At 43.8% G+C, this 72,089-nt stretch overlaps 2 protein-coding genes and 1 pseudogene across 3 annotated transcripts; all 3 read right to left on the bottom strand.

Annotated features, from left to right (window-relative positions):
* Positions 1-26,257: 26,257 nt before the first annotated feature.
* On the bottom strand, positions 26,258-45,083 carry WSB1 (WD repeat and SOCS box containing 1; the record flags this gene model as incomplete). Its single annotated transcript, NM_001133197.2, is given in 9 exon segments — positions 26,258-26,941; positions 27,519-27,626; positions 28,988-29,101; positions 29,894-31,418; positions 32,286-32,386; positions 34,231-34,362; positions 35,497-35,765; positions 37,177-37,345; positions 44,748-45,083. Coding segments are annotated over 6 exon segments (735 nt in total). The 3' UTR covers positions 26,258-26,941; positions 27,519-27,626; positions 28,988-29,101; positions 29,894-31,394.
* An 8,798-nt stretch (positions 45,084-53,881) lies between these two features.
* On the bottom strand, positions 53,882-61,574 carry LOC100433226 (small ribosomal subunit protein uS9-like). 2 transcript variants are annotated; one of them, XM_054535593.2, is made up of 2 exons: positions 61,442-61,574; positions 53,882-58,063 (listed from the first exon to the last, which is right to left on the bottom strand). In XM_054535593.2, exon 2 carries the CDS (start codon positions 58,017-58,019, stop codon positions 57,513-57,515), a length of 507 nt encoding a protein of 168 aa, XP_054391568.2. In that variant the 5' UTR covers positions 58,020-58,063; positions 61,442-61,574; the 3' UTR covers positions 53,882-57,512. The 2 variants fall into 2 exon arrangements, with proteins under 2 accessions (XP_054391568.2, XP_054391567.2); XM_054535592.2 differs by having other exon boundaries at positions 61,273-61,535.
* A 4,224-nt stretch (positions 61,575-65,798) lies between these two features.
* LOC112129683 (large ribosomal subunit protein eL34-like) lies at positions 65,799-66,115 on the bottom strand (annotated as a pseudogene).
* Positions 66,116-72,089: the final 5,974 nt, after the last annotated feature.

The raw sequence follows: 72,089 nt of genomic DNA, 5'->3' as shown, positions 1-72,089 counted from the left end.
GCAACCCAAATGTCCATCAGTGGATGAATGGATAAACAAATTGTGGTCTGTCCATACAATGGAATATTATTTAGCCTTGAAAAGGAATGAAATATTCATGCTACCACATGGATGAACCTTGAAAACATTACGTTAAGTGAAAGAAACCAGGCACAGAAGGTCACATATTGTATGATTCCACCTATATGAAATATCCAGAATAGGCAAATCCACAGGAACAGAAAGCAGACTTGTGGTTGCCAGGCTGTAAGGAGAGAGGAATGGAGTGTGACTGTATAATGGGTGTGGCTCTCTTTTGGGGGTGATGGAAATGCTTTGGATCTAGATAGAGGTGATGACTGCATATCATTATGAATATACTAAATGCCACTGAATTGTTCACTTTGTTATTTATTTATTTGGAGACAGAGCCTCGCTCTGTCGCCCAGGCTGGAGTGCAGTGGCTTAATCTTGGCTCACTGCAACTTCCGCCTCCTGGGTTCAGGTGATTCTTGTGTCTCGGCCTCCCGAGTAGTTGGGACTACAGGCACCTGCCACTACCCATGGCAAATTTTTTTATATTTTTAGTAGAGACGGGTTTCCCCATGTTAACCAGGCTGGTCTTGAACTCCTGGCCTCAAATGATCCACCCACCTCAGTCTCCCAAAGTGCTCCCTGACTAACGCAGTTCATCGTCTTATCAGCATTTAGAGAGGCTCCCTGCTTCCTTAGTACTTTGCGTTTTTTCCTTGCTCTCTGCCTAAATGTCAAATAGATAATCTCTAGACTCCAGCATCTAGTAATACTCTGCAACGTCTCATGTCTTTCCATTAATATTTGTTACGTGATAAAAGGGTTGGTTTCATGCTCCTTGAAAGATGTTTCCAATGGGTTCAAGGACTTTCTTTGTTTTTTATTTTATTTTGAGACAGTCTTGCTCTGTTGCCTAGGCTGAAGTGCAGTGGTGCGATCTCAACTCACTGCAACCTCTGGGTCCCCAGTTCAAGCGATTCTCCCATCTCAGCCTCCCAAGTAGCTGGGACTACATGGACAGGCCACCATGCCCAGCCAATTTTTAGTAGAGATAGGGTTTCACCATGTTGGTCAAGCTGGTCTCAAACTCCTGGCTTTAAGCAGTCTGCCTGTCTTGGCTTCCAATATGGTGGGATTACAGGCATGAGCCACTGAATCCGGCCCTTTCTTTGCTTTTTAAATTAAAATCTTTTATTTTAACACTTCCAAGCCCAGATTAGTCTTGCAAGCCTCAGCATCTGCTAGGAAGTTGCTTGTTCTCCTGGAGGTGGACTCTTGGGGACATTGTTTTTCTTTTAAAAGATTAACACAGCATTAGCGATATCTTTGACGAAGTTTACATAAGCAGATGAAATCAGCTTTTGCCTTATGAAGAAATGTGGTGGACTGCTAACCGGTGCCCCACCCAACTCCACCTCCTACTACTTGCACCATGGTGTAGCCCCTTCTCTTACAGACTCTGGACTTGGCCGGGTGATTTGCTTTGTCAACTGGATATTAGCAAGAGCTATGTAAGCAGGGGCTTGATAGACATTTGCACAGGGGGGCTCCTGCTCTAGTAAGCAGGCCACCATGCTCTCAAGAAGTCCAGGCCATCCCCCTGTGAGAGGAACCAGGAGATTCCTGGAGGAGAACAGAGGTGCCTGGCCCCAAGGCCCCAGGCAAGTACAAAAGGCCTTCTTGGACATTCCCACCAGCCTGTTGCCAGTGAACACAGCCACATGAGCCACCCCTAGGCAAAGACCGCCTGGTCAACCAGACACTGCCAAAAAAAAAAAAATCATTGCCTGTTTAAAGGCCCTAAATTATGGGACTGTTGGCTGCACAGCCACAGAGAACTGACACATGAAGTTCACGTTCAACAGTAAAGTGGAACGTGGACAATCCTGAAGGTGAGCTGTGGAAACATTCTCAGCATCCTGAGTCCTGTTTATCTCAAGGTTGCACCTATTTCTTGGACTTATTTCTGACTATAAAAGGAAAATCAAAAAATACCCAAAAAAGTTTAAAGAAGAAATTGATATTGCTCACAATCCCACACTCCAAAATAAGTATATTTTACCTTTTGATGACTCTCCTTTCAGGTCTTCTTTCTTTCTTTCTTTTTTTTAGGCAGGGTCTCGTTCTGTCACCCAGTCTAGAGCACAGTGGCATAATCATAGTTCACTGAGCGTCAACCTCCTGGGCTCAAGTGATCCTCCTGCCTCAGCCTCCCCAGTAGCTGGTACTACAGGCATGCACCACCATGCCCAGCTAGTTTTTGTATTTTTAGTAGAGACAGGGTTTTGCCATGTTGGACTGGCTGGTCTTGAACTCCTGACCTCAAGTGATCCTCCTGCCTCAGCCTCCCAAAGTGCTGGGATGACTTGGAAGCCACCGTACTCAGCCGACATAACATTTTTTATTTAACGAATCTTCTGCTGTTGAACATTTAAGTTGGTTTGTTTGAAATAGTACGTAATATTGCAGTCCATATCCTTGTAAAAAGTATTTGAGCATATGGCAGATGATTTTCTTAGAAAAGTGTCCCAAGGTGGACTTACCACATGTCCTGATTAATCTCTGTGTCCCCAGATACTCTTTGCAGCCTCCCTTACCTTTCTCTGTGCCCCTGGAGACTGAGCTAGCCCTAAGCATTGAGTCACTTACTTCCCCTGGCCACTTTGAATAAGGTTCAGCCATCAAGAGGCAACAGCAGGTGACAGGAGGGGAGGGGGTATGTATTTGTCCTGCTCCCTCCCTGCTTTGCTGTGGTTCTGGCAGTGGCTGCAGCCCTAGGACTGTAACTTGGGTGTGGCCGACCCTCCGAACTGTCTGGGGTGCCAATGGAGTCCTGCTGTTGCACAAGCTTCAACTTCCCCTCTTGGTTCCCTTAACCCAGCCCATGTCTCTGAAAATAATAACTTCACTACAACATCTCTTCAAAGTCCCAGCTGGGTAGGGAGATTAGTGGGTCTTTCTAGAACACCTGCTAATATGAACAAGTTCTCCTTCGCTGGCCATTTTTTTTCAAAGTGTTCTTGGTTGTCCCCACTTGTCTATGACCTTTAGATTCACTATGTAAAATTGCCCAAAAATATCTTATTGGAATTTTTATTATTAATACAATTGCACAAAACTGGCCATGTGCAGTTGCTCACACCTATAATCCCAGCACTTTGGGAGACTGAGGTGGGAGGATCGCTTGAGCACAAGAGTTTGAGACCAGGCCGGGCACAATAGCTCATGCCTGTAATCCTAGCACTTTGGGAGGCTGAGGTGGGCAGATTGCCTGAGCTCAGGAGTTTAAGACCAGCCTGGACAACATGGCAAAATCCCGTCTCTACTAAAAAACAAAAAATTTGCTGGGCATGGTGGTGCACATCTGTAATCCCAGCTACTCAGGAGGCTGAGGCATGAGAATTGCTTGAACTAGGGAGGTGGAGGTTGCAATGAGCCAAGATTGCACCACTGCACTCCAGCCTGGGGGACAGAGTGAGACTCTTTCCAAAAAAAAAAAAAAAAAAAAAAAAGAATTTGAGACTAACCTGGGCAATACAGCAAGACACCATCTCTACAAAAAAATTAAAAATACAAAAATTAGCTGGGTGTGGTGGCATGCACCTGTAGTCCTAGCTACTTGGGAGGCTGAGGTGGGAGGATCCCGGGAGCTCAGGAGTTTGAGGTTACAGTGAGCCATGAGCACACCACTGCACTCCAGCCTGGGCAACACAGCAAGAGGCTGTCTCTAATTTTTTTAAAAATAAGAAAAAATGTGTTAAAAAAAAGAATCACACAAAACTTATATATTAATTTGGCCAGAACTGGCATCTTTCCATTCACGAGTATCACATGCCTTTCCATGTATGTAAACTTTATTTAAAACCTCTTAGTTAAGTTTTTGTTGTTTATAGGACATACACATTTTGCGTCAAGCTTGTATCTAGGTATTTTATAAATGACCATGAAAAAATTCACTCTCGAGCATTAAAGAAATGCAAATTATGAGAGAACAATGAGATGCTATTTTTGCCTTTCAAATTGGGACGTAGTTTTACAAATAATACTCAACCTGAGAATGGTGTAGTGAAAAGGGCATTCTCATATGCTTCTGGGAGGATATGCATTAGTCTATTTATGTCCATTCTGGAGGAAGGTTTGACATTTTGTATAATAAGAATTGAAAACGTTGGCCAGGTGTGGTGGCTCATGCCTTAATCTCAGCACTTTAGGAAGCTGAGGCAAGATGACTGCTTGAGCCCAGGAGTTCAAAGCCAGCCTGGGCAACAAAGCCAGATCCTGTCTCTATTAAAAATAAATAATAATAAATTTTAAAAAAGAATTTAAAATGTTTATGTCCTTTTAAATGAAATCTTTCCAATCCAGTTTTCCTGTGCAGATGCTTTATTCAAGCCTGCTTTTAGTTGGAGCCTAAAACAATGTGAATAAATGTCCTAAATCCATAATTAGCGGCCTAATATGATTTTTTTAAGAAGTCCATATCCTTTGGCTTAATGTATAAGGTCAGGGTCCTGGCCAGAAATAGGCCTGAGCATTTAGTTTATAATCAAGGTGATATTTCAAACCAGTGAGGAAATATTCTACTGAAAGAGAAAGGCTGGGCTGGGCATGGTGACCCACGCCTGTAATCCCAGCACTTTGGGAGGCCGAGGCAGGTGGATCACTTGATGTCAGGAATTCAAGACCAGCCTGGTCAACATGGTGAAAACCCATCTCTACTAAAAATGCAAAACTTACCCTGGCATGGTGGCACACGCCTGTAATCCCAGCTACTGGGAAGGCTGAGCCAGGAGACTCACTTGAACCTGAGAGGCCGAGGTTGCAGTGAGCAGAGATTGTGCCACTGCACTCCAGCCTGGGAGACAAACGCAAGACTGTCTCAAAACAAACAAACAAAAAAGAGAGAGAGCCTGAATAATGACATATGAAAAGTTGACTATTCAGAAAAAAATAAGTTTAGATCTTTATCTTCCAGTTTATATCAAAATTAGTCCCAGGTGGGTTTAAAAGCTAAATGAAGGAGTAAGAGGAAATGGAGGGAGGGAAGGGGGGAAGAGGAGCAGAAAAGAAAAAATATAGATCTGAAATGTCTGTGTGATACTCAGACAGGAGCAGTTTTACAATAAAAAAACAAAAAGGAGAAAGAATAAGGGAAAACATCAAGGCCGGGAGCAGTGGCTCAAGCCTGTAATCCCAGCACTTTGGGAGGCCCAAGGCAGGCAGGTTGCTTGAGCCCAGGAGTTCAAGACCAGCCTGGGCAACATAGCGAGACCTCCTCTCTACAAAAGATACAAAAATTAGCGGGGCATAGTGGTGTGCACCTGTGGTTCCAGCTACTAGGGAGGCTAAGGTGAGAGAATGGCTTGAGCCGGGAGGCGGAGGTTGCAGGGAGCCAAGATCATGCCACTGTACTCCAGCCTGGGTGACAGAGTGAGACTCTGACTCAAAAATAAAAAAAGAAAGAAAGAAAAAGAAAAACATCAAAAGGTCATCCCACATCAAAATGTCGTGTGGTGTATCAAATATCACCAAAAACAAAATCAGAAGGTAAAATTCTAAGCTTAGAAAAATATTTGCAACACATTTGACAGAACTGACGTTTTTAAAGTGCTTCTGTACATCAACTAGAGAAAAAATAGAAAATAGAAAAGCAGACCAAAGATATGAATAGGCAACTCACAAAAGGAGAAAGTCAGATGTTCACAACTATTTTTAAAATGCAGCAGACACGTGGTCTTGGAGACGCAACAAGCAGGGCCGCGGACCAGGCTTTAGGTAGGAAAGGCATTCACCCCTTCTCCAGCTGCGGGGCGGGGCCCCTGGTCCCTCTCTGGAAGGGCCTCCAGGGAGCGGAGCTCTGGGATGCCGTTTCCCGGGGCTTCTGGGAGGGGCTGGAGAAACAAGCATTTCCTAGGGCTGAGCCCACTTGCCCTCTAGGGGGTGGCGATTTCTCTCCCAGTCTTCTCCGCGACTTGGCTGGACTCCGAGCGGAGGGCGCTGGCGCTTCCAATGGCACGGCAGCTCGTAGGGAGCTCGGGCGCTGCCCGACTCGCGGCCACCGGAGGGCGGTGTTGTCCAGGAGACGCCTGAGCTGGGCGCTCACAAAGGCCCCTTTCTCCTCCACCGGAGATGACTCATAGCCCAGGCGGGGTCGGAAGGGCAGCCGCTCCAAGGCGACTGCAGAGCCACGCCTCCGAGTCACCCTGGACGCCTGCGCCGTCCGCGTCGGCTTCTTCTTGGGCAGGCCACAGGGAAAACTGGGTCAGGCCGGTGGCCTAATTCGCTGGTTCACAGCGTGAACGCCGGCAGTAGGTGACTAGGAAGGGCATCTCCACTTACTGTCTGGCTCATTCATGTGACAAATATCTGAAGAGCCCCTACTAAGTGCCAGGCCCCGTGACTGACAGCTAGTTGCTAGTGCACTCCCAAGGCGGCCCGGGTCACCTGAGTTTAGAATGTGTCATCTCAGCACCCTGGGGGCTGGGCTTGCCTGGGCAGGCCGCCAAATCACTGGTCTTGTCACATCTCAGGTTCAGTTGCCCACATTGCAATACATCCCCTGGCCCCCTGGCACTGGATTCCCTTGGGATCTAACCCTGCCCCACCCCTCTGACTGGCTCCCACCAGCTGGCCTTCACTTTGGTCCCCACCCCTGCCTGGCAATCCCCCTCCCCACATCCTGCTCCTGTGAGCCCAGGCCTGTCCTCCTATGGCGGCCTGCAGTGACCTTCCACACCCACCCGAGCCCGTTCAGTCTCCTCTCTGCTTCTGACTCTGCCCTAGGATGTCTGAGGATGTCATTTGTTTTTCCCTCCAAAATTCTTTTTGCTAATAAGAAGGACACTTTTATCACCTGGTCCAAAGGTGTAAGCTGCTGGGCCTCAGTGGAGCCAGAAGCAGCCTGTATAGGCCTGGTCTGCTCAGCTGGACGGGAGGAGATCTGGGAGGGATGGACCACTCCAGAGGAGAGGAGGTCAGCCATGGGCCTGAGCAGCATGAAGACCTCATGTGCCAGGAGGGAGGTCAGCAAGGGTGTGAGACCAAGGAGGCCACTGAGTCCAGAGTGCAGTAGCCCTTCCTCTTCTTTCTTTTCTTTTCTCTTTTTTTTTTTTTTTTTTTTTTCAGTTGGAGTCTCACTCTGTAGCTTAGGCTGGAGTGCAGTGGCATAGTCTTGGCTCACTGCAGCCTCCACCTCCCAGGTTCAAGCAATCCTCCTGCCTCAGCCTCCTAAGTAGGTGGGACTACAGATGCACATCACCAAGCCTTGCTAATTTTTGTATTTTTAGTAGAGATGGGGTTTCACCATGTTGACCAGGCTGGTCTCGAACTCCCAGCCTCAAGTGATCTGCCCTCTTTGGCCTCCCAAAGTGAACCACCAGGCCTGGCTCCTCTCCTTTTTCCTTTCCTTCCTCTTCTTCCCCTACCCTCCCTTGTGGTTACAGCCGAGGAGCTGGGCTGCAGCTGGGCCTCCCTCATGCTGAGTTTTGCTAACATAGTGCCTTCTTGTTCTCTCCCCCTCCCACCTTCCTGCCACCCCATGTGCCATTTCCCAGTGACTCTGGAGCATCTGAGATGCCTCTGCCTGCATTATGGGTGGGCACACTGAGGCTCAGAAGAGCTAATGACTTGCCAGGAAGCACAGCCATTGGCAGGAGTGGGCAGAGTGGCAGAGGGATCAACTCTGTCTCACCCCAACTTGTGACGACATGCCCAGAACACATGGGAAAGCAGGTGCACTGTGCTTTGCTGGGATGACAGCGTTCATAGACTTGAAGGCATCAATTTGACTTTAGCATTAAAAAAAATTTGTAATGTTTGCTGCAGAATATCCAAACAATAGAGATGTATATAAAATAGAACCCAAACAAAAGTCCAATTCTCCCCCAACTCACTTGTCACTGTTGTAAACCAAAAATAATGGACCCCTCCTCTCGGCCAAAGGCATTCCAGGGTTACCTGAAAATCTAGTCAGGCCATGATGGAAGAGGGGGTGGGAGATGCCTCATTATACCCACCAGCATTCACACCAACGGGGACCTTAGGTCTGATAAGAAACAATACAGTCTATTCTCCCTAAATCCTGCTACTTGGAGGCTTCCTCTGTGTGACAAAACCTAGGTCTTCACAACCTCTTATCATAACCCAGACATTCTTTTCTACTGATAATAACTCTTACAATCGATTGCCAATCAGAAAGTTTTAAAATCTGACCTCTGGAAGCTGCGCCCTACTTTGAATTGTCCTGCCCTTCCAGATAAAACCAATGTAAACCTTGCCTGTATTGATTGATGTACTGTCTTCCTAAAATGTATGAAAGTGGCCAAGTGCAGTGGCTCACGCCTGTAATCCCAACACTTTGGAGGCCGAGGCAGGTGGATCACCTGAGGTCAGAAGTTTGAGACCAGCCTGACCAACATGGAGAAGCCTCGTCTCTACTAAAAATACAAAATTAACCCGGGCGTGGTGGAGCATGCCTGTAGTCCCAGCTACTCAGGAGGCTGAGGCAGGAGAATAGCTTGAACCCGGGAGGCGGAGGTTTCGGTGAGCTGAGATCACATCATTGCACTCCAGCCTGGATGACAAGAGCGAAACTCTGTCTCAAAAAAAAAAAAAAAAAAAAAAAAGAAAAGAAAGAAAAGAAAAAAAATAAAAAGTATGAAAGCAAGCTGTACCCCGACCACGTTAGGCACATGTCATCAGGACCTCCTGAGGCTGTGTCATGGGCACGTCCTTAACCTTGGCAAAATAAACTTTCTAAACTAACTGAGACCTGTTTCATATATTTTGGGTTCACATTGTTAAGAGTTTGGTATATGGCTGGGCTCAGTTGCTCACGCCTGTAATCCCAGCACTTTGAGAGGCTGAGGCGGGCCGATCATCTGAGGTCGGGAGTTCGAGACCAGTCTGACCAACATAGAGAAACCCCGTCTCTACTAAAAATACAAAATTAGCTGGGCGTGGTGGCGCATGCCTGAATCCCAGGTACTTGGGAGGCAGAGACAGCAGAACTGCTTGAACCTGGGAGGCAGAGGTTGCAGTAAGCCAAGATCGCACCATTGCACTCCAGCCTGGGCAAAAAGAGCGAAACTCTGTCTCAAAAAAAAAAAAAAAAGAGTTTGGTATAAATCCATCCTTCTAAGCTTTGCAACACATTTTTTATATATGTAAATATAGATATATGTATATATATACACACACATTTGTATATATGTATATATATACACACACATTTGTATATATGTATATATACATATATACACACATTTGTATATATGTATATATACATATATACAATTATAATCACTGAACTACCATTCTGGAACTTCTGTGTTCTCCCCTACAGCTTCATGGCTTTCTTTGTAAAGGCTCCTAACATCCTGCCACACGGTGAACCTGGCCCTCCCTATGGCTGGACAGTTAGGGAGATTTGCTTTATGGTACATGTCTGGGTGCGTGCTGTGGTAACCTCCCTGGAGAATAACTTTCTACACGTGGATCTGAGCGCAGAGACATGCATGCGTCTTCTGGGCTCTTTAAAAGTTTGTGATGACAAGAGGCTGACAGGTGCACAGCGGGCTGCATGGAATTGCCACTCTGAGGAGTGCACTGTCAGCCTCAAGTCACCCCTCCCTCGACACCTGCTCACCCGCCGCCTCGCCTGTTCCAGATCCCCAGGGCAGGAAGCAGCCCCATCCAAAGCTTCTGTCTTCCCGTGTGGCCTCTGTGGTCCTTCTGGCACCCCTGACCCCCTCAACCACCTTATTTGTCATCAAACATCTCCACCACCCTCAGGCTCTTAGGACAGATGAACAAATGTCTGATGCAGCGCACAACCCAGTTAGCCACAGACTCAGCCTCCTTTTGGAACCCTGCCCACCAGCTTTGCTAACAACCCCTTTTTTCTCTCCTTTTGAAGCAGTGGCAGATACAGATGCAGCTTATTTTCAGATGCAAATCAATGCATCTCCACTGCTGCAGGCTGGGTTGCTGGGCCTAGCTTTGCAAGACTGTGTCTGCTTATTGTCTCAATACAGGCTGGGGCCTACCCTGATCTGGGGGTCCACCCTGGTGGTGCCAGGCGACTGGTGCGGTTTTGTGGAGCCCCTCTGTGCGCTGGGCTTTGATCCAGGCCCTGGGGGGTGAGACAAGAGAAATAAAGAACAGAAACTGTTCCATGTTCTCCCTAGTACTGAGGGCTTCTGAATATCTCTTACAGTGGACTTCTGCCATAACCTGCACAGTTTTTTGTTTTGTTTTGTTTGTTTTTTGAGACGGAGTCTTGCTCTGTCGCTGGGCTGGAGGGCAGTAGTGTGATCTCGGCTCACTGCAACTTCCGCCTCGCGGGTTCAAGCGATTCTACTGCCTCAGCCTCCCAAGTAACTGGAATTACAGGCAACCGCCACCGCGCCTGGCTAACTTTTGTATTTTTAGTAGAAACGGGGTTTCACCATCTTGGCCAGGCTGGTCTCAAACTCCTGACCTCATGATCCGCCCGCCTAAGCCTCCCAAAGTGCTGGGATTACAGGCATGAGCCATCGCGCCCATACCTTGTTTTGTTTTTTTGAAACTCGGTCTCCCTCTGTCACCCAGGCTGGAGTGCAGTGGTGCAATCTCAGCTCACTTCAGCCTCCACCTCCTGAGCTCAAGTGATCCTCCCAGCTGAGCCTCCCAAGTATCTGGGACTGCAGGGGTGCACCACCACCCCAACTGATTGCTTTATTTTTTTGGTAGAGACGGGTTTTCACCATGTTGCTCAGGCTGGTCTCAAACTTCTGAGTTCAAGGGATCCACCTGCCTCAACCTTCAAAATTGCTAGGTTTACAGGCGTAAGGCATGAGCCACCGCACCTGGCCCCTGCACAGTTTTCAAGCTTTGCCTCCCTCTTGCTCACCTCTTCCCACCTGCCCCCTGCCCTGTTGCCCGGCTAAGAAAAGAGTGCATGTGATTCTTCTTCACAGAATTATATTGCAGTATGAGTGTTAGGAACCAGCATAATACAATAGTGTGGGATGTTCAGACCCGTTCAGCGAGTGTTCTCAGAGAATCTTCCATGTGTCTGGCACATCATGCCACACAAAGTGCGTCACTATCTACGTCAGGAAACTAGATGGAAGAATGTCTAGACTCCTGGTCTGCTCACAAGACAGATGTATGAACAAGTATAATACAATGTGATGGGAACAAGAGAGGTTGGTGACATTAAATGATAATGTGGAATATTTATTATCTGTGGAATGTTTGGGGAGAAATGTTCCCAATCTGTCTTCTTTCCTTTTTTACTTGCACGTCCTAACTCAAAGTTACATGTTCTCTGTCTGAGCCTCTTGCTCTTGAAATCTCGTTGCCTCAAGGGAACATTTTCAGATTAGACCCAGGAAAGCTAGTACTCTTCCCAGTCTAAGTGCAAAAGCCCCGTGACTCTGGCTGACTTCACAGTCGTACGTGTATCCTCCATCCTCTCTGTAACTTAATATTCCATCCACCTTTAACAAGCTTTTCCCTTCATTTGTGACTGGACTGGGGATGTGAACACTACAGAGGAAGAAGCTGCCTGTGGAACTCACTGGGTACCAAAACTTTTTTGGCAAGATAATGCCCAGTGCTGGTGAGGTTCTGGCGAGACTGTCACTCACAGATACACACGGGTGCTTGTGGTTTAAATGGACTCTGCACTTTTGGAAAGCAATCTGAAAGCATGAACAAGAGCTATGAAGCATAACTCCTTTTTTTTTTTTTTTTTTAGACAGTGTCTCGCTTGTCACCCAGGCTGGGGTACAATGGTGTGATCACGGCTCACCTGCAACCTTCATCTCCCAGGCTCAAGTGATCCTCCCACGTCAGCTTCCTGGGTAGCTGGGATTACAGGCGTGCGCCACCATGCCCAACTAATTTTTATATTTTTAGTAGACACAGGGTTTCTCCATGTTGGCCAGGCTGATCTCGATCTCCTGACCTCAAGTGATCTGCCCACCTTGGCCTTCCAAAGTGCTGGGATTACAGGCATGATCCATCACGCCCAGCCTATGAAGCAGAACTTCTGACCCACTAGATGCACAGTTTTTGTCCAGCTTTGAAATTACAAAAGCTTCATTCCTCAAGGAGCTATCTTTAAAAGGAGAAAAGACTTTTAAGTGTCCACCCACAGGCAAATTGTTTATTAGACTGAAAGCTCCTTCAATACACAGACTTTTCCCTATGCATAAAGCATAGGACAGGCAGTGGGCCATAGTGGGTCCTCAGTAGATGTTTGAGAACCTGTGAGGCGAGGGAAAAGGCAGTGGAGTGGTTAGAAACACAGTTCCTAGAGCCAGCCTGCTGGGTTCAAATCCCAGCTCTGCACTAACTTGCTGTGCAACCTAGGGAAAGTTATGTACCTCTCTGTGCCTCAGTTTCTTCTTCTGTAAAATAAGGATGATGATTAGAGTAGAACCAAACTCACAGGATTATAAGAATTAAAGAAGGTAGAATAGGTGAGGTATACATGACTGTGAATATTAGCTATGATTATTTTCATTGAATAAATTAAAATGTTCTGAGACATGATTGTGGCAATTATAAATGATAATAATTAATACCATGGGCAAAGTAGAATGAATATTAATGATGTTATAGCCTCCACCCTGCTCCTCCTGCCTCTTGCCTTGCACTCTCTGGTACATTATTTCCCAGCTGTCCTATAGCTGACAAGCAAAACTAACCCTGTCCCTGCACTGCTATGCTTTGATTGTGTCCGTTTCCCTAAAATACTGGAAACTGCTTCACACTCCGATACTCTTACTGCCCCCCTCACCCAACTTGGCAAACTCATAGTCATCTGTCCAGACTTACGTCACACCTAGAGCCTTTCTTACTTGACACACCTGAGCATTGCCGCTCATTGTTTCTGAATCATAACAATTGATTAAGAGACAAACATGTGACTGGCCCCGCCTGCCCTCCAGGTCTGGAGCTAGACAGTCATGCACACGAACACTGTCAATGCCAAAGAGCTGATCAAGACCCCTTCCTGGCCCCTTGATCTCTTCCCTCTGTCCCTTCCATCTTTCTGCATTGCTTTTCCAACTTAGTCTTTGCAAACCACTCTCACAATTTGAGCCACAACTGCCAATCATCTGTGCTATTCACTACTTAATATTTTCAAAAATTGAGTCTCTCTCTGTTTTTTTTTTTTTTATTTTTTTTTAGATGGAGTCTTGCTCTGCCCAGGCTGGAGTGCAGTGGCACAATCTTGGCTCACTGCAACCTCCACCTCCCAGGTTCAAGCGATTCTCCTGCCAAGTACCTGGGACTACAGGCATGTGCCACCACGCCCAGCTAATTTTTGTATTTTTAGTAGAGATGGGATTTCACCATGTTGGTCAGGCTGATTTCGAACTCCTGACCTCAGGTGATCTACCCACCTCAGTCTCCCAAAGTGCTGGGATTACAGGTGTGAGTCACCGCACCTGGCCTCGACTCCCTCTTTAAAAACATAAATATATTTCTTTCAGCAGGCCTAGGAGGAGGCTGCAGGGCCGGCTGCATCAGGGAAGAGTGGGGAGAAGAACCAGAGCAGGAGGTCTGGGCTTGGAAAAGCCTGAAGGGATTGGACAGGGTCCGGACAGGGGAGGGTCCAGGGCAGTCAAGAGTTTAAAGGCCCAGCCTGGGTCAGATCTGCATTTTAGGAAGATCCCCTGTGACTACAAGGGGCAGGCTGGACAAAGGTCTGTGAAGACAACCTCAGCAAGAGTGGATGCCAGGAGTTTACATCCAACACTGGGAAAATGAATTCCAAATGTAGAGTGCATACATTGTTCTCTGGGAGTGAGGGTATCCATGGGCTCTTAACTCTGAGAGAGTTTAGAATAAGGTTTCTCCCAACCAGGAGCTGATGTTCAAGCTGCCTGGAGGCAGACAGGGCCAACTCTTTGGCAGCCAGTTCCCCAGTGCAGGGTGTGGGCTCCCGCCATGACCTTCCCCACCTGGCTGGCCCTGTGTGCTCAGATGCCGTCCTGATGGCCAAGCCCCTGAGGGACTGCCAGGCTCTGCAGCTGCCTCTTCTCTTCAGGCCTTGCTCTGCCCAAGAGCAGGTCCACAACTATCTACGGAATTAGCCTTGAGTGGCAGGAATTGCAGAAGTGGGCCCTAAAGTGTGCCTTGAACTGGGAAGGGGCAGTCAAGTAGGAAGGCAGATGGGCAAGGCAGCCGGCACTGCCCCACGTGGAGTTTCCCAGCTTCCTCCTTGGTTTCTGGTGCTTTCTGCCATGGTCTCGTTGGCTATAGGGGCTGCTGGGGCATTGGTTCCAGTAATAGTATTGAAAGAAAGCAGCACCTTAGTTTATCAGTCTGGGCTGTGCTACTAATGCTCACCTTGTCTTGGTCAAGTTGATTGACTTTAGGAACATGAAGGGGTTTGAATCACATTGGTGGTTTTCAGCAGGGGTTATACCTCTGTGTGGCCTGGGTTGTGGTTTGGACTTAGAATATCCAGGCAATGGGCCTGGTAGAAATGTTTTCAGAAATTCCACCAGTAACTGTGAAGGTCAACATCGGCCTTAGTTCATCTCTGAGGTCCTTGTCACCCCTTATTTTCTGGTGAGGTCCATTGGGTACATTCTCCCACTTGGGAGGTGGTTTGGGTATAGAACCCGAGCATTGTACCAAGAACTTGCAGCATACTAAAGAAAGATAGCACTTACATTGACCAGGCCAGCCCTATTCCAGATTCAGAACTATTAAGTCTCTAATCCTCATAACAACCCCATGAGGTTGTAACTTCTATTATCCCCATTTTACAGTGAAGGAAGGAGACGCAGAGAGGTTCAGTTACTTGCTAGTGAGTAGAGAGCTGGGATGCCTACCCTAGTAGTGTATTGTCAATCATCTCTCTCTGTTGCCTCCTGTGCAAGCAAGGAAGGCTGATTAGTGATCCTGCATGTGGCCCATTATGGCAATTATGAGGTTGTCTTTTCCTCAGCTGTTTAGGGGTTTGCAGGTCTGTTATCATCTGTGCCCTAGACTGGAGTTCCTAGAAGGCAGAAACTGTCTTGATAGCTCCAGCGTCCAGTAGTCTGGCATATGGCAAGTGTTCAGTTGCTGCTGAGTGAATACATAAATGCATGCATGAATTAATGAATGAATAAGTGAGTGAGTGCATGGATGACCAGTGCTGGGACAGAGAGAGGCGCGTGGTGCTGAGGAATCCAGGGCCGCCTCTGTCAGGGCAGAGGCTCAGAATCAGGCCCCAGGGGGTGGTTTGTGCCGTGATCTGTCCATACCCAAGGGGCCCCTAAACAATATCATCTGTCTCTTTGTACACAGCCCACCTTGTGGAGTTGGCCCAAGTACTGGTTGTAGCAAAACCTCTGCCCAGCCCGGGCTGCAGCCTTCCCCGCCCTGGCAGACTCTGCAGTGGAAGGAGGTTCCTCCCCCGGGCTCCAGGGCTTGTGTCTTGGGAAAAGGAAGTCAAGCTGGATTTTCACCTACTTCTCTGCCTCCCTCCCATCGCTCCCAGATCATCTGACCATTCACAGGAAGTCCATGGTGGGGTGTGGCTGTTTTTAAGGACTTTGGCATTGTTTCAGGAAAGAAGAAAAAAAAAGCTAAACAAACAACGGCTCAAAACACTAAAACAATTCTCTGATTTGCTTCGAATTTGTATGGGGGATGGGGTATTCATAAATAGCCAGGCTGGTGGTGGTGTGGAGATGTGATCTTTTGGGCATATTAATAACAACCCCCTCCCTCACCAAGACTAGGCCCTATGTTGAGTGCTTCTGGGGCTTGATCTTATTTAATCCATACATCCCTGGGCCATAACTGTGATTATGAGGAGGAGTTTCAGAGAGGTTAAGGGGCTTACTCAAGGGCACACAGCTGCAAAGTGGTTAGAGCAAAGATCTTAAGCCATGTATTTCTTTTTTTCTTTTTTTTTCTTCTTTTGTGACAGGGTCTTACTCTGTTGCCCAGGCTTGCATGCAGTGATGCAAACATGGCTCACTGCAACCTGGACCTCCCGGGCTCAAGTGATCTTCCCACCTTACCCTCCCATGTAGCTGGGCCCACAGGCACAGGCCACGATGCCCAGCTAATTTTTTGATTTTTTTTGTAGGAATGGGGTCTCACTTTGTTGCCCAGGCTGGCCTGTAACTCCTGGACTCAAGCAATCCTCCCCACTCTGCCTCCCAAAGTGCTGAAATTACAGACGTGAGCCACTGCACCCAGCCCAAGTATTTCTTGACTCTGGAGTCAGATAGCCTGGGCTTGAATCCTGACTCTGCTATTTACTATCAGGTGACTTCTGATGAGTTAGTTAACCCCTTTGTGCCTCAGTTTCCTCATTTATAAAATGAAGATAACTGTCTGTTTCATAGGGTTGTTGTGAGCATTCAATTATACACATCAAGCACTTAGAACAGTGCCTGAATCATGGTGAAAGTTCATAAATGTTAGCTATATTTCTATTTTAATACAAACGGAAATTAACGCTTTATTTAATACAAATAGAAATTAACACTTCACTTACTACCTGTTTCTCATGTCTTTTACTGCTGACATATATAGCATTCCACTGACCTTTGACTTTTATATGTACGTTCTCCTGACTTTTGTGTTTTATCAAATCCTCAATGACACTTATAATCTGTACCATTATCTATAATATACCATTACAGTGTGTACCACTTAAAACAATTTTTAAGACATCTTTGATTATAAAATATGTCCTAATTTCAGAGTGCAGAGATAAAAGTATAACTTTCTTATCAGTGCAATATGGTAAGAATGGTCTGACCCTTTATTACTGAGTTGGGTCCTTCCTGGGTATGAATTCTCCCTGCTCCCTAGATGGCATCTGTATTAGTTGATCTAGATAACAGTTTCCACCCAATGCAGTCTGGCCCCTGGACTCTTAACCCAGGGCCAGCCCCAATGGCTGGTATTACTGGCAGGTCAGCTCCAAGCAAGTGGGACTACCCTTGTCTGATACAGCTGGTAGAAGGGGCTCATGTCAGGCCAAGTGTGCTGGCTCATGCCTGTAGTCCCAGCACTTTGGAAGGCCAATGGGGGCAGACTGCTTGAGCCCAGGAGTTTGAGACCAGTCTGGGAAAAATGGTGAAAACCCAACTCTATAAAAAATACAAAAACTAGCCAAGTGTGACGCCGTGCACCTGAAGTCTCAGCTACTCGGGAGGCTGAGGTGGGAGGATTGCTCAAACCCGGGAGGTTGAGGCTGCAATGAGCCATGATTGCGTCACTGCTCTCCAGCCTAGGAGACAGCAAGTCTCTGTCTCAAAACACAAAAATAAAATTAAAAAAAAAAAAAAGGGGGGGCTCACATCAGCTTGTAACCTGACCTCTTGTTGATCATTAAAGCTAGAGGCTCAACCTGTGACCATGACCAGACAAATAAATAAAGCCAGGGGCTGCAGGGTCAGGTGACTTCCACACCCGCAGTGATTGCTTTGGAGCATCCTGCTCCAGCCTGTTTGAGTTGGATTTGTTCACATTGCAATGAAAATGTGAGATCAGTTCCCAAGGAGAGTGCTGTGTAGGAAAAAACTAACCATCCTTTGGTATCATTTGCCCAGGTGGTGGGTTTCAATGGCCTAATTATATTTGGAGTCATTCCTTCTGCGTTTGTTTTCTCTATGATTCAATGAAAGGTAGGGAGTGTTGGGAAAGGTTTAGCCTGACATCATGGCTGGCTCCAGAGAGTTGGCAGAGGCACAGGCAAGAACCAATTTAGTCTCATGTACCCCATAAACATATACACCTACTATATACCCACAAAAATAAAATATTGAAATAAAAAAATTCATAGAAAAAAGAGAGCTAATTTTGGTATTTGATGTTGACTGAGTGCCCTTCCTAAACGACAGTGCCCATCTATGGCCATCATGAAAAGAAACAGGGCTCCCGAGACAGATTTGTGTTTGAGATGGAGTCTCTCTTAGTTGCCAGGCTGGAGTGCAGTGGTGCAATCACAGCTCACTGCAGCCTCTACCTCCCAGGCTCGAGTGATCCTCCCACCTCAGCCTCCAGAGTAACGGAGGAGACCACCCCTCATATTGTCTTATGCCCAATTTCTGCCTCCAAAGAAAGAAGAAGTAAAAACTAAAAGGCAGGAATGAAATCCACAAGCAGACAACCCGGTGCCACACCCTGGGTCTGGTAGTTAAAGATCGACTCCTGACCTAATCGGTTATGTTATCTATAGATTACAGACATTGTATAGAAAAGCACTGTGAAAATCCCTGTCCTGTTCTGTTCTCATCTCATTACCGGTGCATGCAGCCCCCAGTCACGTACCCCCTGCTTGCTCAATCGATCACGACCCTCTCAAGTGGACCCCCTTAGAGTTGTGAGCCCTTAAAAGGGACAGGAATTGCTCACTCGGGGAGCTCGGCTCTTGAGACAGGGGTCTTGCCGATCGATGCTCCCGGCTGAATAAACTGCTTCCTTCTTTAACTCGGTGTCTGAGGGGTTTTGTCTGCGGCTTGTCCTGCTACAAGAGTATCTGGGACCATAGGCACACCACCATGTGCAGCTAATTTTTTAAAAATTATTATTTGTAGAGACGAGGTCTCACTATGTTGCCCAGGCTGGTCTTGAACTCCTGGGTGCAAGTGACTCTCGCGCCTTGGCCTCCAAAAGTGCTGGGATTAAAGGTGTGAGCCACTGGGCCCAGCCTGGAGACAGATTAATCTGAATTTATATGCTCGATGGTCTTCTCTTAGCTGTGTGACCTGAGGAGCTGGCCTCTCTGAACCTCCACAGCTATAATACAGGATAATTCTACAGGGTTGTTAAGAAGTACCAGGGATAGTGACGAGCACGTGGTCGGTGCTCAACAGATGGTAGTAGCAGCTGTCAAGTGCCTGCCATGTACCCGACACTGTTGCAGATACAAAATAGAAGCTAAACACTATTCATGGAGGAGAGGTATTATTACAGTATTTTTATATCAAAGCTCTGAAAGTTACAAGCTGTTAAGCAGCCAAGCCAGCAATTACCCGTCTTTCTTGGGACTGCAGCCTCAGCCAACACTTCTGCAAAGTCCTCTGGGCAGCAGGCCCTGTGGCGAGAAAGTGGGCCAAGCTGCTATATGAACAGCCTCCTGATCTGAGGCCAGATGGGGCCAAGCCTAGAAAGCTGGGTCTTTGCCAGGTGTTGAGCAGCATGACCCAGACACAGTCTGAGGGAGCTGCTTTCTCCACCCAGCACAAGCTGGATGAGCGTGCACCAGGACGCCCATCCCAACTTCCCAGGCCAGAGCTACTGCCATGACTGCTGACTGGGGGCTGGTCTCTCACCTGCCAATGGCATCAACAATCACTGTGACCCAAATATCAGCCAGGGGTAGAGTCCAGTGGGAAAAGTTTGAAGGATTCCCTCAGGTGTAAGGAATTTGCATTCTAAATGGGTACACCCAAGAATGAGTACCTAGCAACAGGGCATATTTGAAAGGAAGTGATGTGGAAATTAGGACTCTGATGGAACTTGAGAAATGGGCAAGATGACTTCTGGCTGGGCCAGCTTATCTGACCACCAAAAAGAGGCCATTTAGGTAATGCATCATAAACTCAAATATACAAGAATTGGGTTTGTTATGAAATTGGGTAAAACAAGTGAGACAGGCTCATGTCACCCAGGGGGATGGCAGGGACAACCTTTGACTTGGGGACTTCCCGGTCCTATTTCCCAGAAGCTGCCTGCAGACCCTTGCAACACAGCAAGGCCACAGTAATGTTTGCTGTTTCTCTTCTGAGCTCAACTGTTATTATCCAAGAGAGAACTTGAAGCCTGTATAATTCCTGCCAAATCATGTTAGGGGTCCTAGAGGTGGAGAGATGGTTGGGGAGTACACAGAAATCAGTCTGTGTGCTCTAGCAGAGTTTATAACTAATTAAGAAGTTTTGGCCAGGTGTGGGGGGCTAACACCTGTAATCCCAGCACTTTGGGAGGCCAAGGCGGGAGGACTGCTACAGTCTGGGAGATGGAGACCAGCATAGGCAACAAGACCTTGTCTCTATAAAAAATAGAAAAATTAGCTGGGTGTGATGGTGCATAACTATAGTCCCAGCTACTCAGGAGGCTGAGATAGGAGGATCGATTGAGCTCAGGAGATGGAGGCTGCAGTGAGCCGTGATCGTGCCACTGCACCCCAACCTGGGTCACAGGGCGAGACCATCTTGAAAAAATAAAGAAGTTTCAAGGAGACATTCCTGCTGTTCCTATGCCTTAGTCCATTTGGGCTGCTAGAAGAAAGTACCATAGACTAGATGGGTTATAAACAACAGAAGTTAACTTCTCACAGTTCTGGACGTTGGAAGCTTGCGATCAGGGTGCAGATCCTCTTCTCGGTTAGACTGTTGTCTTCTCATTGTATATGGTGGAGAGGGAATGAGAGCTTTCTAGGGTTCCTTTTACAAGGGCACGAATCCCATTATGAGGACTCCACCCTCATGACCTAATCACCTCCCAAAGGCCCCACTCCCTAATACCACTACATTGAGGATTAGGATTTCAACGTATTACTGGTGGTGGCGGTGGGGTGTGTATACAACATTCAGTCCATAATATTAACTGTGCTTTTCCTCAGCCATTACTGTGAGATTAGCATTGTGAATCATACATCTTACTGGGTTTCCCATTTTGTGTGTTTGTTTTTGACACAGAGTCTGGTTCTGTCATGCAGGCTGAAGTGCAGTGGCGCCATCTTGGATCAACGCAAACTTTGCCTCCCAGGTTCAAGCTATTCTCCTGCCTCAGCCTCCTGAGTAGCTGGGACTACAGGCATGAGCCACCACGCCCAGGTAATTTCTGGGGAGTATTTTTAGTAGAGACAGGGTTTCACCATGTTGGCCAGGCTGGTCTCCAGCTCCTGACCTCAAGTGATCTGCCCACCCCGGTCTCCCAAAGTGCCAGGATTACAGGTGTGAGCCCCTGTGCTCGGCCATTTTGTGTGAGTTTGGTGCCAAATATTTAGCTCACTCGGTGCAAATGTATGTCTTTAAGATTTCCATTTAAGGCAGGGCGTGATGGCTCATGCCTGTAATCCCAGCACTTTGGGAGGCTGAGGCGGGTGGATCACCTGAGGTCAGGAATTCGAGATCAGCCTGGGCAACATGGCAGAACCCTGTCTCTACTAAAAAAAAAAATATGGCCGGGCACGGTGGCTCACGCCTGTAATCCCAGCACTTTGGGAGGCTGACGCAGGCAGATCACGAGGTCAAGAGATTGAGACCATCCTGGCCAACATGGTGAAACCCCATCTCTGCTAAAAATACAAAAATTAGCTGGGCGTGGTGGCAGGCACCTGTAGTCCCAGCTACTTGGGAGGCTGAGGCAGGAGAATCGCTTGAACCCGGGAGGCAGAGGTTGCAGTGAGCCAAGAATGTGCCACTGCACTCCAGCCTGGTGACAGGGCGAGACTCTATCTCAAAATAAATAAATAAATAACCCAGGCGTGGTGTCACGGCCTGTAATCCCTGCTACTCAGGAGGCTGAGACAGGAGAATCTCTTGAACCCGGGAGGCGGAGGTTGCGGTGCGCTGCGTTTGCACCACTGCATTCCAGTCTGGGCAACAGAACGAGTCTCCGTGTCAAATTTTATATATATATATCTCTGTTTAATATCAGCCTCATTCTTGGCTTTTTTTTTTTTGAGATGGAGTTTCACTCTTGTTGCCCAGGCTGGAGTGCAATGGTGCAATCTTGGCTCACCGCAACCTCTGCCTCCCGGGTTCAGGCGATTCTCCCGCCTCAGCCTCCTGAGTAGCTGGGATTACAGACGCATGCCACCATGCTGGGCTAATTTTTTGTATTTTTAGTAGAAACGGGGTTTCACCATGTTAGCCAGGCTGGTCTCGAACTCCTGACCTCAGGTGATCCACCTGCCTCGGCCTCCCAAAGTGCTGGGATTACAGGCGAGGGCCACTGCATCTGGCCTCTTGGCTCTATTTTAATCATTATCTTTCTCAGGTATCTCTCTAATGCCCATCATACTTAATCTATTTTTTATAAGAACATTTCATTATTATTCAACAATTTGGAAGCATAAAACCACCTAGTGGAGTAGCCATTTCACTTCTCTTACTTACTGATCTATACTTGAGCAAGCTTGTCCAACGTGTAGCCCATGGGCCACATGCGGCCCAGGATGGCTTTGAATGTGGCCCAACACAAATTCGTAAACCTTCTTAATAACATTATGAGATTGTTTTTGTAATTTTTTTTAAGCTCATCAGTTATCGTTAGTGTATTTTATGTGTGGCCCAAGACAATTCTTCCAATGTAGCCCAAGGAAGCCAAAAGATTGGACACCCCTGTTCTAGATGACTTCTATAGCTCATACTTTACTTTTGGAGAACACTTTTTTCAGAAAGAGCCATTGATGCTTCAGCCTTATTTAAAACCAAACAAACAAAAACTCACTATAATGACAGTGACAGGCAACACTGTATTATAGGTTTTCCTAACAAAACCTGTAATACTACTTTCAGACCAGAAGACCAACTGTTATGTGGAACTATAGAGAAAATCCCTTAATCATTATCTTTAAAACAGAAACCAGAAGGATAATGACAGTGGTCTCTAATAGAGAAAATAGTGCTGGAGCTGATAAAAATTGAATTAAATCATTTTTCCTTCTCCAATTCCAGCCCTATTCAATCATTTTCTGATTCCTCAACTGTTAAGCCTAGATAGGTCAGGCACTGTGGCTCATGCCTGTAATCCCAGCACTTTGGGAGGCCAAGATGGGCAGATCACTTGAGTCTGGGAGTTCAAGACGAGCCTGGCCAACATGACGAAACCCTATCTCTACTAAAAATACAAAAATTGGCCCAGCTTACGCCTGTAGTCCCAGCTACTCAGGTGGCTTATGCATGAGAACCACTTGAACCAGGGGAGGCAGAGGATGCAGTGAGCTGAGATTGCACCACTGCACTCCAGCTTGGGTGACAGAGCGAGATCCTATCTCAAAGTAAAAAATAAAAGCATACATAATGTCAAAAAACCACCACACAAAGCTACCCCACCCACCTGTAATAAAACAGGTCACTTTATACCTGGCTCAGACCAGATTTTTGCTGTTGGCTAAAGAATGCTTTATGGATCAAAGGGCAGGTTGAGATTGCCTACTTATGTTCATTCCTTCCAAGCATCTTACCATAAACATCTGCCAAGGTTATGACGAGCGTGTCACTAGGTTGCATTTTATTAGTTGCTGCCAACAGCTCTTCTGATGGAAAAGAATTTAACAAAAAAAAAAACCCCAGTATACTCCAACTTATGCTTTTTCTATGCTTTTATCACCAAATGATAGTACATCCATATATAACTCTAGATATTTGTTTTATAGTCTACACACTTGCTAGTTAAAATGTATTATCATAAGCCACAGTCTGTTCAGAATTACTTGGGTAAAATGCTATGTCACCTACAAACCCTCATCTGATTAATATGGAGGTTGTAATCACTGTCTCAATGGTTTCCGGCTCGTGAAACTTCTCATGCTATTTTCTTACGCCTGTGCTGGCTGGCTGACAGCCAAGTCCCCTGCCTCTGCCACTGCCTCAACCCATAAGCATGCTACAGTGCAGTCCAACCTTTTTTGGTCTTGCCGATCCAAGAGCAGTGCAAACCAGTTGAATCCAACTTTATCATAGTCACAGCAGGCAGGAAATTTCAAGGATCGTTAAGATTTGCCAACCTAAGATCAAGTTATAGGTTTTAAAGTGATTTCATTATTGCAAAAGGATATAGCTTGGCTGCTGAGTATGATTTTCCTATATTCACATGTACTCCATGGGATTCTAAAACAGAAAATCAAATCTGAACATAAATGATCTCTTGCCAGTTCTCCAAATGACAGGCTTGTGGCAAAATAGGAGAAAGAGGCAGTGTCATTTTCAAATCATGTAGCTAGAATCTGATCCAAGTCCATAATCAACAACGTCTTCCCTATTTTCCTTTGGTTCTTCAGTCTATTATTACTGTTATTACCTTCTTCCCCACAGACAAATGGAAAATTCAAACATGTTTCTACTTGACATATATGCTACAATCTTCCTTTCACACTGGCATGCACTATGGTTTTCACGAGAAGAGGTGGCAAACAGGTGAGCATCTCAGAGAATGTAGCTTCCAAAAATGCTGTTTTGGGCCAGGTTCAGTGGCTCACACCTGTAATCCCAGCACTTTGGGAGGCCGAGGTGGGAGGATCACGAGGTCAGGAGTTTGAGACCAGTCTGGCCAACATAGCGAAACGCCTCTACTAAAAATACAAAAAAAAATTAGCTGGGCATGTTTGGTGGGGGGGAGCGGCGCCTGTAATCCCAGCTGCTTGGGAGGCTGAGGCAGGAGAATTGCTTGAACCCAGGAGGTGGAGGCTGCAGTGAGCCAAGATCGCACCACTGCACTCCAGCCCAGGTGACAGTGCGAGACTCCGTCTCAAAAAAAATAAAAAATAAAAAAAGCTGTTTTTACTAGACTGGATATGTTGGTGTGGAAAGTAAAAATAATGCAACGGTGTGAAAAGTAATGGTATCTTATTTATTTATTTAGAGTCTTACTCTGTCATCCAGGCTGGAGTGCAGTTGCGTGATCTCAGCTCACTGCAACCTCCACTTCTCCAGTTCAAGCAATTCTCTTGCCTCAGCCTCCTAAGTAGCTAGGAGTACAGGAACCCACCACCATGCCCAGCTAATTTTTATAATTTTAGTAGAGACAGGGGTTTCACTATGTTGGTCAGGGTTGTCATGAACTCCCAGCCTTAAGTGACCCACCTGCCTTGGTCTCCCAAAGTGCTGGGATTATAGGTGTGGGCCACTGTGCCCGGCCAATGTATTTTAAAATTATAAAGCCGATATATTACAAAGTAAAATACAGGGGAAAAAAAGTCACAAGAAGTATAAAGATTAGATGCTTCTTGTGCTTCTTTTTGTATAATACAGATGATCCTCAAGAAGTAACTTGAGCAGATTTTCTACTGGCTTTCAAATTGATAACCCTACACCCCCTATAAATTTTTACATTCCTTAACAGAGCTAACTATAGAAACTTCCAAATAATTTCTCAGTGGAAATGAGTCTTCAAAATCACACATGGCTCATAAGAGCTTTGCTTTTTTTATGCCTTCTCAAAGGACCCAGACTGCTAGATTTTCATAATAACTACTTTAACCAGATAGGCTTACTATAGGCTGGTAGTTCCCCACTAAAAGATATTTTTCTCTTGCTTAGTAGTCACCTTCCTGTGTTCTAGAGCTTCCCTATGCTTTTAAAATATGCATTATTACAACAGTTCTCCTAAAAACAAAACCACCATAAGAGCTGCTGCACTCGGGGAGCCCTGAATGAACTCTAGAGCAGTGCCTGAGTCCTGCATTCTTTCTTCATTGTCCTTTTTGCTTAATTTGCCTGTGGTGTACCATCAACCTTACAATGGAGACAGAGAGAAAGTACTCCACCTAACCTATTTAAGAAACATTTGCAATATACTTTTTTTTTTTACAAGTTTTTAATTAAAAAACTCAACAAAAATATATAATTGAGCATTTTACATAATGCATACATTCTTAATATCTGCAGGTAAGATAAACAACAGAAGGCAAAAGCAGATATACTGTATTGCTTCTTTGGCAACTCACCAATATCATAATATCATCCCCTGCAGAAACAGAGTTGTTTTTTTTTTTTTTAATCCATGGTCTTAAAATAATTGTCCCTTAGTACAAACAAAATATTTAGCAATAATACAGTAGATGGATTCTTCAAATTCACAACAATTTATAATACTTTATACCACAAGGGTAAACTAGTAAGCTGCTTTCTAAAATTAAGGCAGCAGCAGTGTTTAGAGCGGGAGTAAAAAAAAAAAAAAAAAAAGACATCCTTTTTCTAGTTATATCCTGGCTCTGCCTTCTTTGTTGTTATTGTTTTTAAATAACGTCACATTCAAGCTCTACGTCTTGGATGACATTCCTAAGGATAATAAAATCCTTTCCCTGTACATAAACTGTGTTTCACTTCCAGGTCAGTCTGACACTCTCCAACAAAACCAAATACACTTCCTATGAGGCAACACAACTTTTTTTTTTTTTTTTTTTTTTTGAGATGGAGTCTCGCTCTGTTGCCCAGGTTGGAGTGCAGTGGTGTGATCTTGGCTCACTGCAACCTCCACCTCCTGGGTTCAAGCAATTCTCCTGCCTCAGCCTCCCAAGTAGCTGGGACTACAGGTGTGCACCACCACGCCTGGCTAATTTTTTTTTTTTTTTTTTTGTATTTTTAGTAGAGACAGGGTTTCGTCATGTTTGCCAGGCTGGTCTCAAACTGCTGACCTCAGGTGATTTGCCCGCCTCACCCAATTCAACTTTCTTAAGTCAGTATTTACCATTTAACTCAGTGTCCCAGAATTTAAAATTTCCTTGCACTTTACAGCAAAGATACATATTGTGGCTCTACTGAAGCAATATATACATGTCAGAACTAAAAATCAGAAAAGCAAAAGGGTCCATTCAACATATAGCAGCTTATATCTAAATATATACATGTATGTATATGCTTTCACAGTTAGATCTTTAAAAAAATTTATATATGTTCAGAAATACTTCTATTGTCTATAAATAATATTTTAAAAGCTCAACTGATCAAAATGCAGTAGAAGAACATATCAAATTAAATAAATCTTCTGTGTCTTTAAAAACAGATAATTGAAGTCAGTAAAGCTTGAGGTTTGTGTTAAGTATATTCTGTCAGTCCCTACTACTAGGAAAGTCAGAATCTTCTAAATACGATACGAGAGAAACTCCAAAAGCTTGGAAGGAATCGGCAGCTCCTGAACTTCTTGGGTGGGCATCACTCTTCGGATTGACATGCGACATAAATGTTGCAGGCTAGGGACCTGCCGTGGAGTGGCCCAAAAATACACACTTCCGTCATGTGTCCTAAACAGAAACAAAGCACATGCTTAGTCACCCAAGTGTATGTATTTCAGTGTTGCTACAGCTCAAACAACTATTATCCAACACATGTGAGTACTGGAGTCACAAACTTCACATTAAAACCCAACTAGGAAGAACTAACCAATGATGTATTCCATGACAAGGTAACACTACTATAAAGAACACTTATTAGAATTTTACTGACAATAAATTACTAGCTGCTAAAAGCCACCTTAAATTGGCCCTTAAAGAAAACAGAAAAATGGGCCAGGTGTGGTGGCTCACGCCTGTAATCCGAGCACTTTGGGAAGTTGAGGCGGGAAGATCACTTGAGGTCAGGGTCAGGAGTTTGAGACCAGCCAGGCCAACATGGTGAAATCCCGACTCTACTGGAAAAACAAACAAACAAATAAATTAGCCAGGAGTGGTGGTGTGCACCTGTAGTCCCAGCTACTCGGGAGGCTGAGGCAGGAGAATCTCCTTGAACTGGAAGGCGGAGGCTACAGTGAGCAGAGATTGCACCACTGTACTCCAGCCTGGGAGACTACATCTCAAAAAAAAAAGAGAAAAATGTATTTACCCAGCAGCTAAAACACTGCCATCAGTAGAGAAGGCACAGCAAAGACCATTGCTCAAAGGTGCAACTTGCACTGGATAATCCTCATCAATTCTCCAGAACCTCACCATTCTGAAAACGAAATAAATTATTTAGTATCTTGTAGAAAATGTAAGGTAAAAGCAACTTTTTTAAAATTTAGAAAGAAACGCCATTGAGTTATGAGTCACAAAATACACACACAAATCACACCAACAGGCAATTATTCTAACTTGCGCTATACAATTACAAAATACTTTAAGGTCTATAATACCAGTTGGTAAATTGGATAAACTTTCACTTAAGAGACTACAATGCATGGCTGCCTTCCCTCCTTCCCAGTGTTCAAACCTAGAATGTTCACACCCGGACTTTCTCCTTACTTTCCTACACTTACAATACAATCAACTTCTAGTCTGTTTCACCCTTCTCCCAAGACATTTTTAAAAGCTAGGTGGGCCTGGTAGCCCACAACCATAATCCCATCACTCTGGGAGGCCGAGGTGGGTGGACTGCTTGAGCCCAGGACTTTAAGACCAGCTTGGGCAACACAGGGAGACCCTGTCTCTACAAAAATTTTTTTAAAAAATTAGCCAGGTGTGGTGGTATACCCCTGTGGTGTGAGATACTCGGAAGGCTGAGGTGGGAGGATCACCTGAGCCCAGAAAATCAAGGCTGTGGTGAGATGTGATTGCACCACTGCACTATAGCCTGGGCAACAAAGCAAGACCCTGTCTCCAATAAACAAACAAACAAAAAAAACCAGGAAAGGAAAAAAAGCTTTTCACCTAGGCTGAGTGTGTCTACAAATACAGCAGAGAACTGACATGCAGAATCTATCTGAGCAAACAGGAAAACAATGGTTGCAGACAAACAAAAAAAAACCTCTCTCCGTATGTTTGCTAACATTCTGGAAAGAGAAGAGCTGCCTTATGAATTGATGTCACCAAACTACTCAATGCTATATGCATGAACACTGTATGATAAAAGGATGTGAAAATGAGATGGCTGCAACTAGTTTCTGCTTCTTACCAATAAGCAGCACATCTCATTCATGTGACATTTCATATTCTAATCTCAATCGTGGTGGATACAAATTACTATTTATTTGTAATTCTTTTGGTTTTACTATTTGTTTCACTTTAGAAATTTCCTTCTGCTTCAACCTTTGTTAAGACATTACTTTAAAAAATCTCTGTAAGCTGGGCTAAAAGCTGACTAAAAATCAACCCACTATGCCTAAACAAGTTAAACAAGGAACACAGGGAGAGGCATGCATTATCTTTAGTTTACACAGATAACTGTTCAGGCTGATATTCTTTAAGACACAACAAAACCTCCCAGGGGCTTGTGTTGAGGAAGAGACATTAAAATTCTTAACTGCAGAAAGGCTTTAAGGCTTAAGAATGTAAAAGGTAACGGTAAGTCAGTCAAGCTATAATGCACATACTTACTTATCATCAGCAAGGCTTGCAACATGCAGTCCATCATGGCTAAAAGATACAGATCGTACCCACCGGTCATTTGCTCCTCCAGCAAATATTGGAGTAGGTGGGGGAAACAGGTGCCTGAGGTCAAATACATGTTTTCAGTGGATATCAGTCACTTCAAGAAAACAAAATTACCCAGGTACAAAGTACATCTGTCTTTGAATAGTGTTTAAAGTAGCCTTAATTAATATAACTGAGAAGACTGAGTAGAGATGATACATCCAAATTAAAGTCACCTGAAAAGAACTAATCTTTTATGGCTGGGCGCAGTCGCTCATGCCTGTAATCCCAGCACTTTGGGAGGCTGAGGCAGGTGGATCACGAGATCAAGAGACAGAGACCAGCCTGACCAACATGGTGAAACCCCATCTCTATTAAAAATACAAAAATTAGCCAGGGGTGGTGTGGCAGGTGTCTGTAATCCCAGCTACTCAGGAGGCTGAGGCAGGAGAACTGCTTGAACCCAGGAGGTGGAGGTTGCAGTGAGCCGAGATCGCGCCACTGCACTCCAGCCCGGCGACAGAGCAAGACTCTGTCTCAAAAAAAAAAAAAATCTTTTATGATTTAAGATAGTAAGATTAAGTCCAACTTTGGTTTTAACTGTTTTTCTCCAACAAAAACTCTAAACATAATTAGTACTTCTATAGAGAGCTGGGTACTGTTAAGTAGCAAGACTTGTATCAAAAGAGCCAAATTTACTTTTAGAATTTATATCGAAGGCTTTACATTAGTCAAGGGCTTAAATAATACCAAAATTTTGAATTAGAATAGACTGTAATTTTAGGTTTCATATGTTGGTGATTGTAATTATTCACATAACTTGATAGGTGGAGATGAATTATAGACTAAAATAATTCATGCTGTACCCACCCAAATTCCATCAGAATGTCTCCATTATGTGGATCCCAGATATATACTCGAGTATCATAAGATGCAGTAGCCAGTAATGCTCCATCAGGAGAAAAGTCACAAGCTACCACATCATGGTGATGTCCTTCTAGTTTCCGTATCATGGTGTATTTATCCATATTCCAAAGGAAAACCTGCAATAAAAAGGCAAATGTTATAGCTTCATTCAGACATACAGAGGACAAAATGGCACATCTTAAACTAAAACTGCTAAATTTAATTAAGATTATATTAAGCATTATAAATTATGAGTAATTTAAAGAATATGCTCAGTGTCATAGTCAGATTAAAATCAGTCTTTAAGTTAATTAAGGCAGACATGCAAATTCTATTTCAAATGTTTCTGTTAAATGTTAATTTAAAAATAAGCCTAAACATAAAGGCAATGCAATTTAACCACAAAGCTATACTGAAATCCATTTATTCCAAAAACTAATTAACTAAAATATACGGAAATAAATAGGGTTAAGTACTACAAACCCCCTTCTCTTTTTTTTCCAGAAACTACCAGATTTTTAAAAAAATATACAGACAGAAAATGTAAGGTTAACAAATTGTTACTCCATTGGCATCTCCCTTTGAGATAATCACTTGTTTACAATAGGCTTGGGTCACCAACTTGAGCCTAGGAAGAGAAACAGATACTGCAAGCAAATAGAATATTCACAGCCAAATGAAATTTCTTTGGCAAACAACAAGGATGTTAAACCACATTACAAAATGAAAATGCTATTTTATGAAAATAATACAATTACATTTCAATAAATCAAAATTTAACCATCTTATTTTCCCCAAACTAACCACAATCATAAGTCATTTGAATATAAAACGTTTCAATTATTTAAGAATAAGTTCATATACAATTTTAGATTCTAAAGATCAGTAGTTAACTGTGCAGAATAGCTCTAAGCAGGATTCTAATGTTTACTTCAGTCTGTTATATTAAATGTGAGCTTGGAGGTTTATCCTAATAAGACAATCTCTCCTCTTGGAGTAAAGCAATCCTTTTTGCTTTTTTTTTTCTGCACAGACACAATACATTATTTCTAAAAGAAAATAAGTACAAATTTTAAATGGAATCAAAGACGTAAGATATCTCTGGAATCTTAAAGAATTCCAAAAAATAGCACAGAGAAACCATTTGAAAACCAAATACTTTACATTAAATTGGTTTCACTTGTCAGACCCCCAATTCCATAAAACTGGAAAATCAATTTACTCAGGAGTCAGTGTATTTTACTGTGGGGGAAATTACTTTAAAAAAGAAAAAAAGAAAGAAAGAAAAGCAGAAAGTGGACATCGACCAGCACCTGTGTACGTACAGTACACCTTGCAGCCGAATGCAAGGTTACTTCATCCTATGGTAAAGGTCGCCCCCAGCCCGGTAGCCAGAGATGCCACTCTTTCTGCCCAGCTAACACCATTGTGCGCCTGTGTGCGAGTGGTGCCAGCATAACCTCAATCACACCAATATTGCTGCCACCACCTGTGACAGGGAAAGCAAGAAGCATATGGAAAACACACAGCCTAAAATAGCAATGTCAACATCTAATTTTGTTCTTCTTATGATTTGTAAAGAACTAAACTGAGTATCTTGCTTTAAACTTCCAACATTTATAACTATCATTTTAACATACTCCTTGGGTAAATAAAATGCATTTCAACTAGCCTCCCACCCTCCATTAATTCAAAGTATATTGTAATTATCACATGTATTTGGACTTCAACCATTTTATAAATACTTGAAGCTACTGAGATCAATTTAACTATACTAACTTAAAGCTGGTAAACAACTACAAGAGTTCATCAATAAGCATAACCCTCTTAACAGTCACTTTACTTAAGCTGTCTATAGGTATGCTATGTAAGGCAAACAATATCAAATTTCACCTATAACTTAACTCTAAGACATACATGAGTGCTATTTTTATATTATTTTAAGTTACTTTTTTTCAGTTAAATGTACAGGACCAGCTGGGACTCAAAACTTTAAAAACAGCAAACTGGACCAAAAAAATAGAACAACAGAGAAGAAAATAATTAGCAAGGGAATGTCTTAACATATAGACTAGATCTCTTCTACAGCACATAAACTTTTCTAGACTTACAAAAAAAACCAAACCCTGATATGCCCATTTTGTCTATTATCTCTAAAAACAATCCAACTTCTCATTTGGCAATCAATAACTATATTTAATTTCCTTCATGCAAATTCTCCCCCATCATGAAATAAAACATTTAAAATAGTCATGACACCGAGCACAGACTTCATAGGTTACTTAGATTTAAAATGATTATGCACACATTATCATAATCCAAATCATAATGAATGTACAAGAACTTTGACACGTACTGCTTTACTGGCTCCGACTGAACACAGCATAGAAGAGTCAGGAGAGAATGCACAGCTGTACACCCAATTCTGATGCCCCCTCAATACTTTCATCATGTTTCCTGAACAAAAAGAAATAATCTGTATTAACCCTAGAATCTACTTCAAATGAGCAGTATTTCAAAACAGCAGTAAATCAAAGGATCACAAACATTTATAGCAGAAAGCAATTTATCTATAACAAGGGTTACCGATATACACCAGCTGCTTAGGTTTTAAATTTTACTGGAACACAATCCTGTCCATGTGTTTATGTTGTGCTCTACAAGCCTCAAATATTCAACATCTAGCCCTTCAAGAAAAAGTCTGGGGCCTGGCGCGGTGGCTCTTGTCTGTAATTCCAGCACTTTGAGGCTGAGGCGGGCGGATCGCTTGAGGCCAGGAATTCGAGACAAGCCGGGCCAACAGGGTGAAACCCATCTCTACTAAAAAGCATTAAAAAATTAGCCGGGCATGGTGGCGCATGCCGTTAATCCTAGCTACTTGGGAGGCTGAGGCACAAGAATTACTTGAACCTGGGAGGCAGAGGCTGCAGTGAGCGGAGATTTCGCCACTGCACTCCAGCCTGGGTGAAAGAGCGAGACTCCGTCTCAAAAAAAAAAAAAAAAAAAAAAAAAAAAAGACGGAATTCTTTTAGTCCAATCCCCTTATTTTAAAAGTTAAGCAACTGGAACACAACAGCAAGGTTAAGAAACTTGACTATCTTCAAAACGCCTTTTCGTTCTTCATTTTTGAGAACCTACAACTCACTCCAAAATCCCTGTGTATTATACCCACAGCACACAACTATGCTTAAGTATACTGAACTCTTAGTTTTACAAATACTTACTGAGTGCCTACGCATGCCAGGCTCTATGCCGGCACTGAGGATATAACTGGAAATAAGGCAAGGACCCCACTATATTGGAGCTTATATTTTACTAAGCCTATATTCTTAAAACATGTACGTTGCTGAAATTAGTTTGAGATAAACAAGCATCATTCGATATGCAAAATAAAAAAATTATTAAAATATTTCAACTGTTGGGATCCCTTTGCACCTCAACAGCTGAGCAGATAAAACGCAGAGAAGGTCCTTCATGATTTGTTAATGTTAGCATAGAACTTTATTAAGGAATGGTTACTATCTATCAGCTGGAACATCTCCAGATCTGAGGGTTTTGTTTCCTACTAATTCAATTTAAGCTTTATTACCCCTAGGCAAGCCTGTTAACCTCCAGCTTGAGGCTGTTAGAGCACCAACAGACCTTAAATTTAAGGTTTTAGTTAAACATATACACTCTTTCATTAGGGACTGAGAAAGGGAAGAGATGCTCATCTTAAATGAGGTAGCATCTCCAAAACTTTGTAAGGCTTTAGAGAAAGGTGAGTACTTGACACCAACGTTATTGTATTGGACAGTAAATCTTTCACTTTTTATAAAAGCATTTCTTAACCTAGCCAATTTATTATAACGTTTACTAATATTCACATAAGTTCTGGTATGTAGGTCATGTTTTAATTTAAATTTTATTAGATAATAAGTTACTTCAAGACCTATCTAAATTTTCACTAAGCCAATGCAGTTAAGTTAATAACCCTCCCTAAGAGGACATAAACACAGACTGGTTCCTGTAAAACCCTAAACCTGATCCATATTTGGTCCTCAGATAGTTGATACAGATTTATGTGGTTAGTTTCTGAATAATATCAGATCATTTACTTCGAATAACTGTTGGCTCGTATTCTGGGTCACATTTATGTTTTTCTTTGATCTATTCAGGAAAGGAACCTAAGTGTTAGGCAGAGAAAAGGAACTTTGATCACATGCCATTTTTAAAGTCAAATGCCCCACATGTTCCCAACACCTCTCAATAGTAGTATCAAGAAACAAATCCTAGTTCATAGCTTGGAAAAAAAGACATACCATCATCTTTCAGGTCCCATACTCTGAGAGTTTTGTCTCTTGAAGCTGACACCAGGATCAAGCTTCCATCTGGAGCAAAAGTTAAATCTCTGACCACTTCAGTATGATCTACCAAGTTAAGGAGGAGTTTTCCTAAATATAATAGAAAAGGGAAAAAAAGACAGTATTAATATATTTTTGTTTTGTTCTTATTTTTCTTGAGACAGGGTCTCACTGTCACTCAGGCTGGAGTGCAATGGTGCAATCTTGGCTCACTACAGCCTCGACCTCCTGGGTTCAAGCAATCCCCCTACCTCAGCCTCTGAAATAGGTGGAACTATAGTTACAAGTCACCACGGCTGGCATTTTTTTTTTTTTTTTTTTTTTTGGAGAGATGGAGTCTCACCATGTTGCCCAGGCTGGTCTAGAACTCCTGGGCTCAAGTGATTCCCCAGCTCTGGCCTCCCAAAGTGCTGGAATTACAGGCATGAACTTTAAAATATAAAATCAAATTATTTCTTTGCTTGTTATTTCCCTGGCCTAGGAATGTTAAGCTCCTCAAAAGATACAAGTTATCCCACAACTTTAGTTTTCAAACATGATCCCAGTGAAAAAAATGTATTTAACTAATAATGTAAGAGCTTTGTTTTCTAAGACAATCTATGTGTTCATCTTATCTTTTTCAAGAACCCAAATTTTGACTCATTATCACCTATGTTAATATCACTTGTTATGTTCTAATGTACATGTTCTTTTAATGCTTCTTTAAAAATCCTTTACGTTTTTGAGTACATATTATACGCCAGAAAGTGTTTTAGGCAATAAGCAACACATTTATTTCTAGTTGCCCGAAGAATTTAACTTCTCAGTCTATCTAAACTTTCACTAAACCTTTCCAAGGTGAGATGATTACTGAAATCTGATTTACCTCGAAAACCTCTAAGCTATCAATCATTGAAAAAGCATAAACAAAGAAAACACCTTGACATGTGAGTCATTAACTAAATAACTAGTTTATAAAGGACAACTAACTAAACATTCCCTAGAAAATCCTTTCCTACTATAATACTCTCTAAAGAGTGATGAAGCAATATGAACTCTATCATTTTCCTAAATTAAAATCATGAGCTGAAGGAGGTGATATTCAGGTCTATTATAAAGACACACCTATGCCATCAATTCTTGCTTTCCAGTAAGCTGAAATCCTCAAATCCCAATTCCAGTGCCTATGAGTAGCGCCCTGCATCATAAAATAATACATTTGCTTTAAAAACTATGAATCCATACCTGTATATACATCCCATATTTTGATACGTCCATTGTTCAACCCTGTAGCAAGAAGTAGCTGATCTTGTCCAAATCTGAAGCGATGCCATTCTATATTTACACAGCGACTCTGTTTTTCTGGAACTGACGACCCAAAAGCAAGACTCCAGACTATATCTCCACAGTCTATAATATGTTCACGAGGCTTATTTTTCTGACCACCATCACTATTTTGTCTTGGCAATCTTAAACTGCTTGAATTGGTAACATTCTTGGTGCCATGCAAGAGACTGGGGTGGGGGAAGTCAGATGGAAATTGTATTATTATTCACTCTGGACTCCTCTGGACATTGAATAATTACAAATGTTTGTTAAAATAACCTCTATATTATTATAATGACACCAAATAACAATAGAATCCTATAGATAGGAAGGGAGAGGTTGATATTTGAACTACGAGAGAAGGACATTAATAGAAATTCTCAGTGACTGAGTATAAGTTCAACAATAAAGCAATTTATATTATAACTTATTTGCCTCCCAAATTTTCCTCAAAACCACCGAATCAACTGGTGCTCCTTCAACCTAAAAACACAAGTATAAATAAGCAAAAAACAAACAAACAAAAAACCCCAGTAACTTAAGATATGGTCAAGCTGATACCAGAAAATTGCCTTAAAGGGGAAAAAAAATCCTCAAACCATAATGATCAGTTTCTCATAGGTTCCAGACCTCAAGTTATATGTAATGAGAACATTAGCGACTATAACCATGAAGGTCTGCTAGATACAAAAAAAGCAGGGAAAGATCCAATATAGCATACGATACATTTTAGAAAAACTTTCAACAAACATCCAAACTCAATTTACCCCAAACAGAGGGACTATAAGTCCATTAAAAACAAAAACAACAACAACAACAAAGGGCCAGGCTCGGTGGCTCACGCCTGTAATCCTAGCACTTTGGGAGGCTAAGGAGAGTCGATCACCTGAAGTCAGGAGTTCCAGACCAGCCTGGCCAACATGGTGAAACCCCTGTCTCTACTACTATGCACCAGGATTATCCAACAAAATGTAAAATCCAAAGTGAATCCAAAAAGCTTCACATCACAGAAGTCACCTGCTCTGGCACAACAATATATATATATATACACTTGTTAGACACAATCTGACTTTTAACATACAGAAAAACTTAATGTATAAATAAGACCAGACAATGCTTTTTTTTTTTTTTTTTTTTTTTTTTTTGAGACAGAATTTGGCTCTGCCACCCAGGCTGGAGTGCAGTGGTGCTATCTCGACTCACTACAACCTCCGGCTCCTGGGTTCAAGCAATTCTTCTGCCTTAGCCTCTCGAGTAGCTGGGACTACAGGTGTGTCACACCACGCCCAGCTAGTTCTTGTATTTTCAGTAGAGATGGGGTTTCACTATGTTGGCCAGGCTGGTATCAAACTCCTGACCTCAAGTGATCTGCCTGCCTTGGCCTCCCAAAGTGCTGGGATTACAGGCCTGGGCCGCCGTGCCCGGCCCAAAGAATTCTTTACACAAAATTTCCAATAAATATATTCAGCCCATGATTAAAACTCACGACATCATCTATAAAGTAAAACTTAACTATCAAAATGTTTTTATTACCCTACACTGAGAGAAAATGGTAAATTCCACAAACAGATACAAAATACAGAAAAGAAACAGTCTTACAAGTTCTGAAGGCACTGGGACCACGGAACAAGCTTTACTGTGCGATGTCCTTGTGACCAAGCAAAGTATGAACCATCTGGAGCGAAAGCAACAGTCCAATTTTCACGACCACATTTCTTGTCAAAAGGAGCTGCAGGAGCTAAAAGTTCACCTATAGTACGTGATCTCACTAAAAGGAAAAATAAAAATAGTGGATATCATATATAACCAACAATACTTTGGGATTGAGTTTCTTCCCTCTTCTATGCAGACAGGGTATAGTGAGTTCTGCATTCCATCCTCTAACGGGGGGTATGAAGTATATGAAGACCCCTTAATGATAATGACTATCTCCAAGTTTTGATAAAGTGATTTCCCTAAAATTTCCCAATGCAAGAGTTTTTAAGAAAGTTTCCATTAAAAAAACTGGTCAATAATAATGTAATGACCAATTAGACCTAACAATTACAAAAGTCCTAACTTTTGCATTGTATTATGTTCTCAACAAATTATTAACATTTAAAATGCAAGAAATTAAACTTAGTTGGTAGGAAAAGTATCTTCCAAATTAAGTTTCTTAGCTTTCAAAAACCATACTTCACCATAAAATACAATATTACACCATTGCTCAAAGGAAAGCACTATAAAATACACTATCCAAACAAGTATTTTTATCCTTTTCAGGCCCAGGTCACAAAAATCACAAAACCCTCAGAACTAGAAGAGACTTACAGGTTGTCTAGTCCAACCTCCCAACCAGTGCTTTAAAAAGGCATTATAGGCCACGTGTGGTTGCTCACACCTGTAATCCCAACATTTTGGGAGGCCAAGACAAGCGGATCACTTGAGGTCTGGAGTTCGAGACCAGCCTGGCCAACATGGTTTGAAACCCTGTCTCTACTAAAAATACAAAAATTAGCCGGGCGTGGTGCTGGGCGCCTCTAATCCCAGGATGAGGCAGGAGAATTGCCTGAACCCAGGAGGCGGAGGTTGCAGTAAGCCAAGAAAGTGCCACTGCACTCCAGCCTGGGCGACAGAGTGAGATTCCATCCCAAAAAAAAAAAAAAAAAAAAAAGCTAAAATAAAAGAAAATGCATTATAGCCGGGCATGGTGGTATGCTGGAGTGTGTCTGTAATCCCAGCTTCTTAGAAGGCTGAAGCATAAGAACTGCTTGAACCTTGGAGGTGGAGACTGCAGTGAGCCAAGACTGCATCACTGCACTCCAGCCTGGGTGACAGGGCAAGACTGTCACTAAAAAAAACAAAAAAAAAACAAAAAAAAAAAACAAAAACCCAAAACGCGTTATATTTGTGATTCTCAAATACTGGTCCTTAAGAGTCTTCCTAATGGGCCTCAAACTGACTCAAAAATGGAATTATTTTGGTTTTTAAGGACAAAAAATGGACAATGTCATATATTTTAAATTCAGATTACTCAAATTTTGTATTCCTAACAAAAATTGGCATATTACCAGAGTATATGGAGAATATTACTTCCATATTTAACAAAAAGCATGATCAACAAGCTCATACTGCAATGCATGCATGCAAACTCAGCTAGAATTTCCTCAATTTGGGGAAAGGAGCCTCTTTATCAGTGTATCACCTATTTTGGGTTGGTCTTAATTTTCCCTATTATCTATTTTGTGGTCAGTTGTCTGGTCAATTGTACAGTGTATAATAATATATTTTTATGTATTTCTGGTTTAAACTTTCCAACACCTAAGCTTTAATATATTCTATGTATTGCTGTTCACGTAAGAACCACTTACACTGCTATAGCTAGAGAACCTGGACATGGACACACCCACACACACACACACATATACACCCCCACCCCCACCCACTCACCCCCAAAATGTACTTCTTCAGTCTGAATGTATGCTCCGTCAATAGCTAGTATAGCACCTGGCATATGACAGGTGCTCAGTAAATATTTACTGAATGAATATGAAAGCACACATTTATGCTCCCATTCTAAAGTGATTTAAATATGTTATCGGCTCAATTCTTGACACCTTAACAAATAGATGTGGTTTAAAAAGCAAAAACAAAAAGCCTGAGACCTACCTTTCTATGATATTCATAATAAGGCTTACATTATTTTGGTGCAACTGAGACCGCTTTTAATGACTCAAAATCTTCCTCCTACCACTCTACCCACTCAGTACTGATTCTGACCTAAGAGAATAAGCCTACTGATATCCTCATATGGCATTTATATATTGAAGATAGCCATGAATGAATCTTTTTACCAGGCTAAGAGATCTCTATCCTTTCAATCATACCTTAGACCACATGGTTTCAACTCCATTTCCCATCCTAACTTCATCATACTTTTCTGGATAAATTCTAGTTAGTAGTGGCCCTCATAAAAGTGGCACCCAGAACTAACCACAATACTTCAGGTGTGGTTTAATCAAAGCAGCAGAGTCCCCCACCCACCCCATATTAGCACAGCATAAGATGACGTTAACTTTACTAGCGGTAAAGTTTGAGTCAGGGTCTCGCTCTGTCACGCAGGCTGGAGTGCAGTAGCACAATAACTGCGCACTATAGCCTCAACCTCCCAGGCTCAGGCGATCCTCCTGCCTCAGCCTCCCAAGTAACTGGGACCACAGACATGCACCACCACACCTGGTTAATGTTTTTATTTTTGTAGAGGTAGGTTCTCCTTTTGTTGCCCAGGCTGGTCTCAAACTCCTGGGCTCAAGTGATCCTCCCACCTTCAGCCTCCCGAAGTACCGGGATTACAGATATGAGCCACATAACTTTCTTAATACAATATTCACAAACTTGGTGACCCTCAAATGCCTGCAGATACCTTTAACATACAAATGATTTCAGAAAGAGCATGCTGCTCCAGGTTTCCTTACATTTTTCCAAACCTACAGCCTTATTTGTTCCTTTTACCAGGGTTCTATTTATATGCCTGGCCTCTGAATTTGCAACCCCTGCCTGCCTAATTTTTTAGATAGGGTCTTGCTCTGTTGCCAAGGCTGGAGTGCAGAGGCAAACTCATAGGCTTAAATGATCCTCCTGCCTCAACCTCCTACGTAGCTGTAGCAGGGACTACCGGCACGTGTCCCCACACTTGGCTAACTTAACAAAAACAAAAAACAAACTTTTTTTTTCTTTTAAGACAGTCTTGCTCTGTCGCCCAGGCTGGAGTGCAGTGGCTTGATCTTGGCTCACTGTAACCTCCGCCCCCTGGGTTCAAGCAATTCTCCTGCCTCAGCCTCCCGAGTAGCTGGGATTACAGGCATGCACCACCATGCCTGGCTAATTATTATTATTATTTTTTGTATTTTTTAGTAGAGACGGGGTTTCACCATGTTGGCCAGGCTGGTCTCGAACTACTGACCTTGTGATCTGCCCGCCTCGGCCTCCCAAAGTGCTCGGATTACAGGTGTGAGCCACTGCGCCCGGCAAAAAACCAATTTTTTATAGACAGGGTCTTGCTATGTTACCCAGGCTGGTCTCCAGCTCCTGGCCTCAAGCGATCCTCCCACCTTGGTTTCCCAAAGTGGTGAGATTAAGGCATGAGCCACTGCATCAGGCACAATTTTTTTTTTTAACTTGGATTCCTATTTAACCACATCTATCTTTGAAAACATTTTTAAAGCATTTTAAAAACATTTTTAAAGCATTTTTAGGAGGAAAAAAATGTTAAGTTCACAAATAAGGAAAGCAAGTTTTAAAATTCAACTTAAAAGTCTCTACAGAGAATATTTATGTAACTTGTATATGAGGAACAGCCCTTGCATTCAATTTCAAGAACATCTAGTAAATGAGACTAAAATTAAGCTCTCCCTTAGCAAGCATAAGTGAGACTAAATTTCTCATACAAAACTTTTTTTTTTTTTTTTTTTTTTTGAGACAGAGGCTTGCTCTGTTGCCCAGGCTGGAGTGCAGTGGCACGATCTCCACTCACTGCAACCTCTACCTCCCGGGTTCAAGCAATTCTCCCTGCCTCAGCCTCCCGAGTAGCTTAGATTACAGGTATGCACCATCATGGTGCCCATCACCATGCCCAGCTAACTTTTGTATATTTTAGCAGAGACGGAGTTTCACCATGTTGGCCAGGCTGGTCTTGAACTCCTGACCTCAGGTGATCTGCCCGCCTCGGCCTCCCAAAGTGCTGGGATTACAGGCATGAGCCACCGTGCCCGGCCTAGACTGTATTTTAAGGTTACTCTATATTTTTCTTCTACCTTGACCATAATCATGGAACTCCTTGTGTATAGTGGTAATAGGACAGGCACACTGGTAATCCCAACACTTTGGTAGGCCAAGGTGGATGGATCACTTGAGCCCATGAGTTTGAGACCAGCCTGGGATATACAGGGGACCTCGTCTCTACAAAAAATTTAAAAAATTAGCGAGTGTGGTGGCATGAACCTGTAGTCCCAGGCTGAGGTGGGAGAATTGCTTGAGCCCTGGAGGCAGAGGTAGCAGAGAGCCAAGATTTCACAACCATACTCCAGCTCGGGTGACAGAGCAAGACTCTGTCTAAAAAAAAAAAAAAAGAGTAGGCCGGGGGCAGTGGCTCACGCCTATAATCCCAGCACTTTGGGAGGCCGAGGACGGTGGATCACCTGAGGTCAGGAGTTCCAGACCAGCTTGGCTAACATGGTGAAACCCCCCGTCTGCACTAAAAATACAAAAAATCAGCCGGGTGTGGTGGCACGAACCTGTAATCCCAGCTACTCGGGAGGGTGAGGCAGGAGAACTGCTTGATCCCGAGTGGTGGAGGTTGCAGTAAGCTGAAACTGCGCTACTGCACTCCAGCCTGGACAACAGAGCAAGACTCAGTCTCAAAGGAAAAAAAAAAAGTAAAAGAGTGGTAACAATTACTAAAAAATTGGTTCAAATAGATAGCAAAGACAATGAAATAATAACATTTATAACATAATTCTCAAGTATATACAAACTCAAGAAATAGAGCCATTATAAAACCTACCAAATAAATGCATTAATCTGTTAAAATTTACTAATAATTGCCTTGATTGTGTTTCTTTGCTGGATAACAGGTATATCAAATTGCCTTTGGCACTTTAATAAAATGATTTAAGTGCTCAGTTTAAATACTGGTACAATTTTATAAACCTAGCACAAAGTTTGTAATAAAGTGCTTTGAAAAAAAATTTTTAAGTTAAACCTTTATTACATTATCTGTTTAATGTAATAAACAGTTAATTACATAACTGTTTAATGTTAGCAACACAAATGTATGATTTAATGGCCTTATTAAGGGAAAGGCTGCCATGGGAAATCAGCCGTAAGATACAACACTACATTATTAATATCTGTAAAATAGTAACATACCATCTGAGTCACTGCTGAACCAAGCAAACCAGATTTAGCTCCTTCTTTACATTCCTCCCCAAAATTTCATAACCAGAAAGGGACGATCTGTGGCAGTGCCTTGTGAAAAAGGGCAGTAGCTCAAGGCAGTAGTATCATATAGAATTATTTAATCATTCATGGAAATCTTGCCTCTACTCTCCGTATGTCCTTGAGAAACTAGGCTTGACTTTTAATTAACACCCAAGAAAAGAAAAAAAGTAAATCCTCATTCATAGATTTAAAAAGCTACACAGAGAAATGTTCAACCTTGTATCCAAATGATAATTCAAAAAAAGAAACAAAAAAACTGGGGTTAAAAAAAGGCCAGAAAAAGCAAAAGTTCTTCTAGATATCTGGCACTTAGCTAGTAACTTTTTATACCATATCCAGGAAATAACACTGAGACCTAAATATGGAAAGAAAAAAAAAAAAAAAAAAAAAAAAGAAAAGAGAAATCAGGCGGCTGGTGGGGGAACACTTAGTGGATGGTTCTACTTTATGTAGGTATGCTATCCATCTCTTAGAAAACAGAACCGGAAATCTGGGCGGGGTGGCTCACATCTGTAATCCTAGCACTTTGGGAGGCCGAAGTGGGCGGATCACCTGAGGTCGGGAGTTCGAGACCAGCCTGACCAACATGGAGAAACCCCATCTCTCCTAAAAACACAAAAATTAGCCAGGCGTGGAGGGGCATGCCTGTAATCCCACCTACTCAGGAGGCTGAGGCAGGAGAATCGCTTGAAACCGGGAGCCAGAGGTTGCAGTGAGCCGAGATCGTGCCATTGCACTCCAGCCTGGGCAACAAGAGCAAAAACTCCCATCTCAAAAAAAAAAAAAAAAAAAAAAGAGAAAACAGGACCGGAAAGTTTTCAAAATGGTTTATCAGGATGAAGTAAAACACAGATTTAAAAAAAAGGCAGATCACTCGTCTATAACATTATGGTGTAGTGAAGTAAAAGAAAAACCCACTGGACTGATAAGAACTTTTGAGTTCTTTGGCCCACTTCGCGACATACTTTCTAGTCTTAAAATACAGTTAAAATAATAACTGGACACAAATTTTGTGTTCTTTGCATCTTTCTGTTTCTTTTTTCTGTGTGAACTCTGCTACAATTTTTTTCCTTTTTTTTCTGTTTGTATCTTCAAAAATAGTTATTAAAACCAGGGTTAAAGTCCCTTCCTAATCAATCATCCCTAAGACAACTAAAGTCCAGAATTCTAAAACAGCTGTTTCTAGATTTAAAAATTCACCCGCATACAAAATAGTGGGCGTTTTGGCTACTTCAGCCTCTTCCCTTCTCTAGAAATAACTCCTCCTTGTACTTAGTAAAGGCACATATTCACTTCAAGAGTAGGAAAATGTAAATGCTCTCTGCTCAGCGGCCACAGCTAATTATTACTTAACACAGTAAGATCAGTGTTTGCTAAGTGTATCAGCCAATGTACAGCAGCCCCCAACACCGTCAAACGTTATTCCAGTTATTTTACTTTAAAAGAGGATTTAAATAATGCGACGTGCTTTCCACGGAGCCACTAAGTAGGTGTGGACGCACAACCTTCAACACTAATTGCCCTTTACTGAGCCGGCCAGGGCTAGACACTAAGCCAGAAAAGCCTTTTCCAGAGTTTCCTCTTCCGCACAAAAGCTTTCCTTCTGTCACTCCACCCAACCACCCAGCTCCTCCCTTAAGTGTTTGAAAGATAATTCTAAAAGTCTCCTCCCCCGAACCGCTGCATTTCTTAAGGCCACACCATTTTAAAAACACTGTATTGCTTTTGCCAGGCTGTTGGGACCTCTTCCATCTCATTTCTATCTAAGAGTGGTTGGTACACACGAGGACCCCCTCTTTCATTACCGCTCACAACCCACAAGTTTACTTTTCCCCATTGTAAACCTAAAGTCCCTGAGTGGCCCTTCCCTGTCCACTCGACAGTCATGCCCTGAGCCAAGAACTCCCAAGACAAGAACCCTGCGCGGACCTCCGACGAAGAAACCGGGGTCCTTGCCCGCCCCAGCCACAGAGCAACCGCGAGAGAGCACAGTAGGTGCTGCATCCACGTCGGTGCCGTTTACCCCTCCGCCAACTCCCACCGAGGCGGCTTCCTCCTCCTCGCTAGTGGGCTGGCCCTGGCGCACTGGACCTCTTCCCTCAGACTCGGGAGTCGCTTCCTCCCAAACCTCCTCCGGGGAGTCCCTGCCTCTCCTCGGCCCTCATTCGCCCACCCACGGTCCCAATCCTCACCGATCTCTTTCTCGTTGACCCTCGGGGGAAAGCTGGCCATCTATGGGGCACCGTCTGATTCCGGGAATACGATGCGGACCCAACGACAGAGAAGAGAGTGGCGACCGCTGAGGGGCGTGACGCGAAGTTGGTCCCTCCCGGGCCCGGGGACAGCGGAGACGGGCGGAGGCGGCCGCTGCGGCTTCTGCTAACTGCCCCGGGAAAGCTCCCGAAGGCCTCAGACCAAAGTACGGAGTCAACCACAGACAATAGACCCTGTACCCAGCCTCGCGCCTGCGGAGCAACACAGTTCCCTTAACGCGCCGACTGCAAACAAGACACTGGAGTCAAAATGGCGGGCGGCGCAGGAGATATCTGGGCAGCAGGGGCGCGGCCACGTGACGTCACAGCCCGCGGCCCCGCTTCCCGACGCACAGGACGTGATCTCCCCAGCCGGGCGGGCGCGCGGGAGTTGCCTGGGGGCCTCGCAGGGGGGATCCAGCCCAGGCTAGTTCCGCTGACTGTGCCTGTAGGCCGGTGGCGTCTTCTGGGCCTGGATGGTCTAATATGGAGTTTATAAGCTGAAGTGGCTTTGAAAAGGGCAAGCAGAGAATTGTGTTATTATTAGCCTCCTAGCTTAAAGATTGCATGGAACTTAAACTGGCTGAACTGAAAAGAACAAAAAGACATTTCAGGTTTTCACTCAATTTGGCCAACTCCCCAGCCCACAAGTACTAGGGAACTGAAGGATGCACTGATGAAAAAGACAGGATGAAAATTAACATCGTTGTACACCACCTGTCCAGCTGCGATTGTTTGGACCTGAGCCAGCAGGTTTTAGGAAGGGCCGAGGGGAACGAGAAGGAGACTCTGGCGTGATCGCGCCGCACCGCGCCGCGGAGCCTCCCTGGACTGCCTTTGTCCTGGCCAAGATGGATCCTACTGTGTCAGCTCAGAATTGGTCCTTCCTCCACCTTACCTGAAGGCCTCTGGGAGGCACCTAGTTGTCCACACATCAGACTGATAAATGTGTCAGTGTCTGCCAGATGCCAGCTTGGTTCCCGGTCACAGATGACATATTTGCATTTTAATGGCTTCTTGTGTGGACCCTAAACATTGCAAAGGCCTGGGGCGTATAAGACTGGGAATTTCAAATATGTGGCAGATATTCATGGGACAGAGTAGAGTGTTGCATAGCCGCTTTTTTTTGAAACGGAGTCTCGCTTCTCCCAGGCTGGGGTGCGATGGCGTGATCTTGGCTCACTGCAACCTCCATCTCCCGAGTTCAAGCAATTCTCCTGCCTCAGCCTCCCCAGTAGCTGGGATTTGTACAGGCATGTGACACCAAGCCCAGGTAATTTTTGTATTTTTAGTAGAGAGGGCGTTTTACCCTGTTGGCCAGGCTGGTCTCGAACTCTTGACCTCAAGTGATCCACCCACCTCGGCCTCCCAAAGTGCTGGGATTACAGCATGAGCCACCGCGCCCGGCTGCATAGCCGCTTTTAAGAGATCTCAAATGATAACACTGTAGGGCATATTTACTTCTTTTCTTTGCATGAATGTATTAATTCTTCAAATAGCGAAATGTTTAATAAAACATCGCCCCTCCTTTTTTTTGTTGTTGTTATTTATTATTTTTTTTTTTTGAGACGGAGTCTTGCTGTCTCCCAGAGCAGAGTGCAGTGGCACCAACTCGGCTCACCGCAACCTCTGCCTCCCGCGTTCAAGCGATTCTCCTGCCTCAGCCTCCCGAGTAGCTGGGACTACAGGTGCCTGCCACCACGCCCAGCTAATTTTTTTCGTCCTTTTAGTAGGGAGGGGGTTTCACGATATTGGCCAGGCTGATCTTGAACTTCCGACCTTGTGATCTGCCCACCTTGGCCTCTCAAAGTACTAGGATTACAGGCGTTAAGCCACTGCGCCCTGCCTGCCCCTCCTCTTTAAAAAAAAAAAATCACGTTGTTAGGCTGGGGGCGGTGGCTCACGCCTGTAATCTCAGCACTTTGGGAGGCTGAGGCGGGTGTCAGGAGTTCGATACCAGCCTGGCCAACATGGTGAAACCCCATCTGTACTAAAAATACAAAAAATTAGCCAGGCGTTGTGGCGAAGTCCCAGCTACTCCAGAGGCTAAGGCAGGAGAATTGCTTGAAACCGGGAGGCAGAGGTTGCAGTGAGCTGAGGTTGCACCACTGCACTCTAGCCTGGGTGCCAAGAGTGAAACTCTGTCTCAATAAATAAATAAATAAATAAATCACTTTGTTAGCTTCAGTCAACCATATCTTGAGGACTCACTCTGTATCAGGCACTGGGCCTAGTTGCTGAATTTTTAGAGTAGAAAAAAGAAAAACTTTAATACAGTCTTGTAGCTCATATACCAACATCGATACCAGTCTGAGTTAACTCTTTTAACCAACTGCTATTATCCCTGTTACTTGTACTATACCATACAAATTCATGGGAAATACCAGTTTTTGAGAGTCCAACAGTGAATTATTGTGATGACTTTTTCTTTTTTTTTCTCCCTGAGATGGAGTCTCACTCTGTCGTCCAGGCTGGAGTACAGTGGCACGATCTCAGCTCACTGCAACCTTTGCCTCCTGGGTTCAAGTGATTCTCCTGCCTCAGCCTTCCAAGTAGCTGGGATTACAGGCACACGCCACCATGCCCGGCTGATTTTTGTATTTTTAGTAGAGACGGGATTTCACCATGTTGGCCAGGCTGGTCTCGAACTCCTGACCTCAAGTGATCTGCCCGCCTTGGCCTCCCAAAGTGCTGGAATTACAGGCATGAGCCACCCCAGCCAGACTTTTTAATACAATTGTTTAATTTCTATTTTAGTTTATTTCTGCAAGCCAACAGACTTCCTGGCCATTTTCTCAACTGGCAAAGCATGACAATGGAATGAAAAATAATTTTATGATTTGTGTACTCATTAGTAATAGATACTTCTAAGCACTGAGCCATATAAGTGCTTCTGTGGATTAACCGATTTCATGCTCACAACATATGAGCAGTGTATTGACATACATAAAAAAAAAAGTTTAATGCAGTCTTGTAGCTCATATACCAACATTTATATCCATCTCAGTTAATTCTTTTAACCAACTGCTATTATCCCTGTTACTTGTACTATACCATACAAATTCATGGGAAATACCAGTTCTTGAGTGTCCAACAGTGAATTATTGTGATGACTTTTTCTTTTTTTCTTTTTTTTTTTTTCTCCCTGAGATGGAGTCTCATTCTGTTGCCCTGGCTGGAGTGCACATACAGTGTATTGACATACATTTCGTAGACACTTAGTAACCTGAGAAGCCACAGGACAGAGTAAGCTGCAGGGGCTAGATCTGAACTCAGACTTGTTTGACTGCCCTGCTTCCATGCCACCTTGCCTCTCATAAATGAAACCTAGCTTGAAAAGCAAATATATACCTGGCATTTCATATCTGTGTTTGCTATTTTAATGTCAAATCTGAAGGGGCTTCTTATTCCCTACATGTCGCATAGATGTTGGGGTTCTCTAGAGTTCTGTCCTTGGCCCACAGCTTTTTTTTTTTTCCTTCTTCCACAGTCTCCCTGGGTGATGGCAACCTCTTTCTTGGGTTTAAATACCAGCTCTGTGTGAAGACCCTCAAGTTGAGAGCTAACTTCCATCTTTTTTTTTTTTTTGAGACGGAGTCTTGCTTTGTCGCCCAGGCTGGAGTGCAACAGCGCGATCTCAGCTCACTGCAACCTTCGCCTCCTGGACTCAAGCAGTTCTCCTATGTCAGCCTTCCCGGTAGGTGGGATTACAGGTGCACACCACCATGTCCGGCTAATTTTTGTATTTTTAGTAAAGACATTGTTTCACCATGTTGACCAGGTTGGTCTCGAACTCCTGACCTCAGGTGATCCAACTGTGTCGGCTTCCCAAAGTGCTGGGATTACAGGCGTGAGCCACTGAGCCCGGCCTGTCTTAAGTTTAAAATTTACATGTTCAAATGCTTACAATAAAACTCAAAATGTCAAAACCGAACACATCATTTCTTCTCAGTCTGCTCTGCCTTTTGTATTTCCTACTCTAGTGAAATGTCCACCCAGTCACAAGTGCCAGAGGCAAGTCTTCCTAGCTTCCCTGCTGTGCCTCATCCCAACATCAAATCAACCAATCCACAAGGCTTGCCAATATTTTCTCTTAAACTGTTCTAGAGTCTGTCCTGTCTGTCCCAGCTCAGCTGCCATGGGCTTAGTTCAAGATCTTGTCATTTCAATCCTCTTAACAATCCTTTATAACCCCACACCCTGAAAAACCATCATTGACACCTTGGTGTTATTTCCTTCCCCTTAAAAAATTGTATTAGTAATGTCATGTCTTTAGACAAATTATTTAGCCTCCCTGTGCCTCAGTCTTCTCATCTAGAAAATGGGGATAGTAATAATACCTACTTCACAGTTTTGAGGATTAGTATCTACAACAGGGCCTGACACAGAGTACTATACAAGTGTTAAATGCTATTTTTTATATAGTAATCCTAGCTAACTGCAAAACTGAAAGATCAAAATCTCATAGAAAATAAAGGGCTGGCAAAAAGCTGTGAAATAACATTAAGTATATGTACAATCAAAACAATAAATAAAAGGCCAGGCATGATGGCTCATGCCTATAAGCCCAGCACTTTGGTAGGTTGAGGCAGGCAGATTGCTTGAGCCCAGGAGTTCTAGATTAGCTTTGGCAACATGGTGAAACCTCGCTTCTACAAAAAAAATACAAAAAATTTAGCTGGGCATGGTGGCATGCACTTGTAGTACCAGCTACTCAGGAGGCTGAGGTGGGAGGATCACCTGAGCCTGGTAAAGTCGAGATTGTAGTGAGCTGTGATTGAGCTACTGCACTCCAGTTTAGGAGACAAAGTGAGACCCTATCTCAAAAATAAATAAATAAAAATATATAATAATAAACAAAAATTCTAGAAAGCATTCATTTCAAAAACAAAGCTGACCCAACCACTAAAAACCCATTCTCTTGAATCTCATCCTTGAATTATTCAAAAAACATCACTGTTATATAGCTATTTGTTAAGGCCAATTTACCCATAATTTTTACCAACATTTATTATCCTGAGATATATATACACACACACATATACATATACAGGCTGAGCATCCCTAATCTGAGAATCTGAAATGCTACAAAATCCAAAACTTTTTGAATTCCAACATGATGCCGCAAGTGGAAAATTCCACACCTGACCTCATGTGACAGGTCGCAGTCAAAAGTTTGTACAGGCTGGGCGAGGTGGTTCACAGCCATAATCTCAGCACTTTGGGAGGCTGAGGTGGGTAGATCGCCTGAGTGATCAGATATTCTGATATCTGAAACACTTCTGGTCCCAAGCATTTCCGATGAGAGATATTCAACCTGTGTATGTAACTGTGTATGCATCCTCCATCATGCTATTATCTCACATCTCAGCAAAATGTTGTATAAACAGGCAGGCATTTTCATGTAGTTATACCTTTCCTTTTTCTACACCATTTTCTTATACGAACAGGGAGGTGCAGAAGCATAAAAGAGGTGGAACAATAGTCACATTCGTTTGTTCAGGAGGAGTGAATATAACCATGCATATGGAAATAATTAGCATTTGGAGTAGATTACAATTTAAAAGTTTGTGTCTTACCTTTTCTTTCCTATCATAAAATAATGTTTTCCTGTATTAAAAAAACTTTTCAGCCAAGTGGTGGCTCACGCCTGTAATCCCAACACTTTGCCTGAGGCAGATAGATCACTTGAGGTTAGGAGTTCGAGACCAGCCTGACCAACATGGTGAAACTCTGTCTCCACTAAAAATACAAAAATTAGCTGGGAGTGGTGGCTCATGCCTCTAATCCCAGCACTTTGGGAGGCTGAGACGGGCAGATTATGTGAGCTCAGTAGTTCAAGAACAGCCTGGCCAACATGGTGAAACCCTGTCTCTACTAAAAATACAAAAATATTGGCCAGGTGTGATGGCGTATGCCTGTAGTCCCAGCTACTCGGGAGGCTGAGGCAGGAGAATTGCTTGAACCCAGGAGGTGGAGGTTGCAGTGAGCCGAGATCTTGCCACTGCACTCAACCCTAGGCAACAGAGCGAGACTTTGTCTCAACAAACAAACAAACAAACAAACACTTTTTACTACATCACTGTAGGTAACTTTGACTTCATTTGGCATTGAACATTTTTCTTTTCTTCACAATACTTACTATCGCGGAAGACTGGGCTTCTCCTATAATTAACTTTTCATTATTCCTATAGACATTACAGGTATATTTCCCTTGATATCATGAATGTATCCAGTTCACAACTGTGGTCTTTTTGTTGAGCAATTCAAGTGGTTTGCTATCAGGATATGCATCCATATAGAGCTCTGAAGTTGCAGACAAACCTCTAAATAAATTTAAAATTCGTAAGGATTCCTGCAGGTTCTTATTTTTGAACCTATATCTTGGTGACAGAAAAAAGGAAATATCCCCTTCCTATAACTAAAAGAAAGCAACATTTACTTAAAACAAAAGCCACATGCCAGGTGCGGTGGCTCACACCTGTAATCCCAGCACTTTGGGAGGCTGAGGTGGGAGTTTGAGACCAGCCTGGATAACATAATGAAACCCTGTGTCTACTAAAAATACAAAAAATTAGCTGGGCGTGGTGGCGGGCACCCGTAGTCCCAGCTACTCGGGAGGCTGAGGCAGGAGAATCACTTGAACCTGGGAGGCGGAGGTTGCAGTGAGCTGAGATCACACCATTGCACTCTAGCCTGGGCAACACAGCGAGACTTCGTCTTTAAAAAAAAAAAAGAAAATAAAGAAAAAACCACACATGAATAAAATAGAAACGCTAATAAATTCTGTAACAGGGAATTGAATGAAGCCCACTACCACCAAAAAAAAAAAAATTTTTTAAGCCCAAAAACCAAAAAACCAAACTCAACAAACACAATGCCAGTATTTTATTGTTTCCTAGTGTGATCAAATCTCAAAGATAAAAATGATTATCATATGGCCAGGCGCAGTGACTCACGTCTATAATCCCACCACTCTGGGAGGCTGAGGTGGGCAGATCACTTGAGGTCAGGAGTTCAAGACCAGCCTGGCCAACATGATGAAACCCCATCTCTACTAGAAATATAAAAAGTTAGCCAGGCATGGTGGTGGGTGCCTGTAATCCCAGCTACTTGGGAAGCTGAGACAGGAGAATCGCTTGAACCTGGGAGGTGGAGGTTGCAGTGAGCCAAGATGGCACTACTGCACTCTAGCCTGGATAACAGAATGAGACTCTATCTCACACACACACAAAAAAAAAAAAAAAAAAAAAGCCTATCATACTGTTTTGACTCTGTCCTGACCAAGTCCAAACAAAAAACAATTAAAAATGCCTTGCACAGCATGCATTGTTTAAGCAATAGGAGAGCTGCTTATTTTTGCTTTTTGGAACTCTCTGCTATTGCATTGTTTTTACAACTTCTTCATGCTAAGTCTAAGGATGCATGCAAAATTATGCAGCGTTTGGATTCTAGGACAGGAGTTTCAAATCATGGGATTTGTGGCACTAAGTCTGGGATTCTAGAATGAAAGGATATGGAATTTGCCCAGGATTCAGCTGGGCAAGTACAATTTATACACATAAGCATGTACATTAATAAATAGTAACAGATATCTTTATAATTGTGGAAGATGCTGGAAAAATAAGAGGGCCCAGAGGAAAATTCTGAAGGCAACCACTTTTGGCGGTGGTAGTCTTGCTGGGGATGAAATATCTAATAGTGCCCCCATTTTTACCCTACCGTCTAATTTTTCACTTTTTCCCTGATTTCACATTTTTTGTGTGGGGTGTTTTGACAGTGTGGTTTGAGCAGAATATTAGTATTGGGTTTTCAAAGATGTATACTTTGATCTTAGTTTAAAACTGTACTCAAAAATTCTCAAAGTGTGGAAAATGGTGCAGCCAGTCTAGATGTTTCTGCATCTATGTCTGGGCCAGAATGCTGGAGGCTTACAGGAAATTATATCTGAAAGAGTAAGCAGTGGGGCTGGGTGTGGTGGCTCAGGCCTGTAATCCTGACACTCTGGGAGGCTAAGGTGGGAGGATCACTTGAGTCCAGGAGTTTGAGACCAGCCTGGGCAACATGACACCTCATGTCTACAAAATTTTTTAAAAATTAGTCTGATATGGTAGTATGCCTGTAGTCCCAGCTACTACTTGGGTGGCTGAGGTGGGAGGATCGCTTAAGCTCAGGAGGACAAGGCTGCAGTGAGCCATGATTGTGCCACTGCACTCCAGCCTGGGCAACAGAGTGAGACCCTATCTCAAAAAAAAAAAAAAAAAGAAAAAGAAAAAACAGTAAGCAGAGGCCCCTCTTCTCTACTGCTCTGTTGGATTTCCTATGCACACTGATGAGATAACCCAGCTCCCTCTCCTCTCCTTACCCCCAAACTCAGGGCAGTTACATGCAGGCTGTGTCCTTTAGTTCAGTCCTTGACCTTCAGAAGAAATCTGTGTAAAATGGAATATTCCATGCGATGATGGAGATTTTCCTCATATCAATCATTTTCCTCTTCCTCTAATAGAGCTCTGCACTTTCATTTTTCTCATGTTTTTGCCTGTGACCATTCCACAGAGACTGCGAGGAAGAAAACATTGATTCTTCACCAACTGCATACAACTCCAGGATTTCTCTTTCATGGCCTCCTGCTTCACTCTTTTGTTTCTTGTTTGGAAAACGCTTCCTGAGTCTTATCTCCAGGTGCCTGGCTTTTTTGGCAAGCTTTTTAGTCAGCTGTTTCCCACTTCTGGTGCAATGACATGGGCTGGAATTTGAATCCTCTTCAAGGGGTCTCAGAGAGTCCTAGTGACAGGTCACAGGCTATCTCTCCTCAAGATTTCACCCCTGCCAGCCAGTCTTGTCCTGGTGCAATGGATTTGAATCCAAGATCTGCTATTGCTATCTTTACTTGCTAGAATATAGGTCATAGTATTTTTTTTAGGCTGAGGAACTTCTGACTGACTCCTCCACATTATTTCAGTTCTTTTTAATCTTCCATATTGTTTTAGTTACTGAATTTGGTTTTGTCTTTTTTTTTTTTTCAGATTCCTTTTTTTTTTTTTTTTTTTTAAGACAGAGTCTCACTCTGTTGCCCAGGCTGGGTGATCTTGGCTCACTGCAACCTCCGCCTCTGGGGTTCAAGCGATTCTCCTGCCTCAGCTTCCCAAGTAGCTGGGATTACAGGCGTGCACCACCATGCTCAACTAATTTTTGTATTCTTAGTAGAGTCGGGGTTTCACCATCTTGGCCAGGCTGGTCTTGAACTCCTGATCTCAGGTGACCTGCCTGCCTCAGCCTCCCAAAGTGCTGGGATTACAGGCACGAGCCACCATGCCCAGCCCTGTGCCTAATTTATAAATTAAACCTTATCATAGGTATCTATAAGAAAAAACATAGTATACATAAGGTTCAGTACTGTCTGCAGGTTCAGGCATCTACTAGGGTCTTGGAAGTATCCTCTGAGAGAAGTAAGCACTACTGTTTTGTGTGGCTTTGCTTATTAGTTGTAGATGGAAAAATAAGTGTATTGAAGAGGTTATCTTTAATAAATATTTAGGAGGTTTTAACAACAGGCATTTAAACTAATGTTTCAGAGGCATAGAATCATTCTCAGACTCATAGCTAGAAATGACCTTAGAGGCCAGATCATGTAGTATTACCTTTTACAGATGATGAAGCTATTGTCTTAGTGTATAAATAACTTTCTCACATTCATACAACTGGTTAGTGATAAAATGAGGATGAGGCATGGTTTTCCTCGCAAGACTCCCAGCACTTTTCCTATTACACTGAATTATGTATACATGTTATCTCTCCCCAAAGTCATAAGTTAATGGAAGACAGAGGTCATATCCATTCATCTCAATTTTTTTAAACTTTTTTTTTTTTTTTGAGACAGAATCTTGCTCTGTCACCCAGGCTGGCATGCAATGTCATGATCTTGGCTCACTGCAACCTCTGCCTCCTGGGTTCAAGCAATTCTCCTGCCTCAGCCTCCCAAGTAGCTGGGATTACAGGCACACGCCACCACGCCCAGCTAATTTTTTGTATTTTTAGTAGAGATGGGGTTTCACCATACTGGCCAGGCCGGTCTCGAACTCCTGACCTCATGATCTGCCCACCTCGGCCTCCCAAAGTGCTGGGATTACAGGTGTGAGCCACTGCACCCAGCCTCATCTCAATTTTTATGAAAGATAAAAAATTAGAATGCCTGGCAGATACAGCTGCCAAATAGCAGATGCTTAGTTAATTCTCTTTTAATTGAGTTCTTACATGATGAAACATTATTCTTTTTGGTCACATGTTCATGAGAAGCCACTCTATTCATTGAATATTTACTGATGTCTTACTATGTGCCAAGTACCAGACTAAGATAAAAAATGAGAATTAAAATGAAGATCTCCTTTCAGTTTTGGGTCTATATTAAAATGTTACTGTGAGGGTGTTCAATTTCTCAATTAGAAAGGGAAGGAAGTGAATTTTCAGCTAAGCTATTTCCCTTTTAAAGACTCATTTGCATTTCCTAAAATTTTAGTGCTAACGAGAACTTAGGTTACCTAAGATCACATTGTCAGTAAATGGCAAATCAAGGGTGAGAATGAACATCAGCTCCCTCAAAATCCAATATTCCTTCCATTACAAATAATCTTTCTTGTGCATTTTTGGAATAACATATACGATAGTTAAATTTATGAGTGTTAATAAAATGGAAATCCATGTTTCTTCTGGATTAGACATTGAAACACCTGAAAAAGGATATGGAAAGAAAGTGGGATGGGAGAACGGAGCCATTGACTCTTAGTCAAAAGAGCAGAAGATGCCCTAATCATCTGCGTCGAATTATGGAATATTACAGGCGCATGCCACCATGTCTGGCTAATTTTTCTATTTTAGTAGAGGTGAGGTTTTGCCATGTTGGCCAGACTGGTCTCAAACTCCTGGCCTCAAGTGATCCGTCTGCCTTGGCCTCTCAAAGTGCTGGGATTACAGGTGTGAGCCACCTTGCCAGGCCTAAATTAAAACAAAATTTTTTTTTTAATTTAAAATATAACAGAGACAAGGTCTCGCTATGCTGCCCAGACTGGTCTCAAACTCCTGGGCTCAAGCCATCTGCCTGCCTTGGCCTCCCAACATGTGGGGATTACAGGCGTGAGCCACCCAGCCCAGCCGAAAATATGTTTTGACTCTGCACTTTCATCCTTGGATACCAATGTACTTAGTAAGCATTAATTGGCTGTTATCTAACCTTGTGTCTTAAGGGTATAGACTGTTATTTCTTCATCCCACAGAGCAATGAACTCAGTTCCAGAGAGGTTTGGAGAATTATCCCAGCATAGCACATAAGTATGATTAAGCCAAGCAAAATTTAAGCCTAAGAGCTTAAGATGTGATCTGGGAATTTGGGAGTTGTGCAATCCTTATGGTTTGTTCCAGCTCTCAAGCAAGCACTAAGGAGCTAGGGAGAAGGCTACCCTTCATTAAACTCTGTCTGCCCCTTTGCTGGGTTAGCTCATTTAATCCTCCCAGCAAGTATTTCCCCATTTCACAGATAAGGAAAGTTTCAGAGGTTAAGTAACTTCTGCAGATTCACATACTTATAGTAAGAGGCAGAGTCAGAATTGAAACCTTTCTTTCTGACTTCTTGAGTTCATGTGTTTCATGGAAACCGTGAAATTAGAAATTTGGAGACCTGGGCTCTAGGCTGATTTTGCCATCAAACTGAAACATAACACTGATCAAAAGAGCCAACAATCCTGACATAATCATTTCCAGCCCCTTTGCTCAGTCATGGGCTTCCTTAGTTTATTAATCACCTCACACGGTGACACAAGTGGATCCATGTAGTAGGCCTCCTGACTTCATCTTTCTTCCCTGCATAAATATCATTCAACCATTTTATATTGCACCATATGCTAGAACAATGGCAAAATTTGATACATTATTTTGAAAAATTGAAACTCCAAGATTAATGCTGTTAAGAATCAATCCAAACTGGATGTTTTTCTTATGTAGAAATAATCCACATAGAGATAGTCATGTGACCTGTCTATCTCCTAAATCTCATCAGGAGGGCTTCCGTAAGCTGGTGAGAGGATGTTGAGAGGGAATTGCCTGGAGGGAGATGATTTAAAAGGAGACTTAAAAGCCTTAAGCATGGGGGTGGGAAAAGGTCTTAATAACCAGGAATTCACAGGGACGTGAGGATGAGGAGCTGAGTTTGGGGGGGGAGGGCAGAGATGGGGATGGTGGAGACTTAGAACAGGGGAGGGAAAAGAGGAAGGACAGAGGCTTTCTCTTTTCTGCAGCTCCTTGGCCTGGCTTCTCTGCCCACGGCAGCTCTTGCACGTATCTTAGGGCCTTTTCACATTCCAGCAGCTGGCAGTGCCCTCAGCCAGGTATAGAGCCCTGTTGGGTTGGTTGGTTGTCTTTTACCCCCTTTTGAATAGCAGCCCCTTTTGGCAGGCTGATACCTTGGAGAACATCATTGTACTTGCTCCACGCCAGGCACGATGTGTTTTCAAACTGCAGACTCTTGGACACTAAGCCTGCTGCCTTCTCAGATGGAAACTTCTTTTCATATTTCAGCAGGTCATTCACAGTCCCCACCTCATTCAGCCTCCATGGATGCTGCTGCCCCCTACAGTTCTCCTAATGCCAAATCCCCAGCACTGTCTCCCTGGCCCATTGAGTCATATATTTTATTTTAGTTTTAGTTTTTTAAACTCAAACGTTATTTATTACATAGGTATTTATTACAAAATGATGGACTTTTACTGATAACTCATGATGGGCTTTAGGGTAGTATTCCTGGTAACAAGCACAGGCACCAGGGCCTCCAAACTTTCTGGATTTGCAGCGACGAGGGTCAGCCACCACCAGGGTCCAGCCACATTGGATAAGGACGTCTTTGACCTTCTTGGAAGCCACTTCCACGTATTTCTGGTAACAGGCCACCAGGGCTTTGGAGATGGACTGACAGATAGCATGAATCTGGGCCATCTGACCATCACCCTTCACTAGGACATGGATGTCCCTGCCGGCAAATCGCTCCTTGCCCAGAAGCAGAACTAGTTCCAGCAGCTTGTAATGCAGTGTGCATGGCTTCATCATCTCCAGGGGCCGCCTGTTCACTTCCATGAGGCCACTGCCATGGTTGCGGCCCGCCATGGCTGTGGTCATCTTCCTCTGTCCAAAGACCTGCATGGACTGCAGCAGGCTCTTGGACCACATGGCTATGGGCGTAGATGAGAGATCCTCACCATGCAGCACTGCCCCTGGAAAAGCCGGTGTCATATATTTCAATGCACCCATTTTATAGAACATATGGTGAATATCTTAGAGTTCTTTCTGTTTTCTTTATTGAAATATAGCCAAAAAGTTAGTGGACCCATAACACACAAGGAACTAGCAAGTGATAGATTCCTCTTATTTCTCAGTGGCTTGTCTGATGCAATCTGATTTTGGATAACTCATCTACCATTCATCCATTCATTTCACCCTCAACATAACACACCAAAAAAAAAAAAATCCTAATAATTTTCTTTGTCAAGAAACTTAGGCTGGGCATGGTGGCTCATGCCTGTAATCCCAGCACTTTGGGAGGCCAAGGTGGGAGGATCACTTGAGGTCAGGAGTTCGAGACTAACCTGGCCAACATGGTGAAACCCCGTCTCTACTAAAAATACAAAAATTAGCCAGGCATGGTGGTACACACCTGTAGTCCCAGCTACTCGGGAGCCTGAGGCAGGAGGATGGCTTGAATCCAGGATGTGGAGGTTGCAATGAGCTGAGATTGCACCACTGCACTCCAGCCTGGGCTAGAGGGCGAGACTCTAAATTTCTCAGCTTGTTATCTGGGAAGAAGAAAAACAGAAAGGAAGGAAGGAAGGATGGAAAGGAACCTAAAGACTATGGGTAGTAAATGGCATTTAAGCTGGGACCCTCTCTCACATCATGTAATTTTGTAACTAGTAATTATTCTGCCATTGAAGATTTTGTTTTGTTTTGTTTTGTTTTTTTGATACAGAGTCTCACTCTTTTCCCCATGCTGGAGTGCAGTGGCACAATCTCGGCTCACAGCAAATTCTCCCTCCGGGGTTCAAGCAATTCTTCTGCCTCAACCTACCCCTGCCTCAGCCTCCTGAGTAGCTGGGACTACAGGTACAGTGCCACCACGCCTGGCTAATTTTTGTATTTTTAGCAGAGATGGGGTTTCACCATGCTGGCCAGGCTGGTCTCAAGCTCCTAACCTCAAGTGATCCACCTACCTCACCCTCCCAAAGCGCTGGGATTACAGGCATGAGTCACGCCTGGCCTGGTTTGTTTTTCTAAGACAGGGTCTCACTGTGTTACCCAGGCTGGAGTGCAGTGTTGCAATCACAGCACACTGCAGCCTTGACCTCCCAACCTCAGGTGATCCTCCTACCTCAGCCTCCAAGTGGCTAGCCAAATTTTTTTTTAAGTGAAAATTATTTTTTATGGCCATTACTATACCAATCCCAGAACTCAAGACTCCTGAAGTCTATGAAACACAGCTCTGAAAGGAGCTGCTTCAAAATATTATTTTGTTTCAATTATTTCTGGGATTTAGATTCATTTAGCACAATAAATACAGTATAAAAAGAGAAGGCAGAGAGGTGGAGAGGAGGGGGGGAGCCTGAGACTATGTTGCCAAGATGTTCTTTTTGTAGAAAATGACTGTTAAAGAAGGAAGAGCTCATTCTATTATCCTTTTAAATCTCACAGCTTCCTAATCCTCCCTAAACCTGACTTTCCTTTCAACTTGTATTGGAAACTCTCCAGTACTGAAGTCTACTGTCTAACTCAAATGATAACCTTTCCTATTTTCTTTCTTCTTGCCCACCCTATTACAAATAGGTGGTATGGTTTTTGCTTTTATTAAAACTTTTTTTCTAACCAATGTTTATTTTTTATCAAAATATTCCATGCAACTAGTCTAGGGGCCAAATAATGCTAAAAAGGCTTAGAGCAAAAGCAACAGTTTCACTCCTACCCCTTCATCACTTCCTACCACTCAGAGGCAACTACTCAACTTGCTCAATTTATTGCTTTGTGGGTACATAATAAGAGCGGGAAAACAGGCCGGGTGCAGTGGCTCATGCCTGTAATCCCAGCACTTTGGGATGCCAAGGTGGGTGGATCACCTGAGGTCGGGAGTTCGAGACCAGCCTGACCAACATGGAGAAACTCCATCTCTACTAAAAATACAAAATTAGCCAGGCGTGGTGGCACATGCCTGTAATCCCAGCTACTAGGGAGGCTGAGGCAGGAGAATCCCTTGAACCTAGAAGGCGAAGGTTGCGGTGAGCTGAGATTGCACCATTGCACTCCAGCCTGGGTGACACAGCAAAACTCTGTCTTAAAAAAAAAAAAAAAAAAAAAAAAAGAGTTAGAAAACAAAAGTTATCTCTTTGGACATTTATCTCTGTTATATCTCAGAAATATGTACATATTATCTCTAGTTTGTCACATAGCGTTTTTTTTTTTTGAGACAGGGTCTTGTTCTGTCACCCAGGCTGGAGTGCAGTGATTCACTGCAACCTGTACCTCCCTGGTACCAGGGATTCTCATGCCTCAGCCTCCTGAGTAGCTGGGATTACAGGTGTGCACCACCACACTCAGGTAATTTTTGTATTTTTAGTAGACACAGGTTTTCACCAGGTTGGACAGGCTGGTCTCGAACTCCTGGCCTCAAGTGATCCACCAGCCTCAACCTTCCAGAGTGCTGGGATTAAAGGCGTGAGCCACAGCACCTGGTCCACATAGCAATTTTTATGGTAGGCAACTGTGAAAAGCTTACACACATGAACTGACTGTTTATCTGATCAAGTTTATTGTTCTTCAAAATTCATGTAGGCCCAGCTACTAGGGAGGCTGAGGCAGGACTGCTTGAGCCCAGGAGGTTAAGGTTGTAGCTCGCAATAATTGTGCTCGTGAATGGCCACTGCACTCCAGCCTGGGCAACACAGCAATAATGACTTCAATGTAGTTGAAGCTTGTCCAAACCACGGCCCACTAGCTGCATGCGGCCCAGGCTTTGAATGTGGCCCAACACGAATTTGTAAGCTTTCTTAAAACATTATCAGATTTTTTTGCGATTTTTTTTCTTTAGCTCATCAGCTATCGTAAATGTTAGCCTATCTTAACCGTGGCCCAAGACCATTCTTCTTCTAATGTGGCCCGGGGAAGCCAAAAGATTGGACACCCCTGATTTAATCCACCACACACCATTCTGAATGAAAAGTTTTCGGAAGTGCAAATCCGAAGAAGATAATGCATTTACCGGATTACAAAATCATTATAATACAATCAGGATAATACCGTCAGGATTCTAGCACAGAAGAGACTGAAGCAGAGCAGAACCCACTAGGGTATGTATATTATATATCATATATACCGCATATAATCTTACACAATTGTGGGAACTGCTTAAGCAATCCCTGTAAAGCTGTTATCTTCACACCTGATCCTGGAACTTGAAGACGTCAGGGAAGGCAGTCAGGAAGGCGTAGAGAAAAGCAAATACCAGCTGGAACCCACAAAGGCAAATTAAAACCGTGTCAATTCTCTTTGCCTTTGACCTTGATAGTATGGCCATCCTGCAGAAGCAGCTGCGTTCCTTCAGTACATACCTAGCCTAGGAGTAGGAAACGCTGGAGAAGGACTTGGGGGAAGGCGGAGCAGTTTTAGGCCCAGCTGCTGGCCCAAGCCAAGGAGGTAAACCAGCAGATAAACAATAACACGAGCCACAAAATGGCTGCTGCTTCGCTGCCGCCCCCAAATCTGCATGAGAATGTCTCCTGTGGCCCACCCTAACCAGAAACCTATCCACAGGGGATGCTGGGAAATGTAGTTCCACTTCGCCAAGTGGACACAATACGTTTCAAAGCCACCATGGGGTCTACCCCTTCTCAATTTGGCACCTGAGTTTATTTATTTATTATTTATTTAGCTGGGGGATGTCAGGAAGTCACTTTATTTGTGAAATGATGGATTAGACCTGACTATATTCTCTGATTAGAATTAGAATTAGAAGTTTGCAAAGATGAATAAAGATTTATAAGACCAGGCGTGATAGTTCATGCCTACAATCTCAACTTTGGGAAGCAGAGGAGGGAGGATCACTTGAGCCTAGGAGTTCGAGATTAGCCTGGGCAACCGAGCAAGACCCACTTCTCTACCAAAAAAAAAATAAATAAAAAATAAAAAAAAAAGAAAGAATTAGCCAGGCTTGGTGACTTACTGAGGCAGAAGGATTTCTTGAGCCCAGGAGTTCAAGGCTGCAGGGAGCCATGATCACTGCATGGCACTTCAGCCTGGGCAACAGAGCGAGACCTTGGCTCTAACAAAAAAAAAAAAAAAAAGGAAAGAAAAGAAAAAGACTTATAAAGTCAATTTTATGGAGGAAGGTTTCTCATTCGGTTCTGAAGTGTTGCGAATCTAAAGGTAAGAAGACAAATTCCCTTTAATTCAGAAAACACTGACCCCCTACCATAGGCGTCCTCTGCGAAGGAGGCACTCCGAACCTCAGGCTCTCACTCGCCATGTGTAAGAGGAAGCGCAAATAAAAGTCCTGGCCAGGCGCGGTGGCTCACGCCTGTAATCCCAGCACTTTGGGAGGCAGAGGCGGGAGGATCACTAGAGATCTGGAGTTCGAGACCAGCCTGCCCAACATGGTAACCCCCTCCACTCCCCCCACCCCCCCACCACACTTCTACAAAAAATAAATAAATAAATAAGAAATAAAAATAATAAAAGCCCTTTCACCCAAGAAGCATTTTGCTTCTCTTAGCCAGAGCCATCCTCCAAAGTGCGAAAGCCTAATTACTGTCCACTGTCACCAAGCCATTAGCAAAATGACCACCTACCTGCTGTGAACACCGAGGTGAGGCTACTACAGTTCCCAGCCAGCCTCTCTCCCGCTTCCGCTCCTGGACTCCACAGGCCAGGATTAAGGCACCCATGTTTTAAACCTTACTTAACCTCTAAATAAAGATAACAACTAAGGCATCTTTCTGTCTAATATAACACAACTGTACCATGTACAACACAAAACACGTTAACCCTTTCCCCAGAAAGACTAGGCAAAATTCCTTTTCAGTTTTTGAAGGGTATTCATTTTCCTACCTAATTCACACTTTTCCTTTGGTATTCCACAATTTAAAGACTGATATAAACCTAATCTGGTATTAAGTATGGGTATGGGAAAGGGAAAGAAAATCAAACTACTTTATTCATATAGACACAAACATATTCGTGTGAAAAAAAGGAAGAAATATTCATTACAGTCCTTATTTCTGCAGCTAGCTACATGGCTGTAAACTGTTTTATCAAGCCAACTGCTTTGGAATGATGGGAACATGATAAGAATATGAATTCGCCTCTGCCTCTGCCTCTGCCTCTGCCTCTGCCTCCTTTCTTTCTTCGGTCTCCCTCTCCTTGTTTCTTCGTTCTCCCTCTACTTCTTTCTTCGGTCTCCCTCTGTTGCCGAGGCTGGACTGTACTGCCGTGATCTCAGCTCGCTGCAACCTCCCTGCCTCGGGCTCCTGTGATTCTCCTGCCTCGGCCTGCTGAGTGCCTGGGATTGCAGGCGTGCGCCGCCATGCCTGACTGGTTTTTGTATTTTTGGTGGAGATGGGGTTTCACCCTGTTGACCGGGCTGGTCTCCAGCTCCTGGCCTCGAGTGATCTGCCCGCCTCGGCCTCCTGAGGTGCTGGGATTGCAGACGGAGTCTCGCTCACTCAATGCTCAATGTTGCCCAGGCTGGAGTGCAGTGGCGTGATCCCCACTCGCTACAACCTCCACCTCCCAGCCGCCTGCCTTGGACTCCCAAAGTGCTAAGATTACAGCCTCTGCCCAGCCGCCACCCCATCTAGGAAGTGAGGAACGTCTCTGCCTGGCCGCCCATCATCTGGGATGTGAGGAGCCCCTCTGCCCCGCCACCATCCTGTATAGGAAATGAGGAGCATCTCTGCCTGGCCGCCCATCATCTGGGATGTGAGGAGCGCCTCTGCCCCGCCACCATCCTGTATAGGAAGTGAGGAGCGTCTCTGCCTGGCCGCCCATCGTCTGAGATGTGAGGAGCGCCTCTGCCCGGCTGCCCCGTCTGGGATGTGAGGAGCGCCTAGGCCCAGCCACCCCGTCTGGGAAGTGAGGAGCGCCTCTGCCCAGCCGCCCTGTCTGGGAGGTGAGGAGCGCCTCTGCCTGGCCGCCCAGTCTGGGAAGTGGGGAGCACCTCTGCCTGGCCGCCCCTTCTGGGAAGTGAGGAGCGCCTCTGCCCGGCCGCCCTGTCTGGGAGGTCAGGAGCGCCTCTGCCCGGCCGCCACCCCGTCTGGGAGGAAGTGAGGAGCGCCTCTGCCTGGCCGCCCCCTCTGGGAAGTGAGGAGCGCCTCTGCCCGGCTGCCCCGTCTGGGAAGTGAGGAGCGCCTCTGCCCGGCTGCCCGGTCTGGGAGGTGAGGAGCGCCTCGTCCCGGCCGCCACCCCCTCTGGGAGGAAGTGAGGAGCGCCCCTGCCTGGCTGCCCCATCTGGGAAGTGAGGAGCGCCTCTACCTGGCTGCCCCATCTGGGAAGTGAGGAGCGCCTCTGCTCGGCCGCCTGGTCTGGGAGGTGAGGAGCGCCTCTGCCCGGCCGCCCTGTCTGGGAAGTGAGGAGCGCCTCTGCCCGGCCGCCCCGTCTGGGAGGTGAGGAGCGCCTCTGCCCGGCCACCCTGTCTGGGAGGTGTACCCAACAGCTCCGAAGAGACAGCGACCATCGAGAACGGGCCATGATGACGATGGCGGTTTTGTTGAAAAGGGGGAAATTTGGGGAAAAGAAAGAGAGATCAGATTGTTACTGTCTGTGTAGAAAGAAGTAGGCATAGGAGACTCCATTTTGTTCTGTACTAGGAGAAATTCTTCTGCCTTGGGATGCTGTTGATCTATGGCCTTGCCCCCAGTCCCCTGCCCTCTGAAACATGTGCTGTGTCAACTCAGGGTCAAATGGATTAAGGGCGGTGCAAGATGTGCTTTGTTAAACAGATGCTTGAAGGCAGCATGCTCATTAAGAGTCATCACCACTCCCTCATCTCAAGTACCCAGGGACACAAACACTACGGAAGGCCAGGCCGCAGGGACCTCTGCCTAGGAAAACCAGAGACCTTTGTTCATGTGTTTATCTGCTGACCTTCTCTCCACTATTATCCTATGACCCTGCCACATCCCCCTCTCCGAGAAACACCCAAGAATGATCAATAAATACTTAAAAAAAAAAAGAATAAATAAATAAATAAATAAATAAATAAAAACTTAAAAAAAAAAAAAGAAACGAATATGAATTCCCGCCGGACGTAGTGGCTCATATTACCTCCTGTAATGCCAGCACTTTGGGAGGCCAAAGCGGGCAGACCACTTGAAGTCAGGAGTTCAAGACCAGCCTGGCGAACATGGTGAAACCCCATCTCTACCAAAAATATGAAAAAAAAAAATTAGCCAGGCATGGCGGTGGGCACCTGTAATCCCAGCTACTTGGGAGGCTGAGGCAGGAGAATCGCTTGAACCCAGGAAGTGGAGACTGTGGTGAGCCGAGATTGCACCACTGCACTCCAGCCTGGGCAACAGAGTGAGACTCTTGTCTAAAAAAAAAACCAAAAAAACACAAACAAACAAACAAAATGAATTCCATGAGCATGAGCCCCTTGCCATACTTTATTTATAACTACTTTCTTCCACTTCCCATTCCTATTATTTGTGTCCTCAGCAGGCACCTCAGCTGATTTTAGTTCCCTGCCTGCTAAAATAACCCAGACCTTCATTCCTGAACCGTCTGGACCATCAGCAGCCCTGCCTTAACCGGGTTGTTATAGTTTTCAATTGACTTTAATCCCTGGGCTTGGGAGGACAAAGGGGAACCCTGGAGAATCTCTTGCATTCCAGGCATATGCCCCCTTACCCTCATTTCATAACAGCATCATCTTTTTCTCTCTCTTTTTTTAAGTCTTTTCATTTTTATTACTCAAAAAGTTTCATTTTTAAATTTCGTTTTCTGACTTTGCGCTTGTGCCTTCAACACTTTCACAACGATTTTCTGCTCCTCGGTAAGGAAAACATGCTTGATCCTGTCACGAACACATTTAGCACACATGGAACCATCACAGGCCCTGCTGACATGTTTCTTTGTTTTGGACAATCTCATAAGAACTTTAGGTCTTAAAGATAAACAATTCTATTACCAGGGGTTTGGGACAGCCTAGTTTTGGTTCGGGACAGCCTAATTTTGTTAGAGGCTGTATTGTAGGAAAGCCTACGATGGTATGTCAAACGCTGGACCATTCCGAGTGCCTGTAGACAGCATCCCTGGAAGAGCCCCATTTTCTCTTGATGGTCAGGATCAATCACCACAGACAGTACTCCTTCTTTGCCTGTTGATTCAGAGGCATGAGCCCAAAGTGGCTGGGTAGCATTCTCAATTTCCAGTTCATTGGAATCATTGTTGTGCCCCTGATAGAAGCATTTATCCCTTTGGAGCCAAAATCTCTGGACCATTCATGGGGCTGGAAAGCAAAAGTGTCGCTAATGGATTGCTAGGAGTAATAGTGAGAAGAAACTATTCCCATTCCCATCCTTTGACTTCCAGACCTGGGAATCCTGGCTATGACAGAAATATTACCATATGTTGGATGCTGATTGAGAACACACACTGCCTTCTGAAGAACACTGCCCCAGCCCCACAGGTGTTACCATCTAGCTAGAACTATAATTGAGTCTTCCAAATGCCATTCTACTGTTCCATCGAGGCAGCTGCTTCAGGACAATGAGGAACATGGTAAGAACAGTGAATTCCATGAGCATGGGCCTTTGGTCACACTTTATTTGCTGGGAAATGAGCTCTTTGGTTAGAAATAATGCGTGTGGAATGCTATGATGATGGATAAAGCATTCTATAAGCCCACAGATAAAGTGAATTTCATCTTTTTTTTTTTTTCCCATGGTTTTATGCTTTTGGAATCTTATTTAAGAAACTCTTTCTCAATCCAAGGTCATGAATATATTCTTCTACATTTTCTTCTATTACTTTTATGGTTTTACCTTTCACATTTTAGTGTTTTGTACACTTGGAGTTTGTTTATGGTGTGAAATAGAGAGACCCTTTTTTTTTGAACAGGATTTCTCTCTGTCACCCATGCTGGAGTGTAGAGGTGCCATCACAGCTCACTGCAGCCTCAACCTCCCGGGGTCAAGCAATCCTCCTACCTCAGTCTCCTGAGTAGCTGGGACTACAAGCACATGCCACCATGCCTAGAGAGCCATTTTTAAAAATCCGTTTAGTGAATCAGGTTTCCCAACTCTACATCCTTCCCTCACATATAACTGTGTCTCTTTCTGGACTCTATTCTATTCTGTCTCTCTATTTTGCCTGTTTGTATGACAGTGTCACACTTTTTCTTGCTGTGGCATTGTAATGTCTGGTAGAGACAGTCTATTCCTTTGCTCCTCTTTTCTCAAAATCATGTTAATTGTTTATAAATCTTTAAATAGTAAAAAGTATTTTTAGGCCAGGCGCAGTGGTTCACGCCTATAATCCCAGCACTTTGGAAGGCTGAGGCAGGCAGATCACTTGAACCCAGGAGTTCAAGACCAGCCTGAACAATAGGGAAAGACCCCGTCTCTACCAAAAATACAAAAAAAAATTAGCCGAGCATGGTGGTGCATGCCTGTAATCCCAGCTACTTGGGAAAAATTATTTGTATGAGAAAAAAAGAATAATAGTGGTATTTAATCTCTGGAAACTACGTAGAAATCCATCATCAGGGACATTTGCCCAAATTAAGAAAACTGCTGGATGAACCAAGGTTTCTGAAATTGTATTCCTCGTACCATAAAGTAATAAAAGAGGCCGTGAGCGGGGGCTCAACCCTGTAATCCCAGCTCTTTGGGAGGCCCATGCCTGTAATCCCAGCTCTTTGGGAGGCCAAGGCTGGTGGATCACCTGAGGTCAGGAGTTCAAGACCAGCCTGGCTAACATGGCGAAACCCCATCTTTACTAAAAATACAAAAATTAGCCAGGTATGGTGGCATGTGACTGTAATCCCAGCTACTTGGGAGGCTGAGGTAAAAGAATCACTTGTACCTGGGAGGCGGCAATTATAATGAACCAAGATTGTGCCACTACACTCCAGCCTGGGTGACAGAGTAAGACTCTGTCTCAAAATAAAATAAAATATAGCAGAGCAAGACTTAATGCACAGCCCCTTCATTTTAAATGAACATCTTATTTAAAATAAAACAAACACAAACCAAAGACTTTCAAATGAATGATCTCTCTAGTAGTTTGAGTGTATTTTCTTACTTTTTGGCATTTAAATAAATTTCTTTTGCTTTATTTTTAAGTAGGTAGGCTTAAGTTTGTCTCTCATCACCACAGTGGAACCTGAGAATTGCTATTTGTAATGTTTAACAAGTAAGAACAATGCATGCTCTTCTGTAGAGGGTAGGATAGGTGAAGCTGGATACCTATAAAATTTTGAGTATTAAGAAAAGTGCTCTGGGCCAGATGCAGTGGCTTACCCCTGTAATCCCAGCATTTGAGAGGCCAAGGTGGGTGGATCACCTGAGGTCGGGAGTTCGAGACCAGCCTGGCCAACATGACAAAACCCCGTCTCTACTAAAAATACAAAAATTAGCTGGGTGTGGTGGCACATGCCTGTAATTCCAGCTATTCGGGAGGCTGAGGTAGGAGAATCGCTTGAACCTGGGAGGTGGAGGTTGCAGTGATCTGAGATCTTGCCACTGCACTCCAGACTGAGCAATGCAGTGAGATTCCACCTCAAAAAAAAAAAAAAAAAAGGTCTGGACTCACCCCCAGATACCCTCCAGTTACTATGCCTAGGGTGCAGCTCAGCAATCTGTGTTTTTACAACCACCTCAAGTGATTCTGCTATCCCATGTTTTGAGAACTACAATAAACACAGTCGTTTCTACTTGGTTGCTGGCTCAAAGATGATGTGGACAACTGAGATAAGGTTTCAGGCCACAAATAGAATGGTTAGAATTTGAGAGGACTCAAGAGAGCCTTAACCATAACTGAGGAAAGTGAAGAATTTGTCAGAAGTGATACGTTTCACAAGATTTGCTCTTAAATAACTGCATTAGAACTGTAACTGCCACATCATAGCTTTGAAATGTAATTGGGAACATTTCTCATCATTTAAAAAAATGTTAAAAATTCAAGAAGTTTTCCCAACCTGGTTTTAAAAGCTGCATATTTGAAATTAAAAATATTTATTTATTTATTGTGTTAGTTCATTTTCACACTGCTGATAAACATATACCCAAGACTGGGAAGAAAAAGAGGTTTAATTGGACTTAACAGTTCCATATGGCTGGGGAGGGCTCAGAATCATGGTGGGAGGTGAAAGGCACTTCTTACAGCGTGGCAGCAAGAGAAAATAAGGAAGAAGCAAAAGTGAAAGCCCCTGATAAACCCATCAGATCTCACGAGACTTATTCACTATTACCAGAATAGCTTGGGAAAGACCGCCCCCATGATTTAATTACCTCCCCCTGGGTCCCTCCCACAACATGTGAGAATTCTGGGAGATACAATTCAAGTTGAGATTTGGGTGGGGACACAGCCAAACCATATTATTTATTTATTTATTTATTTATTTATTTATTTATTTATTGGAGATGGAGTGTCACTCTGTCACCCAGGCTGGAGTGCAGTGGTATGGTCACAGCTCACTGCAACCTCTGCCTCCTGGTTTCAGGTGATTCTCCTCCCTCAGCCTCCTGAGTAGATGGGATTACAGGCTCATGCCACCAAGCCTGGCTAATTTTTGTATTTTTAGTAGAGACAGAGTTTCACCATGTTGGTCAGGCTGGTTTTGAACTCCTGGCCTCAGGTGATCTGCCCACCTTGGCCTTCCAAAGTGCTGGGATTACAGTCATGAGACACCACACCCGGCGTCCTCCAGGAGTTTTCAAACAGGAACTTAGGAGGGAGAATCAGCACCTCACTGTTGGTGGCCTCCTTGGATGTGAGGCTCAGGTGCTGCCAGGAAGCAGGGCTGCTGTCTCAGAGCACAAAGTCAACATGCAGAAGGAGCGAGACCAAGGGCAAAATGCTTATAGAAATACTTCTCTACAGAGTTGAGTTGCTGTGAAATAGGAAGCAGTTACTCCAATCACCAAAAGTTTAAACACACAAAGTCAAACTGTGCATGAGCTTTCCTTTCCCAGTGCTAGAGAAAATTTCAGGGACAGGGCTTGATCTGAGAGGTTTATCAGGATTTCCAGAAGGAGGTATAAATGGAGGGTGGAGTCTCCATAACAGAAGAACAAATTCAAGCATGCATGCAATCAATCCAAGTAGCAAGTGGGAGATCAGCGATGCTGGGGAGTTTGCTTGTTTGTATTTTCAATGAATGTTTATTGAGCACCTATTATGTCCCTGAAACTGTTCTAGGTGTTGGCAATGCAGCAGCTATTGAGGCAGATGAGGTCTCTGCAGTCATGAAGCTTTCATTGTACTGGAGGGAGACAGGGAATGAACAGACAAACAAGAAACAGACTCATGGAAATTCTAGATGGAGATGTATTCTGTGAAAAAAAAGAAAACACAATGATATGCTAGAAAGTGGCTTCAGCAGAGAGCATGCCCTCTAGACTGATAGATCAGGAAAGGCTTAGCAATAGAAGGTAGCATTTCAGGTGAGACAAGGTGGAGCCCAGGCAGCCAGCCCAGCTTCTCCAAAGTCTCTGAGGCAGAAGGAGCTCAGGGTGTTTGAGAAAGAGGAAGTCACATGGATGGAGCGAAAAAAGCAAGGAGAGCAGTAGCAGGTAGCAGGTAATGTCAGAGAGGAAGGCAGGGGCTAGATCACACAAGGCAGTACAGACCAGGATAAGAGATTTGGCTTGTGCTAAGGATGGCAGGAAGACATTGGGAGATATCTCCATCTCTGTCTCTATATGGTGAAAGCAAGTTTATTAAGAAAGTAAAGGAATAAAGAATGACTATCCATAGGCAAAGCGGCTGACATTGGGATATTAAGAGGAGGTCTCCCTTGTTCAAAGTTCCTTCCAGCTACCATGCTGAGAATGGAGAGGATGACAAGAATGGCAGCAGGGAGACCAGGTTGTTAGGAGACCATCATTGTAAATCCTGTTGGAGACTAGCAGACAAGTAAAGATTTGGGATATGCATGATGTCAGGATTGAAAAAAAATAAAAAACAGATTTTGGACAAGAATTTAAATGTGTAGACTAAGAACAAAGCAAGATCACATGACACAGAGGACAGTAAGCCAGCTTAAAACAAAACCTGGACAGCCCAGGAGGCTTGAGGTTCTTGAGCAACACTGCTGCCCTCAATGCCCTGAGGTCCACACGAGGATCTGCTGCTGGCGTGGGGAACCGCGCCTCCATTTTTTGTTGTATGTTGATCCACCTGGGCATGAAAACAATGAGGCTTGCGCCTGATATTTCAGACTTTTTACGGGCAACAGCTCCTTCAGCATATTTTAGAACCACCTCTCCCCTAGCACTCAGACCAGCACTGCCCTCCAAAGACACCTGTTCTCTGGTGTAGGCGGATGTTCCTGTTCCCTTGGCAACAACTCTTATGTAAATGGATTGTCCAGAACTGACTCTTCCAAAGCCCCTCTTGCACCACCCCCCAACTGTCCCTCACTCCCCCATACATGTCATGAACAATCCAGATCCAGGTTAAAGCCAAGATGGCTAGAGCAGTATTATTTTAAATCTCCCTAATTAATCTTCTCTAGCATGTTAAATTATTAAGAGCCTATTAGCAAAATTGACTTGGATAATCTAAGCTCTAAATAAGTACTTAACCAGCAATACCCCTAATCTGGGCTTTCTATTGAATTTCTTAGTGTTTTCTCCAATTTTAAAAAACACAGAGCTAAACCAAGTAATGAGAAATAAAATGTGCTGTGATAACCTCTAGGCTAGATGTGAGTACTAAAACTGAGTGCTCACTCACCTAGGTGTCAATCCTCAGAGACACGTTCTCTCTTCCCACCCAAATTCACTCTTCCCATTCTCCCCAGTTTCTGGACCAATACTAATAGAAGGATAATAAATGGATAGTTTTAGAGTATTTGGAATTAGGTTACTAGCATTAGTTTACCTGCTCTTCTAGTCAAGAGTCCATTGGTTGCTAGAAGCAAAGGCTTATAGCCCCTAAAATTAACCATAGGTTTGAGGAAGAGCAGAAACTGAGGCTGTTTGGGAGTCTAGCTTCTTCTCACTAAAGTGTGAGAAGTACTTCTATGGTTGCCCC

This window comes from Pongo abelii, chromosome 19 (genome assembly GCF_028885655.2).
Source record: "Pongo abelii isolate AG06213 chromosome 19, NHGRI_mPonAbe1-v2.0_pri, whole genome shotgun sequence".
Lineage (NCBI taxonomy): Eukaryota > Metazoa > Chordata > Mammalia > Primates > Hominidae > Pongo > Pongo abelii.
Note: the sequence above shows the minus strand (reverse complement) of the source record. Positions and strands in the feature narration are given on the sequence as shown.

Excerpts from the sequence above, each read along its gene's own strand:
- LOC100433226 (XM_054535593.2), bottom strand. The coding sequence starts at position 58,019 with ATGTGGTCCAAGAGCCTGCTGCAGTCCATGCAGGTCTTTGGACAGAGG.